The following is a 57,859-nucleotide window of genomic DNA, read 5'->3' on the forward strand; positions in this document are numbered from 1 at the left end:
GGATCAACTTCTATTGGTGAGAGAGAAAAGCGTTGTCTTTGCTCTGTTTTTGCAGTGGGATGGGTAATGTGCGTTAGTTACCCCATGGTAAAAACACACATTTTCTTAGCACTGAGGACACAGACTTTACTGCTGACTCAGATGTTAAATTAACCATTATTATACATAGCTTGACAACTCTCGCACACTGACTGTTTGGTAACACTGCTCCTTTGCCAGCAGATAAATTTGCATCTGAATGTCTGCAGCCCCCAGTTTGTGTGGGTGTCCTGGAAAACCAGTTAAAACATTTTCAACAAAAGGAATTGACAGAGACTTTTCCCTCCTCAATTTCACTTGTTCCCTTCCCTTATGAAGGGCTTGCCTAGACAGTGTGGAACTAAAGATATGAAGTGAATGCACATAAGCTACAATGCCTTAAACCCTTGTGTGGATGCTTTTGTTCTAAGAAACGTGACCTTAGTTTTGACAGTGGCAGTCAAGGAAGCCATAGAAGAGTGTGGGAGTCCTTCCTCCCGAACACAATTAATCTTCAGGCCTTTGACCTGTGTTGAACACTTTTAAAGCCTTGTAGAGTCCAGGTGTGTCCCCCATTTGATGTTTTAAGTCCAAAGAGAAAGAGCAAAGCAGTGGGGCACTCCTCTGAACTTCCCTGAATGTTCCCCTAGGTAGAAAAGCCTTAGTAATATTGCACAGGTATCCATTCTGGCCTGACACAATTTCAATAAATTACAATTAAAGATGATCTCATGCCTTCTCTCTGCCCTGTGCTGGTCAGGACACCTTTCCTGAGCAGAATGAAGGCCTGATAGTGTCATGGTAGATTCTGCTGTGCACAGAGAGGGTTTTGGCCTAGTGGCACATTGATCTCCTCTAAAAACAATGCGTATAAAGTGGTGGCACTCTTCTCCCATTAGAATTAACCAATTGATCCATGCTTTTGGTGCTTTAAAGATTCCTCTTTGATCTCAGCCTCTCCCTGCTCACTAGCCACACAGGATATAAACCTTGCTCTTTTACCAACTATGAGCTCCCAGGAAAATGTAACTTACAAACACAGCATTGTCTGTTATACCTTTCTTCCATTCTGATGGTAATATTAATGAGTCCATGACTGCGATACCCACAAAGGTGTGAGGACACAGTCTGATAGGTGCAACAAAAATATTTGGGGTTCACTTAAAACATTGTGATATTGTGTTTCAGCACACATGCAGAGTGCAGCACTGATCACCTGGCCCAGAAACAGGGTATAGCAGTTACTAGACAGGCTCTGTGTTTGTTTTTGAAGCTGCGTAGGATGGTTGGTTTCATTGTAGACAAACCACAAAGCAGGTCACTCCCCATTTACTCACCTTCTCACTGAGCCAATCAGAACTCCAGGGAGGAAAGGTTATAAATATATCTGCTGAAGAGAGCCCTGTGACATCAGAGGTTGATCAATGCAAGAGCATGCCCATGAGTGCTGTGAGGGATGGTTTTGCTGACAACTCTGAGAAATGTTTTGAAAAGAAGGAGTATGCTGACATTCTTATGAAGCTCTGAAGAAGCCAGGCATGGACACTACATGGCATGGACCTGTTCTAGAGTCATAGAAATGCAGGGCTGGAAGAGACCTTGAGAAGTCATCTCATCCAGCCCCCAGCACTGAGGCAGGACCAAGTAAACCTAGACCACCCCAACAGGTGTTTCTCCAACCTGTTCTTGAAAACCTCCAGTGTTCTTGAAAACCACAGCCTCCTTTGGAAGCTGTCACGGAGTCTCCAGGCCAGTGCTCTGGAACTACTCCATACAAAGCCAGTCAGGATTCTGGTTTGGCATGCCTCCTCTCTCTGAGCATACTGTTGCCAGGGCAAGAAGCTTACACAGCTTTGACCTTCCGGGGTCTGACCTCGGAGCATTCAGCATTCCCTTCCACACCATGTGCTTCCCACGGCAAGTCCTGCCAGGCAGGGCTCCTGGGGAAGCCAGAGGAGGAAGCGGAAGCACCCCAACTCCTCAGTCAGCAGTGACTCTCAGCCAGCACGTAGAACAGAAGGGTTTATTAGTTGACAGGAACAGAGTGTAGAACAGAGCTTGCTATCACAGAAATCAGGGACTCCATCTTGGGGAGTCCTGGGCCAGGTGGCCTGGACTCCCCCTCTTCCAGTCCCCCAAGCAGATTGCCAGCTTCCATCAACGCAACCTCAGACACCCCCATTGTTCCTCCTCCTTGACTTTGTCTCGCTTCCCGGGGAAAGAGTCACCTGGTTGCAACCCCCTTCTGGGTCTCAGGTTAGGAAGGGCACCAGCCATAGCAGAGGTGCAGACTGCTGGAGCAGCCTCACCTGCCCCTGAGGTCTCAGCCAAAGTCACACACCCCTATTCCCACCACCAAGATATTGATGCAGCACACAGAGAAACTGAGGCACACACAGTATTCATGCAAAACAGTAAAACTCACATAGGCTCAACAGTAAGACCCACATACACCATAACAAGGGAAAATCCCCACTTCGTCACAGAAACCTGTTCCAGAACTTAAGTACCTTTATAGGTGGAAAGTTTTTTTTCTAATATTTAACTTAAATTTTCCTTGCAGCAGACTAAGCCCTTTACTTCTTGTCCTGTCTTCTTCAGTGGACATGGAGAACAATTGCCCACCATCCTCTCTATTGATAACAGCCCTTACCATATTTGAAGACTGTGATCATGTTCCCACTGAGACGTCTTATGTCAAAACTATCCATGCTTATGGCTTGTCTACACATACGACGCTGTAGTGCTTTAGTGAAGACGCTACTACGCTAATGGGAGAGCTTCTCCCAATGGCATAGTCAATCCACCTCCACGAGAGGCGATGCTGTCTACACAGCGGGTTAGGTCAGTATAACTATATCACTCAGGGTGGATTTTTCACACCCCTGAGCAATGTAGTTATACTGATCAAAGTTTGTGGCATAGACCTGGCCCCAGTTTTTTTAAAGCTTTCTTCATAGGTCAGATTTTCTAAACCTTTTACCAATTTTGTTGCTCTCCTTGGGACGCTCTCCAGTTTGTCCAGCTCTTTCCTAATGCATGGAACCCAGAACTGGACACACTACTCCAGCTGAGGCCTCACTAGTGCCGAGTAGAGAGGGGACAATACATCCCATGTCCTACATATGACACTCCAGTTAATACATCCTAGAATGAATTAGTCTTTTTTGCAGCTGCATTACATTGTTGTCTCCTATTTCATTTGTGATTCACTATGACACCCAGACCCCTTTCCAGCAGTACCACCACCTAGCCTGTTATTCCCCATTTTGTAGTTGTGCATTTGATTTTTGCTTATTCAGGGCATGGCTACACTTGCAAATGTAGAGCGCTTTGAGTTAAACCAGCCTTTGGAGAGCGCAGTAGGGAAAGCACTGCAATCTGTCCACACTGACAGCTGCAGGCGCACTGGCGTGACCACATTTGCAGCACTTGCAGCGGCATTGGGAGCGGTGTATTATGGGCAGCTATCCCACAGAGCACCTCTTCCCATTCTGGCTCTGTGGCTTGTGGGAAGGGGGTGGGGGGTGCGGGGCATTCTGGGTCGTGTCCCAATGCCCCGCGATGCATCACTTCGCATCCCAGCAATCCCTGTGCTTCCGTGCACAATTGGCGCCATCTTTCAACATTTTTTGTGCTGCTCGCTCTGTCTTCCCTTTCGGTCTGTGGGAATGGAGCTCGAACTGCTGAGGAATATGCTGACGAGTCTCACCAGCATGTCACGTTTGGCAGTTGAGTTACTGCTTAAGATCCAAACTGACAGTGAGGACTCCGACGATGATATCGACTCAAATAACGCAAACAACACGAGTTTGCTTGTGGCATTCACAGACATGCTCACCACCATGGAACGCTGTTTTTGGGCTCGGGAAACAAGAACTGAGTGGTGGGATCACATCATCATGCAAGTCTGGGATGACAAGCAGTGGCTGCAGAACTTTCGGATGAGAAAAGCCACTTTCATGGGACTGTGTGAGGAGCTCGCCCCCACCCTGCGGCGCAAGGACACGAGATTGAGAGCTGCCCTGCCGGTGGAGAAGCGGGTGGCTATTGCAATCTGGAAGCTGGCAACTCCAGACAGCTATCGATTGGTCGCTAACCAGTTTGGAGTGGGAAAGTCGACCGTTGGAATCGTGTTGATGCACGTTTTTCAGGGCCATTAATTGCATCCTGCTTAGAAGAACCGTGACTCTGGGTAACATGCGTGACATTGTGGTGGCTTTGCACAAATGGGTTTCCCTAACTAAAGAGGGTCGATAGATGGGACGCATATTCCAATTCTGGCACCAGCCCCACCTAGCCTCCGTGTACATTAATCGGAAGGGATATTTCTCTATGGTTCTCCAGATGCTTGTGGATCACCGTGGGCGTTTCATTGACATTAACACTGGCTGGCCCAGAAAGATGCATGACGCACGCATCTTTCGGAACACTGGCCTGTTCAGAAAGCTGCAAGCCTGGACTTTTTTCCCAGACCAGAAGATCACCGTAGGGGAAATCAAAATGCCCATTATGATCCTTGGAGACTCCGCTTACCCTTTAATGCCATGACTCATGAAACCCTACACAGGGAGCCTTGACAGCAGCAAGGAGCGGTTCAACAACAGGCCAAGCCAGTGCAGAATGACTGTGGAGTGTGCTTTTTTCTGTTTAAAGGGCTGCTGGTGCTCTCTGTATGGAAAGCTGGACCTGGCTGATGACAACATCCCCGCGGTTATATCTGCATGCTGTATCCTCCATAACATTTGTGAAGGGAAGGGTGAAAGCTTCACTCAGGCATGGACCTCGGAGGTTCAACACCTGGAGGCTGAATTTGAACAGCCAGAGAACAGGGCTATTAGAGGCGCCCAGTGCAGGGCTGCAAGGATTAGGGATGCCTTGAGGGAGCAATTTGAGGCTGAAAGCCACCAGTAATGTCTGGTGCCCTGCACGGGGAGTGAAGTGCAGTGGTTCCAATGTTAGGAATCTGTGTTTGCTACGCTGACTTGCAGTGCCTGTTTCTTTCCTGGGCTAAGTATCTTTTACTGTATGCAATAATAAGGAATGTTTTCAAAGCCAAAAAATTCATTTATTGAAAAAAATATTCATTTATTGAAAAGAAACACAACTGCTTGGGAAACAGAAAGAGCAAGGGGGTGGGGTGGGGAATGGTGCAATCACAGATTTGTGTAGGTCCTGTTATCATACTCAGCCTTCCTGGCTGGAGTGCTGTGCAATGAGTGCTGCACTTCAGGATGGCTGCACTGCATGGTGATGGGGGTTGAGTGCAGCAGGTAAGAGTCGTAGTTTTCAGGGCTGGGTGGTGAAACTACAGGTGTTGGAGGCCGCTGGTGGCGATAAGAACCTGGATGTTGGTGAAAGGGGGTTGGAGGTGACATGGGGGCACAAGGGAAAGAGTTTAGGGACAAGGGCTGCAGGGAGGGGGCGGGCATGGTAGTGTTCCGCCTGCATGGCTACGAGCGCCTGGATCGAGTCCGCTTGGTGCTCCATGATGCTTAGCAGCCGCTCCGTGCTTTGCTGCCGGAGCTCCGCGCTTTTGTGCCAGCGATCCGCATTCTGCTGGCAGATCCTCCTTTCACTCTCCCTCCACTCCTGCACTTTTAGATTCTCGTTAAGTGACTGCTGCATTACTTCATTCAGCATGTCTTCTTTGCTTCTACGTGGCCTCTTCCTGAGCCTTTGCAGCCTCTCGGCCGGTGATAACACAGATGGCTGAGATCTCAAGGTTACATCTGTAAAAGCAAAATGCAACACTTAACAGAGGCAGCATTGTTCACACCAGACAGAGCAATGATTCCCCCGTACTTAAGGAGGGCAAGCACAGTCTAGAAAAAAGCATAATTTGCCCATCCCAAAGCAAGTGCACATAACCCATGGGAGCCCCAAAATGGTGTTGCATCCGATGAAGTGAGCTGTAGCTCACGAAAGCTCATGCTCAAATAAATTGGTTAGTCTCTAAGGTGCCACAAGTACTCCTTTTCTTTTTGCGAATACAGACTAACACGGCTGTTACTCTGAAACCAAAATGGTGAGTAAGCACAGGGTCAAGCGTGATTGATTGTTTCATGGCTGTACTGTCCTCTGGGTTTCTGTGCCTTGGGGAGAGCTAACAGTGGCAGGGGCCCCCTATACTGAACATTGTCCCCACATTTTCCACAGGAGTTCATCCTGGAAGATATCTCACTGCTGAGAGTGACCTGGGAAGCAAGGGAGGGTCTTCTACTGCAATGCGGCTTCTGCCCTGGCCCATATGCAGCTTGCCTCTGTGCAGCAATGGTCCCCACGCCCCTCACAGCACAGCGGCGCAGACAAGTTAGCCTGACTGGGACGAGGACCACAGTGGTTCTCCAGAGAAACCTGCTTGAGCACATTGCCCTAGTTCTGGATGAGACCTTTGAAGAGATCACTGAGGCCGATTGCCGCAATGTGAGAGAGCACATCAATGCTCTATTCCACATCTAGGCATGCATTCAGCCCTAACCCTCCTCGCACCAAGATCCCACACCAAATAACTTCCTTCCCAAAATAAAAGCTGCTTACCGGGAACCTCCTCTGGTGTTTGTCCTTCCCAAAGCATCGCCCGCCACGACTGGCTACCTTCTTCCTGGCTTGAGAAAGAGCTCCTGGCTGCATGCGTCTAGGGATTCCGGGGTGTCTTCCTCCACCTCAGCACCCTCACTCACGCTTTGCTCTTCCTCCTCCTCCTCCTCCTGCCTTGTTGAACTGGGCTCTGAAGTGTCCGTGGTAGTACTCGGCATGGAGGTGGGGTCGCCACCAAGTATCGCATCCAGCTCTTTGTAGAAACAGCAGGTTGTGGGGGCAGCACCAGAGCAGCAGTTTGCCTTGCGGCTTTGTGGTAGGCGTTCCGCAGCTCCTTCACTTTAACCCTGCACTGCAGTGCATCCCAGTCACGGCCCCTTTCCATCATGTCCCTTGATATCTGCCCGAAGGTATTGTAATTCCTCCGGCTAGAGTGGAGCTGGGCCTGGACAGCTTCCTCCCCTCAAACACTGATGAGGTCCAGCACCTTGCCATTGCTCCATACTGGGGCTCGCCTGGCACGTGGAGGCATGGTCACCTGGAAAGATTTGCTGAGAGCACTCCATGCCTGGCTGAGCAAACAGGAAGGGGATTTTGAAAAATTCCCAGAGAATTTAACGGTCGGGTCTGACAGTTGGTCACCTGAGGGCAGGGCAGTAGGGTTCAAACTGATGACCAGAGTGGCTAGAACAGGCATTGTGGGACACTTCTACAGGCCGATCAGAGCGCATTAACAGACCAGGGCATCCATACTGGTGCCGCTGTGCTCCAGCGGGGGCACATCAAACGTTAGTCCACTCACCGAGGTGGAGTACCAGGAGCGCTCTACGTGCCTTGTCAGTGTGGACGGGTCGTGAATTAGAGCGCACTGGGCTGCTTTAATGCGCTCTAACTCGCAAGTGTAGCCATGCCCTCAGTGAAGTACTTGGCACTTGTCTTTTTTGAATTTCATCTTGTTGAATTCTGCCCTGTTCTCCAATTTGTCCAGGGTGTTTTGAGTTTTAATCCAGTCCTCCAAAGTGCTTGCAAGCCCTTCCACATTGGTGTCATCTGCCAATTTTATAAGCATACTCTCCACTCCATTATCCAGGAAGTCATTAATGAAAATATTAAATAGTACTGGACCCAAGACTGACCTCCGTGGGACCCCATTCGATATGTCCTCCCAGTTTGACAGTGAACCATTCATAACTACTCTTTAAGTATGGTCTTTCAACCAGTTGTGCACCCAGTTTATAGTAGTTTCATCTGGACCATCTTTTTCCAGTTTGTTTATGAGACTGTCATGTGGGATTGTGTCGAAAGCCTTCCTAAAATTAAAATCTATCACATCTGCTGCTTCTCCCCATTCACTAGGCCAGGAACCCTGTCAAAGAAGGAAATTAGGTTGGTTTAGTATGATTGTTTTTGACAAATGCATGCTAGCTATTTCTTATAACTCTATTAGCCTCTAGATAGCAGTTCTCAAACTGTGGGTCGGGACCCCAAAGTGGGTTACGACCTCATATTAATGAGGTCACCAGGGCCAGCATTAGACTTGCTGGGACCCAGGGCTGACGCTGAAGTCTGAGCTCCACCACCACATGGGGTGGCAGGACTCGGGATACGGCTGCCTCTCCCCCAACTTGGGGCAGCAGGGCTTGGGCTACACACACACACACCGCGGTCACATAGTAACTTTGCAAGGACCAGGTCTACCTGTGACTCCAATCTCTTTGAACAATGAAACCACTGAATCAGTTTCCAGCTTTTGCTATCTGGGTTCTATATTTACCAGCTCCTCCAATTCTCACATGGAGGTTCTCCATCGGATTGGCATCGCAGCATCTGCCATGGGCTGTTTACAACTAATATGGAATCAACATAATCTTAGTGTGACAACCAAGTTCAGGCTTTATTCGAGCTGTATCCTTCCCACACTGTTATCTGGCTGCAAAACATGGATGCTACGCAGCGTAGACTGGGCAAAGCTGGAGGCTTTCCACACAAAATGTCAAAGTAGTATATTGGGCATAAAGTGGAATGACTTCATATGTAATGCAGATGTTTATGGTCGCTCAGGTCTACAGATTACTGGGGCCAGTGTCCACAGGTGGCATCTTACGCTTTTCGGACATGTCGCAAGGATGCCACAAGACGTTCCAGTGAACGCCGTTCTCCAGCTGGCTTGTAACATCTGTGATAAAATTCCACCAACCGAGGGGTAGAGGCAGACCCCCTATTACATGGGTTCATCATGTCTGTTCTGATGTTGGACTCTCAGGCCATCAAGCCATTGTGGTTGCGCAGGAAAGGACCAAATGGCAAAGATAGCTACGGCCGACTGTCTGGCTAAGCACTGAAGAAGGGAAGACACGTGCACTGTTCCCCTCTGGTTCGTCACTCCCAAAGGTGTGAAGCCAGCCCCGCAGTTAGGAGCTAATTTTGACAAACGAACTCCACACAGTTTGCACCCCAGAGACCTTCTTGGGGTAAAAATAAACAAAAGGTTCATTGTATAGAAAAATCCCAGATTCCAAGATAAAAGAGCAGGGGAAAGCGACATGTACAAGTTACCCAGAAAGTGAACAAAAAAGACACAACCTCACTTTCAAATTAGATTTTACCTACTGCCCTAGGGAGGACCCAGCGTTCACAGACAGCTCCCACCTTCCACACTGTCCCTCAAGTGCTGGATGCTTTGCTTCAAACTCTTTCCATTTTAAAGGGGATTCGGTCACTACAGATATTGAAAGTGGGGCAGTCTCCAGTTGTCTTAATGTCTTTCCATTAACTTTAATGGTCCAGGGCCATTGCTGCCTTTTCCTGGTTGTATAATGGATCCTTACTTGTATCTGGTGTTGTGTAAACACCTGCCTTGGGAGGCACCCCCTCGTTGCTGTCAGGTATATTTGAAATTGTCGTACAGATTTCTACGTATGTGAATACATAGATTCATAATCAGTCTGTATACATATCTTATAATGACCATCAAGGTCGAATATTACAAGCTTTCATCACATGAATGTATATGTATAGGGCAAATGAACTGAATATTGACACTATTTTCCACATGCAGTGGTGATCTCAGCTGATATCTCACTCCTGAGGGTAACATGCTGTAAGGGAACAGCTCCTGCATGAATCCGGTTGCAGACCACGTCCGTATGCTGTTAGCTTGCATGCTGCAATGGTACCTGCTGAAGTAATTGCTGAGTGGTGTAGAAAAGTATCCTACCGCGATGGAACAAACAAGGCAACCCTCCCCAGAAACCTTTGACAGAGGATTGCAGAGTACCTCCATGAAAGTTTGCCCAAGATCTCTACGGAGGATTCACGGGGCATCCCAGTGCACACAAACAAACTGTTCTCCAGGGTCCTCTCTGCCAGAATGAGAAGGGGAATGAGAAGCAGATGGTGACTCTACCTCCATTGGTTATTTCACTATCTCTTCTAGCATGATTACAAAACAGTAAATGAACAGATGTGTCCCTGCAATATCAAAGCAAATGGCATACTTACCTGAGGTTTCTCCCCTGCATCAGGCTCACCTGTGCTGGACTGTAGGGACTGGCTCAACTGCTCTGGACTCAATAACAGGTCCTGGCTCACTGTGCCCCTGGATCCCCCTGTCACCTGTCCCCCATACTCCTCATGTTCCTCACCCAACACCTCCTCCTCACTGTTCACTCCGGGGACCTGTTCTCTCCAGATCTTCAAAGTATCCACAGGGCTCTTGGTAGTGGTGGTGTCTCTGCCGAGAATGGCGTCCAGCTCTTTGTAAAAGCAGCACATCTGCGGCTCCGCACCAGAACTATTTGCCTTCCTTGCCTTCTGGTACACCTGCCGCAGCTCCTTGCATAGGCACCGACTCCATGGGTGCTCCGGGGCTAGAGCACCCAGGGGGAAAAATTAGTGGGTGCTCTGCACCCACCAGCAGCCAAGCTCCCTTCCCTGCCCCACCTCACCTCCTCCTCCTCCCCGAGTGCACCGCGTCCCTGCTCCTCCACCTACCTCCCAGCGCTTGCCACCGCCAAACAGATGTTTGGCAGCATAGCAAGCTCCAGGAGGGATTGGGTTGAAGTGGGAACATGGCGTGCTCAGGGGAGGAGGTGGAGAAGAGGCAGGGCTGGGGTGGGGATTTGGGGAAAGAGTTAGAATGGGGGCGGAGCAAGGGCGGGAGGGAGCAGGGCAGGGGTGGAGTCAGGGCAGGGCCAGGGGGTGTCGAGCAGAAGTCAGCGCCTATCGCTTCTTGGCCTTCATGCGGCACTGCTGCAGGTCCTTCTCGTAGCCCTTCTCCGCAATGCCCCGAGCAATCTGCTTGTGGATATCCATGTTTCTACGGCTGGATCGGAGCTGTCCCTGCACAGCCGCTTCTCCCCACAGATCCAGGAGATCCACCACCTCCTGTGTACGCCAGGCAGGAGCGCACCTGCAGCGTGGAGCCAGCATAGTCAGCTTGGCAATTGCTGGGTGAGCTCTCCACACTGAGTGAACAGGAAATGGAATTTCAAAAATTCATGGGGGTTTAAAAGGAAAGGGGCGTGTCCCCGCATACCTGGCCAACGGGCAGCAGAATTCAAAATGGTGAGCAGAGCAGTCAGCGTGGGGCATTGCTGGATACCTCTTAAAGGCCACAAAGTTGACATAAGTACCACAGTGTCAACACTGACACTGCGTCAACCTAACTACGTCAACAAAGTTAATAAGGCAGCATAGCGGGCAAGTTACATCAGCGGGAGTGACATTTTAGTGTAGACACTGACAGGTTGACGTAAGCTGCCTTGCATCAACCTAACTCTGTAGCGTAGACCAGGCCTTATTCTTTGAAAAATAAACCCAGACAAAGTTCCTCTCTCCTGCTGGGGTGCAGATGCCAGGCTGTCTGCCTCATCCTCTGGTCAATTTGCTTTTTTGATTGGCTTAACCACTTTGTTTACCTTACATAGAATCATATCATAGAAGCATAGGACTGGAAGGGACCTCAAGAGGTCATCTAGTTTTGTCCCCTGCACTCATGGCAGGACTAAGTATTATCTAGACCATCCCTGACAGGTGTTTGTCTAACCTGCTCTTAAAAATCTCCGATGATGGAGATTCCACAACATCCATAGGCAATGTAATCCAGTGCTTAACCACCCTGACAGGAAGTTTTTCCTAAAGTTCAACTTAAACCTCCCTTGCTGCAATTTAAGACCATTGCCTCTTGTCCTATCCTCAGAGGTTAAGAAAAACAATTCTTCTCCCTCCTCCTTGTAACAACCTTTTATGTACTTGAAAACTGTTATCATGTCCCCTCTCAGCCTTCTCTTCTCCAGACTAAACAAACCCAGTTTTTTCAATCTTCCCTCATAGGTCATGTTTCCTAGACCTTTAATCATTTTTGTTCCTCATCTCCGGACTTCCTCCAATTTGTCCACATCTTTCCTGAAATGTGGTACCCAGAGCTGGACACAATACTCCAGCTGAGGCCTAATCAGCGCGGAGTAGAGGAGAAGAATTACTTCTTGTGTCTTGCTTACAACACTCCTGCTAATACATCCCAGAATGATGTTTGCTTTTTTTTTTTTTTTATGGCAACAGTGTTACACTATGACCCCCAGATCCCTTTCCACACTGCTCCTTCCTAGGCAGTCATTTCCCATTTTGTATGTGTGCAACTGATTGTTCCTTCCTAAATGGAGTACTTTGAATTTATACTTATTGAATTTCATCCTATTTACTTCAGGTTTCAGAGTAACAGCCGTGTTAGTCTGTATTCGCAAAAAGAAAAGGAGTACTTGTGGCACCTTAGAGACTAACCAATTTATTTGAGCATAAGCTTTTGTGAGCTCCAGCTCACTTCATCGGATGCATACTGTGGAAAGTACAGAAGATCTGTATGTATAAGTACAGTATGCATCCGATGAAGTGAGCTATAGCTCACGAAAGCTTATGCTCAAATAAATTGGTTAGTCTCTAAGGTGCCACAAGTACCCCTTTTGTATTTACTTCAGACTATTTCTCCAGTTTGTCCAGATCATTTTGAATTATAATTCAAAGTACTTGCAACCCCTCCCAGCTTTGAATCATCACAAACTTTATAAGTGTACTCTCTATGCCTTTAACTAAATCATTGATGAAGATATTGAACAGAACCAAACCTAGAACTGATCCCTGCTAGACCCCACTCTTTATGCCTTTCCAACATGACTGTGAACCACTGATAATTCTCTGGGAACGGTTTTCCAACCAATTATGCACCCACCTTATAGTAGCTCCATCAAAGTTGCATTTCCCTAGTTTGTTTATGAGAAGGTCACGGAGACAATATCAAAAGCTTTACTAAAGTCAAGACATACCATGTCTGCCACTTCCCCCTTATCCACTAGTCTTGTTACGCTGTCAAAGAAAGCTATCGGGTTGGTTTTGTTGGGGACACTGGGCATGGCCACTAGGTAACTCGAGTGTTGATGAAGCCCCCTCACACTAAGCCCAAGTGACCTCGGCCCCCCCGCCTGGAGGCACTCGCAGCAGTTATGCTGAGGATCTGCAACAATATGTTGCAAAGTCAGACTATCTGAAACTAAACAAGGCCAGGCAGGGCAGATATGGTAAAACAATGCTGAACAAAGCAGCTTTATATATATGGTTTAACAGATGGTACAAAGAAAAAGGGAACTAGCTGGTATCTGAATTGGCTGGCTATATGGATACTTAGGGCAGCTTGCTATTGGATAAGTATGCTGAAGAAAGGATGTATAAAAGTCTGTGTAACTTCCTGCGCTGTGTACAGGATTTGAGGTGAATATCTCCCTGTACCATATTGAAGCTTCAAATAAACTTTTCTTCTTCTCCACCCCTTTGTGATTATTGGGTGATGCATACCGGGCAACGAACCTTGCTGTTGCTTGCCTCGGGCGCTTTGTGCCGGCAACAGTTTGGCATGATTTGTTCTTGACAAATCCATGCTGACTGTTACTTATCACCTTATTATCTTAGATGTTTGCAAATTGATTGCTTTATTATATGCTCCATTATCTTTCCAGATACAGAATTTAAACCGACTGGTCTGTCACTCCCCGGTTGTCTTTATTTCCCTTTTTATAGATTGGCACTATATTTGCCCTAGTCCAGTCTTCTGGAATCTCGCCCGTCTTCCATGACTTTTCAAAGCTAATCACTAATGGCTCAGATATCTCCTCAGTCAGCTCCTTGAGTATTCTAGGATGAGGCCCTGGTGACTTGAAGACATCTAACTTGTCTAAGCCCTGGTCTACACTAGGACTTTAGGTTGAATTTAGCAGCGTTAAATCGATGTAAACCTGCACCCGTCCACACAATGAAGCCCTTTATTTCGACTTAAAGGGTTCTTAAAATTGATTTCCTTACTCCACCCCTGACAAGTGGATTAGCGCTTAAATCGACGTTGCCGGCTCGAATTTGGGGTACTGTGGACACAATTCGATGGTATTGGCCTCCGGGAGCTATCCCAGAGTGCTCCATTATGACCGCTCTGGACAGCACTCTCAACTCAGATGCACTGGCCAGGTAGACAGGAAAAGAACCGCGAACTTTTGAATCTCATTTCCTGTTTGGCCAGCGTGGCAAGCTACAGGTGACCATGCAGAGCTCATCAGCACAGGTGACCATGATGGAGTCCCAGAATCGCAAAAGAGCTCCAGCATGGACCGAACGGGAGGTACGGGATCTGATCGCTGTTTGGGGAGAGGAATCCGTGCTATCAGAACTCCGTTCCAGTTTTCAAAATGCCAAAACCTTTGTGAAAATCTCCCAGGGCATGAAGGACAGAGGCCATAACAGGGACCCGAAGCAGTGCCGCATGAAACTGAAGGAGCTGAGGCAAGCCTACCAGAAAACCAGAGAGGCGAACAGCCGCTCTGGGTCAGAGCCCCAAACATGCCGCTTCTATGATGAGCTGCATGCCATTTTAGGGGGTTCAGCCACCACTACCCCCGCCGTGTTGTTTGACTCCTTCAATGGAGATGGAGGCAATACGGAAGCAGGTTTTGGGGACGAAGAAGATGATGATGATGAGGAGGTTGTAGATAGCTCACAGCAAGCAAGCGGAGAAACCGGTTTTCCCGACAGCCAGGAACTGTTTCTCACCCTAGACCTGGAGCCAGTACCCCCCGAACCCACCCAAGGCTGCCTCCTGGACCCAGCAGGCGGAGAAGGGACCTCTGGTGAGTGTACCTTTTAAAATACTATACATGGTTTAAAAGCAAGCATGTGAAAGGATTACTTTGCCCTGGCATTTGCGGTTCTCCTAGATGTAGTCCTAAAGCCTTTGCAAAAGGTTTCTGGGGAGGGCAGCCTTATTGCGTCCTTCATGGTAGGACACTTTACCACTCCAGGCCAGTAACACGTACTCGGGAATCATTGTAGAACAAAGCATTGCAGTGTATGTTTGCTGGCATTCAAACAACATCCGTTCTTTATCTCTCTGTGTTATCCTCAGGAGAGTGAGATATAATTCATGGTCACCTGGTTGAAATAGAGTGCTTTTCTTCAGGGGACACTCAGAGGAGCCCATTCCTGCTGGGCTGTTTGCCTGTGGCTAAACAGAAATGTTCCCCACTGTTAGCCACAGGGAGGGGGGAAGGTTGAGGGGGTAGTCACGCGGTGGGAGGAGGCAAAATGCGACCTTGTAACGAAAGCACATGTGCTATGTATGTAATGTTAACAGCAAGGTTTACCCTGAAAGAGTGTAGCCACTGTTTTATAAAATGTGTCTTTTTAAATACCGCTGTCCCTTTTTTTTTCTCCACCAGCTGCATGTGTTTCAATGATCACAGGATCTTCTCCTTCCCAGAGGCTAGTGAAGCTTAGAAAGAAAAAAAAACGCACTCGCGATGAAATGTTCTCTGAGCTCATGCTGTCCTCCCACACTGACAGAGCACAGACGAATGCGTGGAGGCAAATAATGTCAGAGTGCAGGAAAGCACAAAATGACTGGGAGGAGAGGTGGCGGGCTGAAGAGAGTAAGTGGCGGGCTGAAGAGAGTAAGTGGCGGGTTGAAGACAGGGCTGAAGCTCAAATGTGGCGGCAGCATGATGAGAGGAGGCAGGATTCAATGCTGAGGCTGCTGCAGGACCAAACCAGTATGCTCCAGTGTATGGTTGAGCTGCAGCAAAGGCAGCTGGACCACAGACTGCCACTACAGCCCCTCTGTAACCAACCGCCCTCCTCCCCAAGTTCCTTAGCCTCCACACCCAGACGCCCAAGAACGCGGTGGAGGGGCCTCCGGCCAACCAGCCACTCCACCACAGAGGATTGCCCAAAAAAAAGAAGGCTGTCATTCAATAAATTTTAAAGTTGTAAACTTTTAAAGTGCTGTGCTTAAAGTGCTGTGTGGCATTTTCCTTCCCTCCTCCACCACCCCTCCTGGGCTACCTTGGTAGTCATCCCCCTATTTGTGTGATGAATGAATAAAGAATGCATGAATGTGAAGCAACAATGACTTTATTGCCTCTGCAAGCGGTGATTGAAGGGAGGAGGGGTGGGTGGTTAGCTTACAGGGAAGTAGAGTGAACCAAGGGGCAGGGGGTTTCATCAAGGAGAAACAAACAGAACTTTCACACCGTAGCCTGGCCAGTCATGAAACTGGTTTTCAAAGCTTCTCTGATGCGTACCGCGCCCTCCTGTGCTCTTCTAACCGCCCTGGTGTCTGGCTGCGCGTAACCAGCAGCCAGGCGATTTGCCTCAACCTCCCACCCCGCCATAAACGTCTCCCCCTTACTCTCACAGATATTGTGGAGCACACAGCAAGCAGTAATAACAGTGGGAATATTGGTTTCGCTGAGGTCTAAGCGAGTCAGTAAACTGCGCCAGCGCGCCTTTAAACGTCCAAATGCACATTCTACCACCATTCTGCACTTGCTCAGCCTGTAGTTGAACAGCTCCTGACTACTGTCCAGGCTGCCTGTGTACGGCTTCATGAGCCATGGCATTAAGGGGTAGGCTGGGTCCCCAAGGATACATATAGGCATTTCAACATCCCCAAGTTATTTTCTGGTCTGGGAATAAAGTCCCTTCCTGCAGCTTTTGAAACAGACTAGAGTTCCTGAAGATGCGAGCATCATGCACCTTTCCCGGCCATCCCACGTTGATGTTGGTGAAACGTCCCTTGTGATCCACCAGAGCTTGCAGCACTATCGAAAAGTACCCCTTGCGGTTTATGTACTCGGCGGCTTGGTGCTCCGGTGCCAAGATAGGGATATGGGTTCCATCTATAGCCCCACCACAGTTAGGGAATCCCATTGCAGCAAAGCCATCCACTATGACCTGCACATTTCCCAGGGTCACTACCCTTGATATCAGCAGATCTTTGATTGCGTGGGCTACTTGCATCACAGCAGCCCCCACAGTAGATTTGCCCACTCCAAATTGATTCCCAACTGACCGGTAGCTGTCTGGCATTGCAAGCTTCCACAGGGCTATCGCCACTCGCTTCTCAACTGTGAGGGCTGCTCTCATCTTGGTATTCATGCGCCTCAGGGCAGGGGAAAGCAAGTCACAAAGTTCCATGAAAGTGCCCTTACGCATGCGAAAGTTTCGCAGCCACTGGGAATCGTCCCAGACCTGCAACACTATGCGGTCCCACCAGTCTGTGCTTGTTTCCCGAGCCCAGAATCGGCATTCCACAGCATGAACCTGCCCCATTAGCACCATGATGCATGCATTGGCAGGGCCCATGCTTTCAGAGAAATCTGTGTCCATGTCCTGATCACTCACGTGACCGCGCTGACGTCGCCTCTTCGCCCGGTATCGCTTTGCCAGGTTCTGGTGCTGCATATACTGCTGGATAATGCGTGTGGTGTTTAATGTGCTCCTAATTGCCAAAGTGAGCTGAGCGGCCTCCATGTTTGCCTTGGTATGGCGTCCACACAGAAAAAAGGCGCGGAACGATTGTCTGCCGTTGCTCTGACGGAGGGAGGGGCGACTGACGACACGGCTTACAGGGTTGGCTTCAGGGAGCTAAAATCAACAAAGGGGGTGCCTGTACATCAAGGAGTATTTCAGGCAGGACTGCACGGAGGGTTCCAATAAGAAATGGTGCACCTAAGTTATCGTTCTTATTGGAACAAGGAGGTTAGCCTGGCCTCTGATTGATACATGGCTAGATTTACCTCGCTGCACCTTCTCTGTGAGTGACTGCAGTGTGATCTAGAGGAATGAGTCCCCTAGACAGGGGAGGAGGCAAATGAGTACAAAACAAATCTGGTCTATTTCTTGTTCTGACCCACTCCATCTATCTTTTACATCTTTGGCTGGCAGCAGACGGTGCAGAAGGACTGCATGCCATCCACATCTCATGGCTGCTCGGCAGAAGATGGTACAGTACGACTGCTAGCCATCTTCATCTCTTGCCTGCCTGGCAGAAGATGGTACAATACGACTGCTAGCAATCCTCATCTCTTGCCTGCCTGGCAGAAGATGGTACAGTACGACTGCTAGCAGTCTGTATCGCCTGCCCACTCACCATAAGACGGTTCAATAGGACTGACTGCAGGACTAAAGAGAATGACCTGGTCAAGTCACTCCAAATTTAGTCCCTGCGCCCATGTCTGCCCAGGCGCTCCCAGCCGACGTGGCCAGGAGCACCTCGGACACGACGAGGACGACTACCAGTCGTATTGCACCGTCTGCTGCCAGAAGGCAATGGGTTGCTGCTACTGTGCAGCAAAGCCGTACCGCGTCTGCCAGCACCCAGGAGACATAGGGTGACGGTTACCTGAGCGGGCTCCATGCTTGCAGTGGTATGGCGTCTGCACAGGTAACTCAGGAAAAAAGGCGCGAAATGATTGTCTGCCCTTGCTTTCACGGAGGGAGGGAGGGAACGGGGGCCGACGATATGTACCCAGAACCACCCGCGACAATGTTTTAGCCCCATCAGGCATTGGGATCTCAACCCAGAATTCCAATGGGCAGCGGAGACTGCGGGAACTGTGGGATAGCTACCCACAGTGCAACGCTCCGGAAGTCGACTCTAGCCTCGGTACTGTGGAAGCGCTCCGCCGAGTTAATGCACTTAATGCACTTAGAGCATTTTCTGTGGGGACACACACACTCGAATATATAAAACCGATTTCTAAAAAAACGACTTCTATAAATTCGACCTTATTCCGTAGTGTAGACATACCCTAAGTAATTTTTAACTTGTTCTTTCCCTATTTTAGCCTCTAACCCTACTTCATTTTCACTGGTTTCAGAGGAACAGCCGTGTTAGTCTGTATTCGCAAAAAGAAAAGGAGTACTTGTGGCACCTTAGAGACTAACCAATTTATTTGAGCATGAGCTTTCGTGAGCTACAGCTCACTTCATCAGATGCATACCGTGGAAACTGCAGCAGACTTTATATATACACAGAGAATATGAAACAATACCTCCTCCCACCCCACTGTCCTGCTGGTAATAGCTTATCTAAAGTGATCAACAGGTGGGCCATTTCCAGCACAAATCCAGGTTTTCTCACCCTCCACCCCCCCACACAAATTCACTCTCCTGCTGGTGCTAGCCCATCCAAAGTGACAACTCTTTACATAATCAAGTCCGGTTATTTCCTGCATAAATCCAGGTTTTCTCAACCTGGATTTATGCAGGAAATAGCCCGACTTGATTATGTAAAGAGTTGTCACTTTGGATGGGCTAGCACCAGCAGGAGAGTGAATTTGTGTGGGGGGGTGGAGGGTGAGAAAACCTGGATTTGTGCTGGAAATGGCCCACCTGTTGATCACTTTAGATAAGCTATTACCAGCAGGACAGTGGGGTGGGAGGAGGTATTGTTTCATATTCTCTGTGTATATATAAAGTCTGCTGCAGTTTCCACGGTATGCATCTGATGAAGTGAGCTGTAGCTCACGAAAGCTCATGCTCAAATAAATTGGTTAGTCTCTAAGGTGCCACAAGTACTCCTTTTCATTTTCACTGGCATTCACTATGTTAGACATCCAAATGCCACCAAACTTCTTGATGAAAACCAAAACAAAGAAGTCACTAAGCACCTCTGCCATTTCCACATTTTCTGTTGTTGTCCCCCCCCGTCTACCCCCACCCCCCACATTGAGTAACGGGCCTACCCTGTCCTTCTCCCTTCTAATGTATTTGTAAAATGTTTTCTTGTTACCCTTTATGTTTCTAGCTAGTTTGATCTCGTAGTTTTGATCTCACGTAAATGTACAGCCACTGCTCTAGCCTCTCCTTGCTCAGTTTACATTGGAGACACAGAAAAACAGCAAAAAGAAAAGGAGGACTTGTGGCACCTTACAGACTAACAAATTTATTTGAGCATAAGCTTTCATGAGCTATGGCTCACTTCATCAGATGCAAGTGAGCTGTAGCTCACGAAAGCTTATGCTCAAATAAATTGGTTAGTCTCTAAGGTGCCACAAGTACTGCTTTTCTTTTTGCGGATACAGACTAACACGGCTGCTACTCTGAAACAGAAAAACAGGTGAAACCACATTTCTTTGTCAATGACAAACTTGCTTCTCTGCTCTACTCAGATTTCGTGTGTAACATGCTTCTGTCACTGTTCCTGTTAAACAGCAGTAATCAGGTGTGTTTGGTTTTGTACAGAGCAGCTGTCCATTGAATCCAATTAGTTCAGTATCCAGCAAGTTCAGTAGGTCATCTCCAAGGGTGGGGTCAAGTCAAGTCCAAAGTATAGAGGAAAAAAGGCGTCAAACTCTTCAGTGAGTTCAGCCAGACAGGAGTGAGGGTGAAGATCTCTGCCCTGAGGGCTGATGCTCACAAGCCTGCTTTTACTAATTGCAGTGAGAAGCTAACCAGGAGGTTAAGGACACAAGCCCATTCAAAGAACTGGGCACTTGCTGCGTGTTCAGCTCAGGAGAGGGTATTAATGCCAATTCAATGGTGCCTGTTTTAAATGTGTAGGATCTGTGGCCTGGGTACCTTTCAGTAGTGAAGAAATCTGTACATTTTATACTATTATTGTTTTCATTGTGTAGTATTTTCTGTAATGATATGACTGTGTTGAGATTTGTGTGGGGTCTTAGTTAACTCTCAAACTGTCCTCTTACAGATTTTTTTTTTACTCTGAGCAGCTTTACTACATTCCAAACTCCAGGTATGGACATCAACAACTGTCCAGATGTGTGTATTTATCTGATGTGTTATTATCCACAGGTGGGAGTCCCACTGTGAAACAGACTGAACTATGCACTATGGGTGCAGTAAAGTGGAATTATAGTGGGTACTCATGTAATCAAAATTAGTGGGTTACACTTGGTCTGATCATATTTTGGTACCATATTTCCAGCACACATACATAATCGTTTACACACTGACCATACATACTTCACACAATAATACTTAAGACCTGTTCTGCTAAATATTCTGACAGCAGTGTGTTGGGATGTACCCTTTGCCAGTTGGCCAATCTGGCCAACACTTTCTGCAAATCCAAGTTCCTTATATTGACTGGATCACCCTTATCCACATGCTTGTTGACACCCTCAAAGAATTCTAATAGATTGGTGAGGCATGATTTTCCTTTACAAAAGCCATGTTGACTCTTCCTCAGCAACTCATATTGATCTGTCTGTTGCCGGCACCCAGTGCCGAGAGGCTGAACAACAGCTTGAGTGGTTCATTACCAGGTGTGCTACACCCAATAATCACAACAGGGTGGAGAAGCAGAAAAGTTTATTTGAAGATTCAAATAGGTACAGGGAGATTTGAATCTCAAATTCTGTACCCAGAGCAGGAAGTTACACAGGCTTTTATACATCCTTTTTCCCAGCATACTTATCCAATAGCAAGCTGCCCCAAGTATCCATATAGCCAGCCAATCCAGTTCCCAGCTAGTTCCCTGGTTCTCTGTATCATTTGTTAAACTATACATAAAGCTGCTTTATTCAGCATTGTTCTTCCATATCTGCCCTGTTTGGCCTTGCTTAGTTTCAGGCAGTCTGACTCTGCAACATATTGTTGCAGATTCTCAGTATAACTGCTGTGTATGCCTCCAGACTGGGGAGGGCAAGGACACTTGGGCCTAGTACGCAGAGCTGCTGCGAGTGCCTCCAGGCGGGAGGGGGGCCAAGGACACCTGGGCCTAGTGCAAGGGGGCTTCATCGACACTCGTGGTCTTCCATCCCCTCGAGTTACCTAGTGGCCAGGCCCCAGTGTCCCCAACATGTCTGTCTGATAATTCTGCTCTTTCCTATAGTTTCTACCAATTTGCCTGGTACTGAAGTTAGGCTTTCTAACCTGTAACTGCCAGGGTCACCTCTGGAGCCCTGTTTAAAACTTGGCATTACATTAGCCTGTAAGGATAAGGCCTTTGTCTGCAGCCATATTGTAAGGCCTAAAGCCTAAGGCCTCCGTCTGCAGCCAGATTAAAAGAGCAGCCGAGCAGCAGCCATTAGCTGAGAAGCAGGAAGTTACCTCCTCACATTCCATCTAAATTACAAACACTGTAATATCAGGCTGTTATTAAAACACTGTAATATCAGGCTGTTAAGAAGGAGACCCGGTCCTAATGACACCACTTTCACCAGATAAATAAATAGATCTTAAGATGGCTAAAGAAAACTTAACTTGACAGCATCCTGTCTGGCAAGAAATCACTTATCAAGAGTTGTGGTTGTGAAATCCTCATTTCTTTATTGTTTTGTCGTTATGGTCCCCATTTCTCTATCGTTTATCTGTATAGTCCCTGTCTGGTTCTTTAATAGTTTCTGTCTGTTACATAATTAATTTTGCGAGGTGTAAATTAATTAAGGTGGTGGAGTAGGATTGGTTAGAGAATTTTGTTACATTATGTTAGGATTGGTTAGTAAAATTTTAGTATAATGATTGGTTAAGGTACAGCTAAAAAGGACTCAAATTTCACTATATAAACTGGGGTCCAGAAACTCCAGGACACAACCCCAAAGGTCAGAGCTGCCAGACCTCAACACTCTGCCAATGACACCGTGCAGAAACTGGAGTCCCCCAGATGACCTGATCCTGACTGGTCATCAAGAAATGTTCATCTGTCTTATTGGGAGTGGTGAGCACTGTATGTGTAGTGTGTTTGGGGGGATTGTTAATAAATAGAGGTTATGTAGTATATTACTGTGTAAGGCTCCTTCACTGGTAAAAGACCCCATAAACCCAAAAAAGATTAAGCCCTGAGTCCACAGGGAAAGGATGTTTGCCTGGAGCCCATGGAGTGAAGGCCAGAGCCCACGGAGGGGTAAAGTTAGGTGCTTTTTGCCTGGAGCCCTAGGAACTGGGAAAGGATGGGGGTACCTAAATTAAAAGGGTTACGCCTTGAGCCCTAGTAACTGGATAAAGGTGGATGCCCTTGAATGTGTGAGTAACAGAGAATTTTCTGTGGGTAACAAGCCCATCTATCCATGGGCATATAAAATGGACAGTAAGTTCAGTGGTGCTATATGGAAGTAAGTGGTTTCTATTCCTTTGGGGAGGTTAAGATTTATAAGTAACTGTGATGGGTACTTCAAAGCCTTCCCCAGCTGTCTGTTGTGTCTCTAATCTGTGCCAGCCATTAAGGGCTGCCCCTAGATGCCAACCTCTGGACAGGGGACTCCCAGGTTCTCTTCAGAGTTGACTCTGCATTTCTCTTTCAGGTTTTGGGAATGCTGCCCCCACAAGGTTTCCTTGAAGGCCACAGGTCTCGGGGAGCTGTTCACACACAGAGCCATCTGTCTGGAAGCTCCTGGACACTCCACTGCAACCATGTCCCCTGGGGCCTAGGCCTGCCTGTCCCCGCACCCTGGGGGCTTCCTTGGAAAGCAGCTGCCTTCAGGAACTCCTTCAGAGAGGTGTCAGTCTTCTGATTATCAGTCTGCTTCATGCCACCAGGGAGGGTGGCAATGGAGGGCTCTGGCTCTGTGTCTACACTGCAAGCAGGAGGTGTGATTGCAGCACATACCCAAGCTAGTTTCAATCTAGATCAAAGGGCAGCATGTCTATCGATACATATGCTACAAGCACAGACCCCTGGGCAGGGCTCTGCTGCCCTCACACCTGCGCCGGCAGCACCCAGACCTGCTGGCCATAGCTGAGCAGCTCTGTGCCCCGGGGCTGGGTGCAGGGGGGCTGGGCGCTGGGGGGCCAGGCTTGCACTGGGAGTCCAGGGCACTGGCGGGGGGGAGGGCATTAGGGCTCTGGGGGTTGGGGCAAGGGGGGCACTGGGGGGTTGGGGTATTAGGGCACTGGGGGTTGGGGTGAGGGGGGTGTTAGGGGCAACAATACCTGAAGTCCAAAGGTGCAAACAATTTGATGTTTATTGGGGTGAACTTTCAGCAAGCATGATTCCAGTTTCCTTCCTTAGTGTCCCCCTTCCCAGCTCTGACACCACAGAGCCTTACTTATGTCCCTGTTCCCATTTCCCCCCCCTTAGCAAAACATGATTCCAATTTCTCCACCCCCATTCCCCCCCTTACTTCCTGATTGACTGCAGACTATAATAGTAAAACTTAAGTTCTGCTTAGCTATACATTAACCGATCATTTTACTGAAATTTAACTAACCAATCCTAACATATTGTAACATGATTATTTAACCAATTATATCCCACCACCTTAATTAGTTTACACCCAGCAAAATTAATTATACAGCAAACAAAAACAATCACAGAACCAGACAAAGATTATACAGACAAACAATAGGAAAATGGGGACTACAATAATAAAACAACACAAAAATAAGAATTTTACATCCCAGTTATTAATAAGTAAGTTCTTGCCAGACAGGATGCTATTAAACTAAGTTTCCTTTTACATTTTCTAGGCACTTCCCTTTCTCTGGAGGTGATAGGCATTATCAGGACAGGATTCAGAGTAGCACCCATGTTAGTCTGTATTCGCAGAAAGCAAAGGAGTACTTGTGGCACCTTAGAGACTCACAAATTTATTTGAGCATAAGCTTTCGTGAGCTGTAGCTCATGAAAGTTTATGCTCAAATAAATTTGTGAGTCTCTAAGGTGTCACAAGTACTCCTTTGCTTTTTTCAGGACAGGATTGTATTCCTAACAGCCCAGTAGCACCTTATTTCAGTGTGACTAGTTCGAAATGTAAAAATGTGACCATTCGCTTCCCAGCTTATGGCTGCCTCTGCTGCTTAGCCAGAGGCCTTAGCCTAAGCACAGGGCCTCAGACTGTCACAGTAAAAAAAGGCCTTATGTAGTCAGACAATGATTTTGATTCTTTCTTTTATACCTCTAGAACTAGCTAAGTAATAAAAATATACCTAAATTCTTAGAGTATAGGCCTTTACAGACAGGCCTGAATATCTATATCCTAACAGGGGTGTCATGAATATAAAGGGAAGGGTAAACCCCTTTAAAATCCCTCCTGGCCAGAGGAAAAATCCTCTCACCTGTAAAGGGTTAAGAAGCTAGGATAACCTCGCTGGCACCTGACCAACATGACCAATGAGGAGACAAGATGCTTTCAAAAGCTGGGGGGAGGGAAAAACAAAGGGTCTGTCTGTGTGATGCTTTTGCTGGGGACAGAACAGGAATGGAGTCTTAGAATTTAGTAAGTCGTCTAGCTAGATATGCGTTAGATTATGATTTCTTTAACTGGCTGAGAAATTAAGCTGTGCTAAATAGAATGAATATTCCTGTCTGTGTGTCTTTTTTATAACTTAAGGTTTTGCCTAGAGGGATTCTTCATGTTTTGAATCTTATTACCCTATAAGGTATTTACTATCCTGATTTTACAGAGGTGATTCTTTTTTACTTTTTACTTCTATTAAAATCCTTCTTTTCAGAAACCGAATGCTTTTTCATTGTTCTTAAGATCCAAGGGTTTGGGTCTGTGGTCACCTATGCAAATGGGTGAGGAATTTTTACTAAACCTTCCCCAGGAAGTGGGGTGTAAGGGTTGGGAGGATTTTGGGCCGGGGGGGGGGGGGGGAGATGTTTCCAAATAACACTTTCCTAATAAAAATAAACCCAGATAAACGTTTGGTGGTGGCAGTGGAAGTCCAAGGGCAAAGGGTAAAATAGTTTGTATCTTGGGGAAGTTTTAACCTAAGCTGGTAAGAATAAGCTTAGGAGGTTTTCATGCAGGTCCCCACATCTGTACCCTAGAGTTCAGAGGGGGGAAGGAACTTTGACAAGGGGGCACTGGGGGGAGGGCATTAGGGGGTTGGGGCGAGGGGGTCACTTGGGGCACTGGGGGGAGAGCATTAGGGGGTTGGGGCATTGAAGCACTGGGGGGTTGGGGCGAGGGGGGTCAGGGTGAGGCGGGAATGGGGGGAGGGGCACTGGGGCGAGGGCATTAGGCCACTAGGGGAGCAGGTTCGGGGTGGGGGGGGGTGATAGCGCCGCACAGGACAACCCCCCCCCCCCCCCCATATACCCCAGCCCGCTCCTGCCGGTTATCCGGGGAGGGGCCCTTTAAAGGGTGGAACTTCTAGGCCCCGCCCCACCGTTACGTCACGACTGACCCCGCCCACCAGCCCAGCTCACCTTTCCCAAGATGGCGGCGGCAGCGGCGGCGGCGTCCCTGGCTGCTGGGCGGTGCTGAGGGACCCGCCGCCCCCGGGACGCAGCGCGCGGAGAGCGGGGCGCAGGTGCGGGCCGGGCGGGCGGACGAAGGGGGGAGGGGAGCGTGTGGCAGGGCTGGGCCCTGACGCGCTTGGCCCAGCCCCGGCGGTGCCCGTTGCGTGTCAGGCCAGACCGCGCCCGGAGTGGGGCTGGTTGGGGCGGGGCAAGGGCCTCCCGGCAAGGCCCGGGGGCAGTCTGCGGGGTTGGGTGCTGCGGGGTCCGCTGCAAGCCGCCCAGCCCCGGCAGCGCGTCAGGCCAGGATGTTCAAAGCCCATGCTGGTTTGCCGGCGCCTGGGTGACCTGCGGAACTCCCTGCTACTGCATCTGAGGCGGACGCACAAGTACCTGGGGCTAGGAGGAGCCTGGATCTCTGTGAAGTGCTCTCTGGTCTGTAGTGGCACCTGCAGAGATGGTAATGACTGATGTCTTCAGGACATCTGCTCTTTGCCATGGGAGCACAGAAGGTATCTCTTCTCTCTCTTCTCCCCACCCCCACCCTGTGTGGAGCCCTGTAGGATCGGCCCCTTGCATTACGGGGACAGGGCTACTTTCCACTGGTGTTGGTGCCAAATGCAATGGACTCAAGCTCCGATCTGATATGGCAGCTCATGCAATTACCTGTGAGACCAAATTTGGTTGAACTCATTTCTCTGTGCACGGGGTGCATTTTTGCCTCCTGAGTCTTATCTCTGTGCCCTGTGCCACCTGAGCGCTTAGAGAAGGAACTCCAGTTCTGCTCTCGTAATAACATTGTTACAGACCCAGGTAACAGGAAGAGGGACAGGCCAGGAAAAGAGAAGGGCCATGAGTGCTTTAAGGGCTGGAGGGCCTAATGCCCATCAGGGAGGGCTGGGAGCACTGCCCCTTCTCCTGTCCCTAGAACAGACTCCAAGGAAGGGCGAGGGTGGCATGCATGGAATTTCATGTCATGTTCGTTTGTGACATGGCTTTTATTTCTTAAGTGCCCCAGGCAAACACTGGCTTTCCCTGGGGCTGGGCTTCAAACTTCCTTGGGCATCCTTGAGATCCTCAGCCAGAACTGTGGCTACAGAAGGCGCGTTGTATTTGCACACAGGTCACGGCTCATGGGTGTGTCAGTGGACGGAGCTGTTTACTGGTTCCAGTCACACTCCGATCTTGTGCCTTGTGGTAGGCTGGTGGGCTGTGGGTGTTGGTGGCTGGTAGTGTGCAGCAGAGAAGATGGGGAGGATGTTAGAAGCATTGATTAGGCAGGGCTGGTGCGGGGGGGGGGTGCATGAAGCATTCCTGGAATGCATTTCGGTGCCTTCGCTTTCCAACATCTGCGGCCTTTTGCCATGGACTCTGTAAAGCCTGCTGTGCACCATGCCCTCGAACCTGGGCAGGTTTGCACCATGTCTGCCTTGTTACCCTGGCCCCAGCAATGAAACGCTACTCTCTGCTTATCGGTGGTGAGAGAATCGATTGCAGCAGGTCTCCTTCATTTGTGCCCAGTGAGGTGTGAGCCGCAGCCTGAGCATGAGGCCCGGAGGTCTGGAGCATCGTGAGTTCTAGCTGTGCCCAGACTATGATAGCTGTGTCTCCGTACAAAGCTGTTCAGTTCTTGATTCTGACTGGGGCCTTGGGCTGCTATTGGCCATTAATATCCTTTAGGAGAGAAAATCCCGGCTTGCCTACGGACTCGCTGGGTGACTCCAGTCAAGTTTCTTCCCCACTCTATGCCTTAGTTTCCCTGTCTGTGAAATGGGATAATACTTAGCTATGAGAAAAGGAGTACTTGTGGCACCTTAGAGACTAACAAATTTATTTGAGCATGAGCTTTCGTGAGCTTCATCACTTCATCACTTCATCTGATGAAGTGAGCTGTAGCTCACGAAAGCTCATGCTCAAATAAATTGGTTAGTCTCTAAGGTGCCACAAGTACTCCTTTTCTTTTTGCGAATACAGACTAACAAGGCTGTTCCTCTGATACTTAGCTATGGTGCAGGGGGCCATGGAGAATTATTAATGCTTTGAAGGTGAAATTATACCACATCCGACTCCTTAACGACTGGGAGTTGCCTCGGTTCCCCCATGTTCCCAGTGAGAGAACTCTGCAGGGCTCTGATGTTCCAGCAGCAGGGTCTCCAGTTGACCCAGCAACTGTTTGAATCCCAGGATCCTACTGACCAGGGTACAGTGGAATCATACAAGGATTCTTCTCCGTGGTCTGGCACATCTGCGGGAGAGATGTTGGTTTTAGTGTTTTTCCTGCTTAGCTGGGCTAAATTGGAATCTGCGAGAACATTCATCGTTCAGATGTATTGATTAGGAGTGAGACTGAACCCTCATTTGCTGCTGCTGGGCCACGTTTTATTGAGAGCTCTCAAATTCTACAAACTGCACTGCATGCAGGCCGCAGCATTTTTTGACAGAGTCTATAATTATTTTTACCCAGCTCTCTCAAAACAGGAGCAAATCCCTCCATTATCCAGCACCTCCCCCCTCGATGCCCTGTGGCGTGTTTGCTTTCTGGGTACTATAATTTAAACCTCAGGCGTTTCTGTCTGCAGAGACAGGTAGCCTTTGTGTTCAGCTCCATGCAGAGGGGAGATATGCTGAGCATTGCCAGAGACTCTTGCTTTGGAAAAAGGACTTGTTTTAGATTAAGGACGGTGTTTGCGTGCTCTTTGAGTGGGGGGCAAGCTGCTGTGGCTGCAGTAGGAAAGACGCAGCCAGCTGTGTGGGAGAAGCATGCCCGCTGGATCTTTCTGGGATGGAGATTGGTGCAAAAACTAAAAGCATCGACCCCCAGTTGATCTGATAAGGCCTCAAAATTCACAACTCCGCAGAGGGGGACGGTGGCAGCTCCCTTTGCTATTCCTGGGAGGTGGCAGCCTCATGAGCTTCTCTTTCTAGCCAGAAGTGCTAGAAACACAATCTTATTTGAACTGAAAGCAGCAGTTTGTGAGGAGAGCCCATGTCCTCAGCCCAGGCAGCTTCCCGCTGGCTGTGGTGCTAGCTTTCGCCGTGGGGGTCTGTGCTCTGGAAGGAGAGATGTAGAAATCATGGTGGGAGGAGCAATGCTCCCACTAAGAGCTGAGCCGTCTTCTGCCTTGCAATCTCTTGGGTTCCCACGTCCCCTGCCCTAGCCCCCAACATGCCAATGGGTCTGACCCGCCGTGTGCTGTCTCCTGCAGCACCCCAATGCAGGATCGGACGTCACCCCGGGACGTTTCCAGCTCGATGCAGAGACTGAAGATCTCCTTACAGGGAGCAGATCAGTGATGTGACGGAGTGAGGGCAAAGGCAAGGCCAGCGGAACTCCTCAATGGAAACTCCCTTCTCTTCATTTTGCACCCAGCCCCCTCATAGGTCATCCTTACAGGGTGCGGGACTCCATCCTGAGAAGCACGGATGCTGAAAAAGATTTGGGGGTTGTGGTGGATAATCAGCTGAACGTGAGTTCCCCTGCAGTGCTGCAGCCAAAGCAGCTAATGTGTTCCATGCATTGGCCGTATAAACAGGAATATAGGGTAGCAATAGAGAGGTTATTTTACCTTTGAATTTGGCACAGGTGCGACCTCTTGTGAAATACTCCGTCCAGTTTTGTGTCCAGAATGTCGATAAGTTATAGAGTTCAGAAAAGAGCCAAGAGAATGATTAAAGGATTAGAAAACATGCCTCTTAGGAGCTCAATCTAGTTAGCTTAACAAAGCAAAGGTTAAGGGGTGAGTTCATCACAGTCTGTAAGTACCTACATGGGGAATAAACATTTAGTAATGGGCTCTTCAATCTAACATGCTCCAATGGCTGGAAGTTGAAGCTAGACAAAGTCAGACTGGTGGTAAGGTGTGAAATTTAAGTGAGGATAATTTGACCATTGGCCATGGTGGATTCTCCATCACTGGCCATTTTTAAATCAAGATGGGATGTTTTTCTAGGTCTGCTCTAGTTGAAAGTAAATATTTTGGGGGAAGTTCTCTGGCCTGTGTGATACAGGAGGTCAGACTAGATGAGAGTCCAGAGGAGAGGAACAAAAATGATAGAAGGTTCAGAAAACCTGATCCATGAGGAAAGGTTAAAGAAACTGGTTATGTTCAGTCTTGAGAAAAGAAGATTGAGGGGGGACCTGATGAGTCTTCAGGTACGTTAATAGCTGTTACAAAGAAGACTCTGATCATTCTCCATGGCCACGCAAGGCAGGACAAGACGTAATGGGTTTAATCTGCAGCAAGGGAGGTTTCAGTTAGATATTAGGAAAAACTTTAACTCTCAGGAGAATTCAGCTCTGGAATCGGCTTCCAAGGGAGGTTGCAGAATCCTGGAGGTTTTTAAGAACAGGTTGGACAAACACCTGTCAGGGATGGTCTAAGGTTACTTGGTCCTGCCTCCGCGCAGGGGGCTGGACTAGATGCCCTCTCGAGATCCATTCCAGCCCAACATTTCTGTGATTCTATGATGGCACTAATCCCTTCTGGCCTTGGAATCTGTGACTCCTCCACGAGCTCAGCAGGGGCCACTTCTGGCTGCAGCAGAGAAGGCCGGACTTGGGTGTGAGTGTGAACGCTTTGTTTAGAGCTGGGGTGAGGTAGACAGGAGAAGTCACAGAGAAGGCTCTTGTGCCCAGAGCCCTGAGACACTGACAGGGCAGATGAGTGGTGCTAGATGAGCAGTCGGATGGGAAGGGCAGTGGGGCTGCCTGATCCCAGCCCCTTGGGGTGCTGACAAGGAAGGTGGCTGGAGGGGGTTTTGAGTAGAATGAGGAACTGGTGGAAGTGTATGAGTCTGGGGAGATGGGGCTGTTCCCCCTAAATACTTGCAAAGCAGGCAGGAGCTGGAGCCAGGACTTGGTCCCAGTGCAGAGTCACAGTGGAGAAAGGCCTGGAGGATGTGAGCAGAGGTGGAGCCAAGGCAGTCAGCTGTGCCATGCTGCAGGGCAGTAGGTGTCAGGGCAGACCTGGGGAAGGAAGATGCCATGGTACAGACAGGGGAGTGAACGGGGGGGGGGGGGGGGTGCAGTTCCTGTGAGGAGAGGGATGGATCAGCCAGTCTGTCTCCTGCCAACGCAGAGCTGTTCCTTGCAAGCCATGAAGCTGCTCCACTGAGGTAGGAGTAACTGATTCTGTGCCCCAGCCTGGTGCTAGAGGATGCAGCTGCAAGGGGACCCAAGGGCCTTTGCTAATCCAGTGGCACTTCTCACTAGTCTGTCCCTGGCCAGATGCAGGCATTTCTGTTGCACTTCCCTCCACCCTCTTTGCAGCTCTGAGTGGATATGGGATGCTTCACTCGCTCCTCTAAACTTCTGCTGCTTTACACCCCAGAGATGGCTGCATCTTTCCGGGGGTGGGAGTGAGGAGCAGATTTTGGATATCCCTCAGGCTGAAAGGTGCTGTCCCAATGCCAGTGAGAGTTCGCAGAGTGCTTTGGGGAGAGATCGACTCTCCACTAGGGCCTATAATTCTTCACTTAACGGCATTTGCCAGCTTGCTCCTGGGCTGGGGAGGGAGCAGGTTGTACTGCCCGCCCACTGCACAGGAGGTGGAGGACTTGGGCATGTTCATATCACAAGCTGATTTCTCCAGCTAAACCAGAGTCCTTATAGTTCTTTGCCAGCCTGTTCCCTACGGTCAGCCAGCTCTGCTGGGTGGAGGGGGTGAGGCCCCGGCGCTGAAGGGAGTGTCTCCAGTAGAGACTCACACCCTGTGTGGGGGTTGAGGCTGGCTGTGCTCTGCCCAGGGCTGCTGCCCAGGGCAGCCTGAAAGGGGCACCTCACCCAGTTAACATGTGGATGTGTGTATCTCGACAGCACCAGCTAGAGACGCCACCTGACACTGCTTGCAGGGGAGGAGAGCTCTCTCCTGACATCATGATCCGGAGACTCCTGGACCGGCCCTGCACCTTGGCCCTGCTCATTGGCTTCCAGTTTGCCTTTATGGTGTACTTCTCCTTCGGCGGCTTCCGGAACCTGACCTCCATCTTCGGGCGTGACTTGAACCCCGTCTTTGACTACTCCCGCACTCGGGATGTATACACCAACCTGAGTCACCTCCTACCCCGGCCACCTCCAGGCAGCAGCCCCACGGGGTCCCTGCCCTACTGCCCTGAGCGCTCACCCTACCTCAGTAAGTTGTGCACTGGGTGTGGGGTCAGAGTGGGAGCCCTGCAGGGTGGTAGGGGATAGGGGGCCACAGGCAAGGAGTCCTGTGGGAGATCGGTGGAGCACCAGCGGGAAGCCTTCCAGGGGAGGCAGGGGGAATCGATGGGGCGCAGGCATGGAGCCCTGCAGGGGAGGCGGGAGGATCGGTGGGATGCAGACAGGGAGCCTTGAGGGCCCATGGAGTGGGGTTCACTCAGTCTTTCTGTAGCATCATTTGTCATGCACAAGCCAAACTGGCTTTCAGTCAAGTCTGTGGTTTTCCAGCAGGAATAATAACAAACAGGGTATTTTCCCTCACACATCAGTGGGTGCAGGACAAGCTGTGGTGGGGAGCAAGTACCCCAGAGGCAAGGAGGGGGGAGGTGGGTTGCACCCTTGTAGGGCGGGACAGGGCTGAGCAGGGGGAATAGCCTGTGTCATGTCTCCAGAAGGTGTATTGGTTGCTTGCTAGACAAGGCTCCTGCCCTCCAGGGGGCCTGCTTCTGCTGGGTCTCATAGCTGGGTCTCGCTGTGGGCTGAGGCTCTGCGAAAGGCAGCAGAGACGCCCTCTTGCTCATGTGGTTGAGGTTTGCCTCTGGCGCCCCCAGCAGTGAGACCCATGCACCACAGAGCTGCGGGGGCAACCGGCTCCTGACTCCAGATACTAGTGGGTGTCTCGGAGCACTTGCATATTTAAACATGGAGAGAGCTTTGGAGTCTTTTGACTGTAGGTCGGGGAAGAAACCTTGCGCCAGTCCCAGGGGAAGGAAGCATGGGGCAGCCTGAGCCTGATGGCACGCACCAGCCCACTTGAGTTTGTTTTGCCTTAAATTTTATTCAACTACAATTTTCTGTTGTAAAAGCTGGTGCTGTGGCTGTGATGTTGCCCGGTGGGGATAGCCCAGGTGGTGTTGCCCCCTCCAAATGGTGATGTGGGTGCTCTAAAAACCTAGGGATGAAGCAGAACTTGGCCACTGATGGATGGCGATTCTGTACCCATTGCATTCTGGGTAGGTCCATCATCCTGCCCATTTCTGCACACCCCGGTATTCAGCTCACAGGCAGTGTGGGACTCGCTACAGGCTGGGATCCATGATTTGCCAGGACACTGTCTGTGTTCGGAGGAGCAAGAAGTCTCTGGAGCTTGCCGTGTCAGATGCGGAGCCATTCTTGGCTCAGATGCTCCCCCTGGGCTTAAACCTGGGGCACACTGTCAGGCTAGTGCCCAAGAGTACTCAGACCAGCCCACTGCCTACACCTCTGAGTGGTGAAAGGACTAGAGCATGCCTCTGCCCCAGCGGGGCTCCAGCTCCCACTGCCAGCAGCGCTCGGGGAGACAAGGGGTTGGTGGCTCTGGGGGGCAGCTGCCGTGTAGTCTGGACTTGCTGTGAGCCCAGTTCCAATGCCACGTGATGCCGTGCCGAGCTTGCTGCGGGAGCAGCAGTGGTGCTGGGCTAACAAGGCTGCTGTGTTGCTGGGAGGCCATGCATTGAGCAGCGGGCTCTGAAATGGGAAGTCTGGCTGTGCAGCTGGCGTGTGCTCACCTAGACGTGCCCAAGCACCCATAACAGCTACCCTGGGACAGACCCTGCATGGGGAAACAGGCTTGTAGGGGCCTCTGGGCATCCAGCTCTCAGCCAGGTCAGGCTCGGGTAGGGGGCTGCATGTCAGCGGGGGTCTGTTCAGGGATGCAGTGCATCAAACTCATCCAGGGAGCAGGGCAGCTAGTGGGAGAGGCCCAGGCCTGTGTTCCAGTCCTACCCCCTGCTCTGAGAACTCAGCTATGCTGCCAGCCAGGGAGCCGGCTCCTCTGCAGGGAGCAGATGGAGGCCCAGGCTGCTTGTCCTGCTGTCTGTCCCACCTGACGATACCTTGTTGGGGCAGGAGCGGGGCCTCCTGGGTGATGTGAGTTCAGCTGCAGAGCTGAGCTAAGGGCTGCTGGGCCATGGGGAGGCTGAGCCTAAAGATGGGCTCCGGACTGGGTGGGAGTTCCAGCCTTGAGACCCCTCCATTGCCCTGCCCAGCAGGGACAGCTATGCCCGACCTCCTTGTGAGGGCTGATGGAGCCCAGCATGGTGAGCACTTGTCTCCTGGATGAGCTGTAACTGCAGGTCTGTCTGTCCTGCATGGTGCCAGTGTTGTGCTGGGGTCCTTGGTTAGCGCAGTTCCCCTCTGTGCAGTGCTGTGCCCTGCCCGGACACTGGTCTCCTCCCCACAGGTGCCTGCACAGAGCTTTGGGGCCATGGGCACTGTGGGAGGAGGAGGGACTCTGAATCCTCTGCAGTCCCCTGCTCTTAACCCCGCCTGTGGCTCCGAACGATCCAGACCGGGCTCCCTTTGGTGTGAACGACCCCCCGGCAGCGCTGACTCAGGGCAGAGAGAGGCCAGGGCTGGAGAAATTGCAGACTCCTGTCCTTGCACAGCTGCTGTTGGAGGGAGCCATCAAGGAGCTTAGCTGCACCCCAGGTGCCTTGGCCGGAGCGCAGGCCAGCCCTGGAGGGGCAGAGCTGGCTGTTCAGGCCCATGGCCTGGCTGTCTGGTGAAGGATGAGCCTAAAGGGCAGTTGAGCACATGGCAGCCACTCACTCTCCAGAGCCTTGTTCCGCCCCCATGTGATGCCAGGCTCCCTCAGGTGTCACCCGTATGCCTGAGCCTGGCTAGCAGGGTTGGCTTGGGGAGCCGGCTGGGTGATTCTCCACACCTGTGCCTGCTGAGTGTGGTGGAGGAGGGGCATGCCTGTCCTTGAGACCATGTGCGGGCTGCCTTAGCAATGGCCGAGTGGGGAGGGGTGGCAGCCATGAGAGCTGAGGGGTCCGAGGGCCAAGGCTGGCTGGGGGCGAGACAGGGACACCAGCAGAGGGGCTATGTAGTGTGTATGGATGGGGATGCTGGTGCTGATGCATCTCTGGGTGTGTGGCTGGGCATTGGGGCTGGAGGGTGGCTGGGCACCGGGGCTGGGGTGTGGTGTGGGCCTCAGCTGGGTGGGCTCTGGGGCTGCAGACCCATGGCCAGTGTGATTGGCTGTGGGGGGGTCTCTGCTCCTGATGCCAGCTTTCCCCTGCAGTTGGCCCCCTGACTGTGGGCTTCAGTCAGGTGCCGACGCTGAAGCAGATCGTGGAGAAGAACCCGGCGGTGAGGGAAGGGGGCAGATACCGGCCCGTGACCTGCGAGCCCCGTTCCCGTACCGCCGTGATCATCCCCCACCGCAACCGGGAGACACACCTGCGCCACCTGCTCTACTACCTGCACCCCTTCCTGCAGCGTCAGCAGCTGCAGTACGGCATCTATGTCATCCACCAGGTGGGTCTGCACTCGCCCGCCGCCAGGCAAGGGGCACTGTACTGGGGATCCCCACTGACCCAGGGTGGAGTTGGGGCCTCAATGCACCTGACTGGGCTCCTGTCTGAGCTCCTTGCGCTGCCCTGCTGCAGGCTGGGAACTCCACCTTCAACCGGGCGAAGCTGCTGAACGTGGGGGTGAAGGAGGCTCTGAGGGACGAGGAGTGGGACTGTCTTTTCCTGCACGACGTCGACCTCATCCCCGAGAACGACCACAACCTGTACACCTGTGACCCCTGGAGCCCCAAGCACGTCTCCATCGCCATGAACAAGTTCGGCTACAGGTGAGCTGCCACGTGCCATCCTCCCACAGGGCCTCCCGCCACCGCGGCTGTCTGCTTGTCGCTGGGCACCATGGCACAGAATCTTTGTAAATCTGACTGAAAACAGTGGTCACAGCTCAGCGTGGGGCAGGCGCTCCTCAGTCCTGCCCCCATGGCCCCCTGCTGGTCCACTCCTGGGTCATCCTGCCCCTGCTGGTCCACTCCTGGGCCACTCTGCCAGGGCCCTGAGTCCTGCCCCCGCAGCCCCCTGCTGGTTCACACGTGGTTGCATGTCAGTTAATACCAGCTGTCCCAGTTGGCACCATGGTTTATCATTGCAGGTACACACCTTCACTGCCTGGTATCCAAGCCCCAGCCAGCCTGCCCAGAGCAGGGACTGAGCTCTGAGCTGGTTCCCTGAGGGAATCCTCAAAAAGAAAAGGAGGACTTGTGGCACCTTAGACACGAACACATTTATTTGAGCATAAGCTTTCGTGAGCTACAGCTCACTTCATCGGATGCATGCAGTGGAAAATACAGTGGGGAGATTTATATATACAGAGAACATGAAACAATGGGTGTTACCATACACACTGTAACGAGAGTGATCAGGTAAGGTGAGCTATTACCAGCAGGAGAGTGGGGGGGGAACCTTTTGTAGTGATAATCAAGGGAATCCTGGCACCCAGGGCGTGGCTGCTGGGGGTAGTCTCTGAGCCAGGATCCTTTCTCAAGCCATCTCAATCACCCTCCTCTTCTCTCCTCCAGCCTCCCGTATGCCCAGTACTTCGGCGGCGTGTCAGCACTCACCCCAAATCAGTATCTGAAAATGAATGGTTTCCCCAATGAGTACTGGGGCTGGGGTGGGGAGGACGACGACATTGCCACCAGGTGAGAGTCACCTCGAGCACCTGCGCCCTGCTTCTCACCCCTCCTGCTCTGCTCGATGTATAACTAGCAGATCTGTCCCCACTCCGCTGCTTGCCTAGGGGTCTGTGCACTTCCTTCCCTGCCCAGACACAGGCCCGGGCCACGTATGGCTGGCCACACAGGTCCCTGGTGACAAGAGATGGAGCTATGGAGGGAGCATCGGGGGCCAGGGAATCCCGGCTGCTCCAAGCCAAGCCATAGGGTCGGGGGAGCAGGACATGGCCCACACCCCCTGCTAGTGCAGCTTCTGTCTCCAGGGGGCACTAACAAGCTGTGGGGGGATTTACAGGCCCAAAGGACGGGCATCAGGCACTGCCTGTCTGGCATCAGCAGCCTGGTGGCACATGCTGTCCTTTGGGATCAATCACATGGGTCCCCTGTGCAGGAGGGAGGGGTGTGACTGTGCCCCCCACCCCATTGGCTCAGTGGGGCACGCCAAGGTGGAGACTCTGCTCAACCCATCCTGCCTCTCGCTCCCCTGGCCTTAGGGTGCAGCCCCCAGTCGCTGGCTCCCTGAGGATCTGCTCCACAGGGTGGGAGGTGTCTCTGCTGCCATTCGCCCCTTGGGCCTGGGGCAGCGTGCTGGGGCCAGCTGTCAGGCAGGGCCTGCATATGGCCAGGGCTGGGAGAGCTGGCCGCAAGGTGTTCGTGAGCCAGCAGGCTGAGCTCGTGAGGAGCTCGCTCGGGGACCTAGACAAGGGCTCTGTTCTAGCTGTCGCCCCCAGCATGGGCCTGGGCCAAATGGCTGGCAGCAGTGTCTCTGGCCCTGGTGACAGCGCTCAGGCAGCAGGTCCCTCTGGGGCACCCCACTTCCCAAGCTGGGCTCCCACAGAGGCTAAGCCACCTCCAGCTGAGTGTGTGGCGCTCCTCTGGCCCTGTCCCCGCTTCCCGGGTCTCATTGTCAGCCCCTGTCGTCCATGGTCTGTGGCTGTCTCATTAACCCTCGTTTCTCTCCCATGCTCTGTGGGTTTGCTTCATTGGCCGCAGTGTGCTTCTCCCCACCGCCCCTCCCCCCACATTGTTTCTTATTGGCCCTGGTGCATTGCTGCCCCACCATGGTCTGTTGCTGTCGCTCATTGGCTCTGGTCATCTCCCCGTTCCTCCCCCCACTGTGTCTCATTGGCCCTGGTGTTCCCCCTCCCTGTGGTCCTGGCTCCCTCTCACCATCTCTCTCTTCTCTCCACTCCTGGCTCTCGGGACTCTTTGCATGCTCATTTCTCACACAGTGCCATTGCCAGCCATGATCAGGTAGGCTCAGCGCAGCGGGAAGGAGGCGGGTCTGTAGCTGTAGCAGAGCTGGCGGGTTGAGGACGAAGTGACTGCCCTGTGCTCTGCTGAGCGGTTCCATGGCCTGCTGCCTGCACTGGTGCAGCTGGCTCCTGGGTGCCATGGGGAGAGAACCTGCTCCTTGGTGGCAGGGCTCTCCCCACAACAGGAATCGGGTGACTCCTGGCTGGTGCCGCACCTGCTAGAGCACAGTTCCCTCTGCTGTCCCGGGAGCTGATCCCTACACTGGGGGCCAGGCAGCCAGGGATCTAACCCTGCAGCCTGCTGCACCATGCCGTGGCAGCGAGCAGGGATGGATCCTGCAGCCCCTGCGCAGGGCGCCGCACTGAAGCATATATGCTTCTGTTGTCTCCAGGGTGCGTCTGGCTGGCATGAAGATCTCACGCCCCCCCATATCGGTCGGCCACTACAAGATGGTGAAGCACAAAGGTGACCAGGGCAACGAGGAGAACCCGCACCGGTGAGTGTGCTGGGGCCCTGCCCTAGCAGGGAGTTCACACTGGCTAGGCCAATGGGGAGGCTCCCAGAGGGCAGGGGCTGGGCTGGGCAGAGCCCTCGTGCTGACTCTCCTCCCCACCCTGCAGGTTTGACCTGCTGATCCGGACGCAGAGGATGTGGACACAGGATGGCATGAACTCTCTCACCTACACGCTGCTGGCCAAGGAGCTGCATCCCTTGTACACCAACATCACCGCTGACATCGGGACCAACCCCCGGGTGCTGAAGGGCAGGAAGGGGTCTGTGCCCGGCTTTGGGGGGCAGAAATACAAGACTGGGACCAACCATGAGTTCAGGCAGGAGATGCTGCGCAAAACACATCCTGCCAATCTCCCTGGGCCCATGGCAAACTGGGTGGAGCAGCCCCCACCCCTGCCCCAGAGGTCTGGACAGGATGCTGGCCAGGGAGCGCCCACAGCCCCCGCCACACAGAGCAAGAGGCCTGGAGCCGCAGCAGGCCAGCTGGGGGGCAGGGAAGGGGCTGCATGGGCCAGCACCCAGAAGAAGGCCCAGGGGGGAGCTGTGGACAGCTCTGGGTCTCAGCACGGAGCAGGAGCCCCTTGGCCCAGTGGAGCTGCTCAGGGCACCCAGCCGAGTCCCAGCATCCTTCCACAGAGCCCTGATGCATTGCAGCACAGCCAGGAGACCTTGGGCAAGGGGAAGCCTGAGGCTGGGGCAATGGATTTGGGTGGGGCTGAGAATGTGGGGGGCAGTGCCCCACAGGCCCTGGCACAAGGGCAGCTCCCCAAGGGCCCCCAGACACAGTGGGACAATCAGACCTTCCTGCAGAGCACCCTCTAACCAGAGGGCCCTGGACATCAGGCATGGGGTGGGGCAGCCACAGATTCGCTGTGTGAGCTGGGCCCTTCCCAGCTCCTGGAACAAACCCCATGGATCACAGTGAACTGGAGGCCCTGGCCCTGTGCTGCTCCCAAGTGCTAGGCTGGGCTGAGAGGCCTGGCACCCAGGAGCTCCTTCCCAGGCCAGGCGTGGACAAGCCTGCAGGGTGGGCCATGTGTGAGCTGAGCCCGGTAGGTCTTGGGCCTGTTCACAGTGGGACAGGGCCCATCAGCCAGCTTGCTCCTACTGCTGGCACCTTTGTCAGCAGCCTCAGCACAGGCTGTGGCTTGGAGTCCCCCAGCCTGGGCTGGGAGGCAAAGAAGTTTGGCCTATTGCTGGCTGTGTTAGCCCAGGGAACCATCCTGCTGGGGCAGTAGATTGGGGCAGAACCTGGTAGCACAGAGGGCAGTGGGTAATTTACAGAAAGGGGGCCAAGCGGGTTGTGATGGTATCTGCTGCATCTTCTTAATGGGGCCCTAACCCATGGGTGTGGTTACAGTGGGTCCCACTAAGCCTCCTGGTTGGGTCCTGCAGGTGGAACAGCTGCAATCAGTTCTGGCATGCTGCTGGGGAGAAGCAGGTGCTCTGGTGCCATGGGCACTAGCTGGCTCAGGGCCTGGGGCAGAGCTGAGCAGTAGTGCCCCTGCCCCCTCCCCCCCAACCTGAGGGCTCTAGAATCCTGTTGCCATGGGGGTGTTCAATCCAAGTGCTGTTCACTGCAGTAGGCTCTTAAAGAGCCCAGGAGCCCTGCCCCCCCCTTGTGGTCATGTCCTCAGGGGAACTTGTTGAGCCTCAACCCTTCCCCTCCTGCTGGGCTCCTGAGGACAAGCTGAGCCCAAATCCCTGTGCTGTAGGTGGGACAAGCTCATGTCTTCCCTTCCCCAGCCTGACCTATGCTGGCTGTGAGGGGGGCCTAGAACTTCCTGTGCTGTACTGGAGAGAGCCTGCATCTGACCAGCCTGCCTGGGCCAATTGTGAACTGCAGCAGAGCCCCAGGCTACTCATAGCACCCACTGCTCTGCGTGGCTCTGGGCCTTGTGTAGAGCTGGTGGCAGGGCCTTTGTCCCTGAATTGGGTGTTTGCAATGTGCCCTGGCCAGGCTGCTGAGTGGGGCACTGGGATTTTGCGGGGGGGGGGGGGGGGGGGGGGGGGAGATGGGGAGGAGGTTGGGCTCAGCTCTGACCCCTTTTCCCCAGAGTTCTCTTTCATGCTGGATTTACACACCACAGTGGTCTCCAGCTGCTGCTGTGTTAATCCTCTGCAGGTGGGAGGCAGGCCCTGTACCCTGAGGGGAAGCACTTCTGGAGGTGGGCAGCACTGTGCTCTCCCATGGGAGGGTAGGGACAGGGAGACTTGCCTTCCTCCTTTCCTGGGGGCTAGTACTCATCTTGTGCCTGACTCCCCTGGCCCTGTCTGTGGCTGCTCTCAAGATGGGGGACTGCTAGCCTGTGCCTGGCTGCCCTTCTTGGGTATGTAGGAGCCAGGGCATTCAGCACCAGCACCTTCATTGTACCTAGCTGTGCCCTTGGCACACAGAGTCTGCTCAGGCTACAGCAGCCATGGCAGGGGCAGAGCTGGTCCTGCTACTTGGAGCTGCAGGGAGAGGAACCCCCTGCCTGGGATTCCAGGTGGAGCTTTTCCCCTCCCCTGTGCTCTGGGCACTAGTGCCTGGCCAGCCCTAGCCCCAGTGGCAGCCTCCTGAGGGACCATAAGCCCAGGGCACCTCCAGGCACAGAGGGTGCCAGCTGCTGCTGCAGGCCCAGCTTATACCGGTTAAGAGGCCTCCAGGCAGCACCTTCCCCAGCACTGAACTCACTTTAAGGGAGGGGTGCTGAGTAGACTGCACTTAGCATAAGCTGGGCAGATCCCATCCCCTCACCCCAGAACAATTTGTGACCTAGGGAGCTACATCTAGCCCCCACCCCCATGACAGTTTAGAGAGCCCAGGGGCTGATCCTCCTCTAGCTGTTGACAATTTGCTGTGGTTATTTATTTAGGAACATGCTTGTCATGCCTGGCTGCCGCTGCACCATGCAGGATCTGAATAAAATGTTTGGTCCTACAGTGGCCCCCTGGCTCATCCCTTTGCACCACCCCCACCTCGGGGGGGAGGGGTGTCTCACAGCTCAGGGAGCCTGGCCCTGGAAATGGGGCTGGACGGACTGACTTTCTCCACTTAGCTCCCTTGGCCTGGACAGAGCCTATAGAAACTGGCTGCCTGCCCCCAGGCACCTCTCACAAAGGTGATGCTGCTTCTCCTGACCTGTTTTGTACCTAGCAATGTTCAACCATGGCCTGCACCACCAGCTCTCTGCCAGGCGCTGCCCTTGTCCCAGCTCCCAGGCCCCTGCCTGCCCCCATCCCAGCATGCTGTACTGAGGGGAGAATCATCACAGAGCTGAGCTAACCCAGCTATGGGGGGTTTATTAGTCAATGACAGAGCTTGAGGTTGTGGATGGGTCACAGCCAATCTCCCTCTCCCTCCCCCCCCCCCCAACCACCTCCCCCATAAATTACACCAGCCAGGGAGGGGCTTGGCCACATGCTGGTTGGGTGGGAGCCTTGGGGGTGGGGAAGGAAGGGCCATGGTGAGACAAGCTAGCCCAGCCCCTCCCTTGGGCTGGTACCTGAGTACTGCCGGGAAGAACCCAGGCTGCAGCCTACAGCTGCTGAGAGTCAGCGTCCCAGCCTTCACGCTCACCTTCTCACTGCTTCTGGTGGTGACCCTCTATTGCAAGGTGGCCCCCAGCAGGATACCCCCAGCCCCACCCACCTGAGGCAGGAATCCAGCCCTCAGGAGGCAGCCTCTCCTCACACTGAGAGCCCGTTGTCTGGCCAGGGGCTCCACTTGAAGCAGAGTTAGTGTAAGTGGTGGGTGCCTGGTGGCAGATCACTGGGCCTGGTCCAGGAGCCGGGTGACCGCCATCTTGGCATTGTAGATACAGTCGTTCACAGAGACACCCTGGTAGGAGGCCCCAATCAGGCTCAGTGGCAGTCCTTCCCGCTCCAGGTAACGGCTGATGGTCTCTGCCAGGGGGACAGAGGGAGTAAGGCAAGAGGGGTCTCCACCACCCCCAGCACATGGGCTGGAGCTGTGCTCCCCTGGCTGTGCGTCCCATTGCCCAGCCCAGGACCACACCCCCAGGCTTGACTACTGCAGAGGGGACAGCTCCCTCCAACCAGCAAGGGGCTGCCTGATGCCATAGATGTGAGAGGGCAGCCAAGGGCTCTGCCAGCCTTACCTGTCCTCTGCCAGTGGCCGAGCGTGTACTGGGGGATGCAGGCCTGTGGAAGGACCAGAGACAAGGGTGAGGGCTGATTTGGCCCATACAGTTCTTAGTGCTACCCACCCAGACCCCACCTACCTTGAGCACCTTGACAATTGTGCAGGAGGGCTCAGCTGCCAGGCCCAGGTGTGCCCTCACTGCCTCCTTGGCACGGCTCAGCAGCCTTGCCTCTGGCACCATCTCTGGGTCCCCAAAGCCCTCTTCGAACCACGCACCTCCCAGCATCACCTGCAGGTAGTAAAACAACCACTCAGGAGAGGAGTAGGATCTCAGCTGGGGGCCAACAGGACTCCCCTGAATTGGGGTGGAGAGGGGTAACTGCTTCAGAAAGCCAGGATCCTCCCCTCTCCTGACCCTAATCAGGGCCCCAGAGTGCCAGGCCTGGCCCCAAACTAGGAACCCCTGCCCCACCCTGAGGGCATGGCTGAGCTGGTGCCAGACCAGGCCAACCTTCAGCCCATGGGAGGAACCAGCAGGATACTGGGGGGTCCTGGGCCAGATCCCACAGCTGTCTGCCCTGTGCTGTGGTGGAACCAGGCCCCTTGGCATAGGCCCCGACCCCATGGATACTCTGGGGCTAGAGCACCCACCAGGGGCCCCCACCAATCAGCTCCTCCCCCTCCCTCCCAGAACCTCCTGCCTGCCACTGAACAGCTCAGCAGTGGGCAGGAGGCACTGGGGGAGAAGCGAGGGCAGGGGTGGGGCCTTAGGGAAGGAGTGGAATGGGTGTTAAGCACCACCCAGGGAAGTCAGCACCTTTGCACCCTGTGACCAGGGGTCAGGCTGCCAGGGCCCATGGCTGGACCTGTGCACATCCACACCAGGTCCCTCTGCCACCGGCACGCCTCCCTGGTGGGAGCAGGGTGGTGTGCTCACCGTGAGCCGGACAGAAGGACCACTGGTGCCATTCTGCTCCGGGAAGGCGATCGAGTCGTAGACTATGCCCAGCAGGGAGCGATCTTCGAATGAGGGGACCAGGTGCCCGAACCCCTGGGACAGAGACAAGGAGACACCTATTACCCCTCGGGGCCTGCCTCACTTCCCCCTGGAAGACTGTAGCTGGATGGACAGATGGGTGGACACCCTGCCCCCACCCCCAGCTCTGGGAGCCAGCTCTGCACTCAACTTGCTGGCAGCTCCCCACAGCCCCTGCCCCACAGTCCCCTGCCCCACAGTCCCCTGCCGCTCCCAGAATGGGATAGGGCGCCCATGACATGTGGCCAGGGCTGTAGTCCTGAGGCGTTCTCCCTTCCTGCTCAGGTAATGCTGGATGCCCAGGGACAGGACAGGGGGCATGCTAGGGGCTGCGGTGGTTTATGGTGGCAGGCAGGGGCACCCCAGTCTCACCGTGATGGGCAGCGTGGCACCGTTGTACTGCAGGTTCACCACACCCACCGACACGGCCTCGATGCCACGCAGCTCCTGGGCCAACGGCTCGGCCCAGCTGGGGAGCAGCACCGCTAGAGCTGGAAACAGAGACACCTCAGGACAGAGCAGCTGGGGGCTCCACACCCCTCTCCCCCCTGCACAGAGCTGGAGCACCTGCTCCAAGCCACAGCCAGGGAGAAAACCCAGGAGTCCGCTACTCTCCCCACTAGCCCACACCCCTGCACAGAGGGGAGGATTCCTGGAGTGGGAGGCAGCGCCCAGCCACCAACAGGGGCTCAGACCCACGCAGAGTCTTGCTGGACAAGCAGAGACTGGGTCCCAACCCCCACCGTTCCGAGTGCCTAGATGGCTCCACATCAGGCATGGATACCCATCAAAGCAGAGGGGCTACCCTCAGCACAGGCACCACCCCTACCTCTGGCCGGGATGGCACTGATCACATGGTCTGCTCTCACGCTGCCGTCCTCCAGGGTGATCTAGACGGGAAAGGCACAGAGCAGACACCTCAGCCCACCTGCTGGTAAGCCTGGGCCTACACCCCTGCCCCACAGAGCAGAGAAGTGACTCACCCAAGCTGGAATAGAACCCAGGAGTCCTAGCTCCCACCTCCCCTGCTCTGATCACCAGACCCCACTCCCCTCCCAGAGCTGCGAACAGAACCCAGGAGTTCTGGCTTCCAACTCCCCTGCTGTGACCACTCAGGTTCACACCTGAATGGGGCAACGGTGAAGTGTTTGACCAGACAGTGCAGCAAGTGGCGGTTCAGTTTCAGTTTAAACCTTTGGAGCCCAGCTCCCCTCCCCTCCATGTCGCAGCAGAGCCCTGGGGACTCAGAAGGGGTGCAAGAGGACGCATCCTGCTGCCTCCCACCTGCCAGCACTCAGCTGCCGTTCTCTCCAGACGCTGCAAACGGGCATGGCAGTGCATTTCCACCCCATGCCGTCTGAGGAAGTCCTGCAGGGCCTCGGGCAGTGTCTCCATGCCACCACGCAGCGACCACTGGCTCCAGCACTCGTCACGGGCCCTGCGGCTCAGTGCTGAGTCCAGGGCGGGGCCCTTCCCTAGGAGCAGAGAGCAGGCTAGAAACCCGTCCACACGGCAAGTCTCCAGGAACCTGCCAGTCTCCCAGCTGCCCTGACCCAACTGGGCTGCCACCAAGGGGAAGGGCCCCCAGAGATCAGAGCTGGCCCTTGGAGCCCCAGGGAGGAAGCTGCATAGCCAGCCAGTGATGGAGCAGGTCCTGAGTCAGGCGCATGCTCCTGTCCCTGTGGAAAGCCTTTCTGTATCACGCTCTTTTTGAGCGCAGGTGCAGCCTATCCCCTGGCCCAGCGGCTCCGTCGCCCCCAGAACCCCTTTGTGGGAGGCTGCGTGGCCGACTCTCACCTCCACCCAGGGCCATCCCCAGGATGACGGAGCGCCGCCTCCGCTCGGCCTCAAACAGCGCAGGAAAGCAGGAGCGCACGCTCAGGGCCCGGCAGTCTCCAGCAAACACCCCCCGGCACAGGCTGTCGATGGCGATGTCGGCCAGCTAGGAAGCCAAGGGGAGAGGATCAGCCAGGCCCTACCTCAGCACTAACGCTGCTGGGCACAGCCAAGAGAAGGGATCTTCCCAGTGGGGCTCTGGGTGAGCTGAAGAGCCAGCGAGGGCAGTTCTTGCATGCCCCAGGGGGAAGCTGTGTGAAGGGGCAGAGACCACCCTGGACTGAAGTGCCGCTCTCCATCCTGCCAGCTGGCTCCACAAACCCTGGAGCGACCAGAGACAACCCCAGGTCCACTGCCCTTCCCTCCACCAGGATTGGGCAGATGAGGCTGCCAGGCAGCCCACAGAGCCCCTGCACCAAGCCAGGCTCACTACCCCTCAGCAGACAGCACAGAGACTGGAGATGCCAGCCCCAGACCTGCAGTCAGACCATGCCCACCCCAAGGGGGGGGGGGGGGGGGGGAGAACCACACACATCCCACTGGCCACAGCAGGTTTCTCACAATCGAGCATGGGGCAGAAGGGCTCCCCATACTGGGGGCAGGAGCCTCCTGCTCTGCCGTTTGTGGTGGTTGAAGCAGCCCCTCTCTCCATTCATGGGATTCCCAGCAGATTCCTTCTCCCCCGTTGCTCAATGGTGCTCTGACCCCCCAGCCCTGCTGGCAGCCTGTTCACCCCTCACCTCCTCTAGCACCTTCCCACCCTCAGGCTCCAGAGCACTGTGGCAACTAGGCTCCCCACCACCAGGATGTCAGGCATGATCAGATGGGGAAACTGAGTCACAGAGCAAGAAAGGGCCATGCCTTGAGTCATACAGTGTGTCTGTGGCAGAGCTGTGAATAGAACCCAGGAGCCCTGACTTCCAGTCTCTCCTGCTTCGCCACCAGGGCCTGTCCCATTGAGATACCAACAGAGAAACCAGTCATGGCAATGCAGCCCCCTTTGGGGCAGGAAGTGGCAGCTGTTCCACTGCACAGCGACACCGCCTGGCAGTTTGGAATGGGAAATGCAGAATCCCGCATGTGTCTGCCAGTGCTTAGGACACTAGGAGAGCCTGGCAGAATGGCCCCAGGACACCTGGGTTCACACCTTGGCTCTTATGGAAATTGCCTTGGGTCTCCAGTGGCCCTGAGCAGCCCAGATCACAGGCTGCCTGGGGCCCATCTGGGAGGGTCACGCCTGGCTCCCTTCCCTCACCCGCTGCAGGATGAAGATAGGCAGAGCTGCTGCTGCCACACCCTGGGCCCCAGCTCCAGCTCCTCCCCTGCACTAAATCTCTCTCAGTGCCCTGCGCACAAAGCTGCCTCCCCCATTCCATGGGGCTCCCTGCCCTGTGCACATGCCCCTCCTGGGCTCCCCTCCCTGCACAGGCTGGGCTCATACCTCCTTTCCAAAGCGGCGGCTCACAAAGCTGTGGATGGTCTCATCCAACTGGGTGCCCCGGGGGGCTGCCAGCTCATGCAGTCCACTCCAGAGTAGGGGCCTGGTGAAGGGTGGCACCGTCCGCAGAACACCGCTGCCAACACACACAGAGGGGTTACCAAGCTGGGGCATGGCGGGCAAAGTGAACAGAGGTAGTGCAGCTGTGAACCTTCCCTGTCCCCACCCCCCAGACCCATCATCCCCCAGCACAGTCACTAGCTGCTGGGATTGAGGGGAAGCGTCAGCTCTCCAACACAGTGGCTGGACAGGCCCATGGGCAGGGACACCTGCAGCAGCCACGGGACACGTACCCAATGCTGGATGGCAGCCTATGCAGCGCCCCGCTCACATAGAGGTAGCGGTTCTTGGAAGCCGGGTGGTCGCCGGGCACTGGAAGCACATCTGCATCCAGGCCAAGTTCAGAGACCTAGGGAGAGACAAGTAGGCCAGACGCAGACTGCCTCACATTACTGGGTATTAGGGCAGCACCAAGAGGCCATGACCAAAATCGGGGGCCCCTGCTGCCTCACAGACTCCCTACTCCTAGCTGAGACCAGGGGGATCCTTGTCATGCCAGAACCTCCGGCCCTGACTGAGATGGCGCGGGACAGACTAAAATCAGCAGGCTCTGCCCAACTGCACACAGCTATTTCACTGACTCCACCCAAACCGCCCCAGAGCTGCTAGACGTTCCCACCCTTTGACCGTGCCTTATGGGTTCTTCTAAGCCATTGCCTGCCCTCCCCCAGCTCTGTAGTGTGCTGGCATGTCTGCTTCCTCGCCAAGCCCATTCCAGCCAGGGGATGAGTACCACCAGCCCTTCAGCAGGGGTAGACGCAGCTACTGGAATCAAGAGCACCCAGCTGTTACTGTCTTGCTGGCGTGCAAGCGATTGCAAGGTCCCAGAAGCCATGAGGAGGCAGCTCTGGGGCCTGTCCCTGCATGGGGGCTCCCATGATCTTAGGAGATCAGCCCAGCTGGATAGATCCCACCTGGTTGCAGGGCCAATACTCCATGCCCCCCACCTCATCCCCCAGCTGCACCCTGCCCCCCTCCCCCAACCTGCAGGCTCTGCCCACCTACCATGAGCAGAGTGTTCTTCCCCACAGTCCCAGCAGGTCGGATCCCCCTGGGGCCATGCTCAAATACAGCCCCGTCCTCAGTTCGAGTGGAATGGAGCCAGCCCCCCAGGCGGCCACTGCCCTCCAGCAGGATTATCTGTGGGGAGGGAGGAGCCCATCAGGGAAGCACTGCAGTTGCCGCAGCTCTCACAGGAGAAGGTGCCAGGAGGCACCTGTTATTTAGCCAGCTTCCCAGAACACCAAGGCTGCCAGTACACACGGCCCTAACTGCCCTGGAGCCCAGCCCAGTCCAGCCTCCACTGAGCCCCAACTGTGGCCCGTGGAGGCCATTTGCATGAATGAAGCACCACGGTCAGCACTGGATTGCACCATCTCCCTACTGGTGTCCCAGCACTGCAGAGCGTGGCACCAAGAAGTGGGGGGGACCTGCCCCACAGCCAAGTGGCTGAGCCTCACAGAAGGGACCAAGGGCCATCCACAAGCCTAAATTCCAGGCAGGGCAATGCCCTAGCTGGGTGGGGCAGCTGTGATCATAGGGTCATTGCATGCTGCACAAGCCAGCCCCACAGCCAAGTACCATTTACCCCCCACTGGGGCTTCCAGCACAGAGGCCAAGGGCTGGAAGGCTGTAGGGAAGGAGCTCCTCTCTGCCCCAGAAAGCAGGGCAGCCCTGGCGCTGTCCATGGTTTCCACAGAAAGACCTCAGTTGGTCTCCAGAGCTGTGGGGCAGCCCCGTGATCAGCGTCCCACCGCCTTGACGCCCCACGCAGGCAGCCCCTGGGGATGCTGCCCCAGGAGGTCTCACCTTGGGAGCATTGGGGCTCCTGGCCAGCTGGTAGCAGGCGGTGAGGCCACTGATCCCACCACCGACAACTGCCACCGTCCTCTGCATCCAGCAGCCTGGGGGAGAAGAGAGGAGAGGGGCTGGCCGTGGCCTCACACAGGATCAGCTGCTCCCCCTGAACCTGGGGTCTCTGGGGCTAGACCCCACCCGGGGAGCCAGCACCATGGGACAGAGCTGCACGTAGGACGGGACTCATAACACGCGTGGCACTGCCACCAGCCTCAGCCCCACGCCACCCCAACAGCTCCCAGCCTCAGCCTCCTGCCACCCCAACCGCCCCCACCCCCAACCGGTCCCAGCCCCCCGCCACCACCACCCCCCCAACCGCTCCCAGCCTCAGCAGCCCCCCACCACCACCACCCCAACCACTGCCCCCCAACCCAACCCTCAGCCTCCCGCCCCCCAACCGCCCCCACCCCCAGCCCCAACCATCGCCCCCCCAACCGCCATCAACCCCAGCCCCCACCACTCCCAGCCTCAGCCCCAGCCCCCCGCCACCACCACCCCAACCGCCCCCAACCATTGACCCCCAACCCAACCCTCAGCCTCCCACCCGCCACCCCTACCATCCCCAGCCACCATCAACCCCACCCCCCACCACTCCCCGCCTCAGTCCCCCGCCCCCAGCCTCAGCCCCCCACCCCAACCCTCAGCCTCTCGCCCCAGCAACCTCCGCCCCCCACCCTAACCAGCCCCCCCCAACTGTTCCCCAGCCTCAGCCCCCCCCAACTGTGCCCCCAGCCTCAGCCCCCCTTCGCCTCCCGACCGTCCGGCCACTCTCACCCGCGCAGCGAAAATGCGCACTCGCCGCCGTGGCCAGGATTGGTACGGGTGGGGGCGGGAATAACGAGCTACGGACCAATCAGACAGCAGACTGTCCTGTGCGCATCAACAAGGTCGACCCCGCCCCTGTGACGGCTAGGCGGGGTAAGGCGGCCGAGCGGGGCCACGCTTAGCCCGACAGGCGGGGCGGGGCGGGGCGGTGTTTAGGGGCACTGTATGGTCCAGTGACCCCGCCCCAATACCCGCCTTCACCCTCCCAGTACCGCCCCTCCCAATACCCCCCATACCCCCCCGCCCCGTATCCCCCCCACTGTCCCAGTACCGCCCATCCAGCCCCCCATATCCCCTCTCAGCCCCGTATCACTCCCCCACTGCCCCCAGTACCACCCCTCCCAATACCCCTCATCCCTGTATCACCCCCCACTGCCCCAGTACCGCCCCTCCAGCCCCCCATATCCCCTCTCAGCCCCGTATCACTCCCCCACTGCCCCCAGTACCACCCCTCCCAATACCCCTCATCCCTGTATCACCCCCCACTGCCCCAGTACCGCCCCTCCAGCCCCCCATATCCCCTCTCAGCCCCGTATCACTCCCCCACTGCCCCCAGTACCACCCCTCCCAATACCCCTCATCCCTGTATCACCCCCACTGCCCCAGTACCGCCCCTCCAGCCCCCCATATCCCCTCTCAGCCCCGTATCACTCCCCCACTGCCCCCAGTACCACCCCTCCCAATACCCCTCATCCCTGTATCACCCCCACTGCCCCAGTACCGCCCCTCCAGCCCCCCATATCCCCTCTCAGCCCCGTATCACTCCCCCACTGCCCCCAGTACCGCCCCTCCCAATACCCCTCATCCCTGTATCACCCCCCACTGCCCCAGTACCGCCCCTCCAGCCCCCCATATCCCCTGTCAGCTCCATATCACTCCCCCACTGCCCCCAGTACCGCCCCTCCCAATACCCCTCATCCCTGTATCACCCCCACTGCCCCAGTACCGCCCCTCCAGCCCCCCATATCCCCTGTCAGCTCCATATCACTCCCCCACTGCCCCCAGTACCACCCCTCCCAATACCCCCCATACCCCCCCGCCCCGTATCCCCCCCACTGTCCCAGTACCGCCCCTCCAGCCCCCCATATCCCCTCTCAGCCCCGTATCACTCCCCCACTGCCCCCAGTACCACCCCTCCCAATACCCCTCATCCCTGTATCACCCCCCACTGCCCCAGTACCGCCCCTCCAGCCCCCCATATCCCCTCTCAGCCCCGTATCACTCCCCCACTGCCCCCAGTACCCGCCCCTCCCAATACCCCTCATCACTGTATCACCCCCCACTGCCCCAGTACCGCCCCTCCAGCCCCCCATATCCCGTCAGCTCCATATCACTCCCCCACTGCCCCCAGTACCGCCCCTCCCAATACCCCCCATACCCCTCCGCCCCGTATCCCCCCCACTGTCCCAGTACCGCCCCTCCAGCCCCCCATATCCCCTGTCAGCTCCATATCACTCCCCCACTGCCCCCAGTACCGCCCCTCCCAATACCCCTCATCCCTGTATCACCCCCCACTGCCCCAGTACCGCCCCTCCCGCCCCCCATATCCCCTCTCAGCCCCGTATCACTCCCCCACTGCCCCCAGTACCACCCCTCCCAATACCCCTCATCCCTGTATCACCCCCCACTGCCCCAGTACCGCCCCTCCAGCCCCCCATATCCCCTCTCAGCCCCGTATCACTCCCCCACTGCCTCCAGTACCGCCCCTCCCAATACCCCTCATCACTGTATCACCCCCCACTGCCCCAGTACCGCCCCTCCAGCCCCCCATATCCCGTCAGCTCCATATCACTCCCCCACTGCCCCCAGTACCGCCCCTCCCAATACCCCTCATCCCTGTATCACCCCCCACTGCCCCAGTACTGCCCCTCCAGCCCCCCATATCCCCTCTCAGCCCCGTATCACTCCCCCACTGCCCCCAGTACCGCCCCTCCCAATACCCCTCATCACTGTATCACCCCCCACTGCCCCAGTACCGCCCCTCCAGCCCCCCATATCCCGTCAGCTCCATATCACTCCCCCACTGCCCCCAGTACCGCCCCTCCCAATACCCCCCATACCCCTCCGCCCCGTATCCCCCCCACTGTCCCAGTACCGCCCCTCCAGCCCCCCATATCCCCTGTCAGCTCCATATCACTCCCCCACTGCCCCCAGTACCGCCCCTCCCAATACCCCTCATCCCTGTATCACCCCCCACTGCCCCAGTACCGCCCCTCCCGCCCCCCATATCCCCTCTCAGCCCCGTATCACTCCCCCACTGCCCCCAGTACCACCCCTCCCAATACCCCTCATCCCTGTATCACCCCCCACTGCCCCAGTACCGCCCCTCCAGCCCCCCATATCCCCTCTCAGCCCCGTATCACTCCCCCACTGCCTCCAGTACCGCCCCTCCCAATACCCCTCATCACTGTATCACCCCCCACTGCCCCAGTACCGCCCCTCCAGCCCCCCATATCCCGTCAGCTCCATATCACTCCCCCACTGCCCCCAGTACCGCCCCTCCCAATACCCCTCATCCCTGTATCACCCCCCACTGCCCCAGTACTGCCCCTCCAGCCCCCCATATCCCCTCTCAGCCCCGTATCACTCCCCCACTGCCCCCAGTACCGCCCCTCCCAATACCCCTCATCCCTGTATCACCCCCCACTGCCCCAGTACCGCCCCTCCAGCCCCCCATATCCCCTCTCAGCCCCGTATCACTCCCCCACTGCCCCCAGTACCGCCCCTCCCAATACCCCCATCCCTGTATCACCCCCCACTGCCCCAGTACCGCCCCTCCAGCCCCCCATATCCCCTCTCAGCCCCGTATCACTCCCCCACTGCCCCCAGTACCGCCCCTCCCAATACCCCTCATCCCTGTATCACCCCCCACTGCCCCAGTACCGCCCCTCCAGCCCCCCATATCCCCTCGCAGCCCCATATCACTCCCCCACTGCCCCCAGTACCGCCCCTCCCAATACCCCCCATACCCCCCCGCCCTGTATCCCCCCCACTGTCCCAGTACCGCCCATCCAGCCCCCCATATCCCCTCTCAGCCCCGTATCACTCCCCCACTGCCCCCAGTACCACCCCTCCCAATACCCCTCATCCCTGTATCACCCCCCACTGCCCCAGTACCCGCCCCTCCAGCCCCCCATATCCCCTCTCAGCCCTGTATCACTCCCCCACTGCCCCCAGTACCGCCCCTCCCAATACCCCCCATACCCCCCCGCCCCGTATCCCCCCCACTGTCCCAGTACCGCCCCTCCAGCCCCCCATATCCCCTCTCAGCCCTGTATCACTCCCCCACTGCCCCCAGTACCACCCCTCCCAATACCCCTCATCCCTGTATCACCCCCCACTGCCCCAGTACCGCCCCTCCAGCCCCCCATATCCCCTGTCAGCTCCATATCACTCCCCCACTGCCCCCAGTACCGCCCCTCCCAATACCCCTCATCCCTGTATCACCCCCCACTGCCCCAGTACCGCCCCTCCAGCCCCCCATATCCCCTGTCAGCTCCATATCACTCCCCCACTGCCCCCAGTACCGCCCCTCCCAATACCCCTCATCACTGTATCACCCCCCACTGCCCCAGTACCGCCCCTCCAGCCCCCCATATCCCGTCAGCTCCATATCACTCCCCCACTGCCCCCAGTACCGCCCCTCCCAATACCCCCCATACCCCTCCGCCCCGTATCCCCCCCACTGTCCCAGTACCGCCCCTCCAGCCCCCCATATCCCCTGTCAGCTCCATATCACTCCCCCACTGCCCCCAGTACCGCCCCTCCCAATACCCCTCATCCCTGTATCACCCCCCACTGCCCCAGTACCCGCCCCTCCCGCCCCCCATATCCCCTCTCAGCCCCGTATCACTCCCCCACTGCCCCCAGTACCACCCCTCCCAATACCCCTCATCCCTGTATCACCCCCCACTGCCCCAGTACCGCCCCTCCAGCCCCCCATATCCCCTCTCAGCCCCGTATCACTCCCCCACTGCCTCCAGTACCGCCCCTCCCAATACCCCTCATCACTGTATCACCCCCCACTGCCCCAGTACCGCCCCTCCAGCCCCCCATATCCCGTCAGCTCCATATCACTCCCCCACTGCCCCCAGTACCGCCCCTCCCAATACCCCTCATCCCTGTATCACCCCCCACTGCCCCAGTACTGCCCCTCCAGCCCCCCATATCCCCTCTCAGCCCCGTATCACTCCCCCACTGCCCCCAGTACCGCCCCTCCCAATACCCCTCATCACTGTATCACCCCCCACTGCCCCAGTACCGCCCCTCCAGCCCCCCATATCCCGTCAGCTCCATATCACTCCCCCACTGCCCCCAGTACCGCCCCTCCCAATACCCCCCATACCCCTCCGCCCCGTATCCCCCCCACTGTCCCAGTACCGCCCCTCCAGCCCCCCATATCCCCTGTCAGCTCCATATCACTCCCCCACTGCCCCCAGTACCGCCCCTCCCAATACCCCTCATCCCTGTATCACCCCCCACTGCCCCAGTACCGCCCCTCCCGCCCCCCATATCCCCTCTCAGCCCCGTATCACTCCCCCACTGCCCCCAGTACCACCCCTCCCAATACCCCTCATCCCTGTATCACCCCCCACTGCCCCAGTACCGCCCCTCCAGCCCCCCATATCCCCTCTCAGCCCCGTATCACTCCCCCACTGCCTCCAGTACCGCCCCTCCCAATACCCCTCATCACTGTATCACCCCCCACTGCCCCAGTACCGCCCCTCCAGCCCCCCATATCCCGTCAGCTCCATATCACTCCCCCACTGCCCCCAGTACCGCCCCTCCCAATACCCCTCATCCCTGTATCACCCCCCACTGCCCCAGTACTGCCCCTCCAGCCCCCCATATCCCCTCTCAGCCCCGTATCACTCCCCCACTGCCCCCAGTACCGCCCCTCCCAATACCCCTCATCCCTGTATCACCCCCCACTGCCCCAGTACCGCCCCTCCAGCCCCCCATATCCCCTCTCAGCCCCGTATCACTCCCCCACTGCCCCCAGTACCGCCCCTCCCAATACCCCCATCCCTGTATCACCCCCCACTGCCCCAGTACCGCCCCTCCAGCCCCCCATATCCCCTCTCAGCCCCGTATCACTCCCCCACTGCCCCCAGTACCGCCCCTCCCAATACCCCTCATCCCTGTATCACCCCCCACTGCCCCAGTACCGCCCCTCCAGCCCCCCATATCCCCTCGCAGCCCCATATCACTCCCCCACTGCCCCCAGTACCGCCCCTCCCAATACCCCCCATACCCCCCCGCCCTGTATCCCCCCCACTGTCCCAGTACCGCCCATCCAGCCCCCCATATCCCCTCTCAGCCCCGTATCACTCCCCCACTGCCCCCAGTACCACCCCTCCCAATACCCCTCATCCCTGTATCACCCCCCACTGCCCCAGTACCGCCCCTCCAGCCCCCCATATCCCCTCTCAGCCCTGTATCACTCCCCCACTGCCCCCAGTACCGCCCCTCCCAATACCCCCCATACCCCCCCGCCCCGTATCCCCCCCACTGTCCCAGTACCGCCCCTCCAGCCCCCCATATCCCCTCTCAGCCCTGTATCACTCCCCCACTGCCCCCAGTACCACCCCTCCCAATACCCCTCATCCCTGTATCACCCCCCACTGCCCCAGTACCGCCCCTCCAGCCCCCCATATCCCCTGTCAGCTCCATATCACTCCCCCACTGCCCCCAGTACCGCCCCTCCCAATACCCCTCATCCCTGTATCACCCCCCACTGCCCCAGTACCGCCCCTCCAGCCCCCCATATCCCCTGTCAGCTCCATATCACTCCCCCACTGCCCCCAGTACCGCCCCTCCCAATACCCCTCATCCCTGTATCACCCCCCACTGCCCCAGTACCGCCCCTCCAGCCCCCCATATCCCCTGTCAGCTCCATATCACTCCCCCACTGCCCCCAGTACCGCCCCTCCCAATACCCCTCATCCCTGTATCACCCCCCACTGCCCCAGTACCGCCCCTCCAGCCCCCCATATCCCATCAGCTCCATATCACTCCCCCACTGCCCCCAGTACCGCCCCTCCCAATACCCCTCATCCCTGTATCACCCCCCACTGCCCCAGTACCGCCCCTCAAGCCCCCCATATCCCCTCTCAGCCCCGTATCACTCCCCCACTGCCTCCAGTACCGCCCCTCCCAATACCCCTCATCACTGTATCACCCCCCACTGCCCCAGTACCGCCCCTCCAGCCCCCCATATCCCGTCAGCTCCATATCACTCCCCCACTGCCCCCAGTACCGCCCCTCCCAATACCCCTCATCCCTGTATCACCCCCCACTGCCCCAGTACTGCCCCTCCAGCCCCCCATATCCCCTCTCAGCCCCGTATCACTCCCCCACTGCCCCCAGTACCGCCCCTCCCAATACCCCCATCCCTGTATCACCCCCCACTGCCCCAGTACCGCCCCTCCAGTCCCCCATATCCCCTCTCAGCCCCGTATCACTCCCCCACTGCCCCCAGTACCGCCCCTCCCAATACCCCTCATCCCTGTATCACCCCCCACTGCCCCAGTACCGCCCCTCCAGCCCCCCATATCCCCTCGCAGCCCCATATCACTCCCCCACTGCCCCCAGTACCGCCCCTCCCAATACCCCTCATCCCTGTATCACTCCCCCACTGCCCCCAGTACCGCCTCTCCCAATACTCCCCATACCCCCCCCGCCCCGTATCCCCCCCACTGTCCCAGTACCGCCCCTCCAGCCCCCCATATCCCCTCTCAGCCCTGTATCACTCCCCCACTGCCCCCAGTACCACCCCTCCCAATACCCCTCATCCCTGTATCACCCCCCACTGCCCCAGTACCACCCCTCCAGCCCCCCATATCCCCTCTCAGCCCTGTATCACTCCCCCACTGCCCCCAGTACCGCCCCTCCCAATACGCCCCATACCCCCCCGCCCCGTATCCCCCCCACTGTCCCAGTACCGCCCCTCCAGCCCCCCATATCCCCTCTCAGCCCTGTATCACTCCCCCACTGCCCCCAGTACCACCCCTCCCAATACCCCTCATCCCTGTATCACCCCCCACTGCCCCAGTACCGCCCCTCCAGCCCCCCATATCCCCTGTCAGCTCCATATCACTCCCCCACTGCCCCCAGTTGCGCCCCTCCCAATACCCCTCATCCCTGTATCACCCCCCACTGCCCCAGTACCGCCCCTCCAGCCCCCCATATCCCCTGTCAGCTCCATATCACTCCCCCAGTGCCCCCAGTACCGCCCCTCCCAATACCCCTCATCCCTGTATCACCCCCCACTGCCCCAGTACCGCCCCTCCAGCCCCCCATATCCCCTGTCAGCTCCATATCACTCCCCCACTGCCCCCAGTACCGCCCCTCCCAATACCCCTCATCCCTGTATCACCCCCCACTGCCCCAGTACCGCCCCTCCAGCCCCCCATATCCCCTGTCAGCTCCATATCACTCCCCCACTGCCCCCAGTACCGCCCCTCCCAATACCCCTCATCCCTGTATCACCCCCCACTGCCCCAGTACCGCCCCTCCAGCCCCCCATATCCCCTCTCAGCCCCGTATCACTCCCCCACTGCCCCCAGTACCGCCCCTCCCAATACCCCCATCCCTGTATCACCCCCCACTGCCCCAGTACCGCCCCTCCAGCCCCCCATATCCCCTCTCAGCCCCGTATCACTCCCCCACTGCCCCCAGTACCGCCCCTCCCAATACCCCTCATCCCTGTATCACCCCCCACTGCCCCAGTACCGCCCCTCCAGCCCCCCATATCCCCTGTCAGCTCCATATCACTCCCCCACTGCCCCCAGTAGCGCCCCTCCCAATACCCCTCATCCCTGTATCACCCCCCACTGCCCCAGTACCGCCCCTCCAGCCCCCCATATCCCCTCTCAGCCCTGTATCACTCCCCCACTGCCCCCAGTACCGCCCCTCCCAATACCCCCCATACCCCCCCGCCCCGTATCCCCCCCACTGTCCCAGTACCGCCCATCCAGCCCCCCATATCCCCTCTCAGCCCTGTATCACTCCCCCACTGCCCCCAGTACCACCCCTCCCAATACCCCTCATCCCTGTATCACCCCCCACTGCCCCAGTACCGCCCCTCCAGCCCCCCATATCCCCTCTCAGCCCTGTATCACTCCCCCACTGCCCCCAGTACCGCCCCTCCCAATACCCCCCATACCCCCCCGCCCCGTATCCCCCCCACTGTCCCAGT

At 55.5% G+C, this 57,859-nt stretch overlaps 3 protein-coding genes and 1 long non-coding RNA gene across 12 annotated transcripts; 2 read left to right on the forward strand and 2 right to left on the reverse strand.

Moving 5' to 3' along the window:
- Positions 1–5,130: 5,130 nt before the first annotated feature.
- Positions 5,131–26,062, reverse strand: LOC142070024 (uncharacterized). Its single transcript, XR_012665994.1, has 3 exons — positions 25,991–26,062; positions 6,559–7,924; positions 5,131–5,750 (listed from the first exon to the last, which is right to left on the reverse strand). It is a non-coding gene; the product is annotated as an uncharacterized LOC142070024 (long non-coding RNA).
- Positions 13,900–15,870, forward strand: LOC142069977 (uncharacterized). Its single transcript, XM_075122838.1, has 2 exons — positions 13,900–14,723; positions 15,312–15,870. The coding sequence occupies exons 1-2, from the start codon at positions 14,141–14,143 to the stop codon at positions 15,851–15,853; spliced, it is 1,125 nt and encodes a 374-aa protein (XP_074978939.1). The 5' UTR covers positions 13,900–14,140; the 3' UTR covers positions 15,854–15,870.
- Positions 25,982–41,388, forward strand: B4GALT3 (beta-1,4-galactosyltransferase 3). Of its 5 annotated transcripts, none has more exons than XM_048827746.2 (8): positions 25,986–26,094; positions 29,227–29,487; positions 31,836–32,151; positions 35,230–35,465; positions 35,597–35,787; positions 36,535–36,657; positions 38,339–38,443; positions 38,568–41,388. In XM_048827746.2, the coding sequence occupies exons 3-8, from the start codon at positions 31,896–31,898 to the stop codon at positions 39,280–39,282; spliced, it is 1,626 nt and encodes a 541-aa protein (XP_048683703.2). In that variant the 5' UTR covers positions 25,986–26,094; positions 29,227–29,487; positions 31,836–31,895; the 3' UTR covers positions 39,283–41,388. The 5 variants fall into 5 exon arrangements, with proteins under 5 accessions (XP_048683706.2, XP_048683703.2, XP_048683705.2 ...); XM_048827748.2 differs by having other exon boundaries at positions 29,227–29,335; XM_048827747.2 differs by lacking the exon at positions 25,986–26,094 and adding an exon at positions 26,292–26,532.
- PPOX (protoporphyrinogen oxidase) lies at positions 36,225–49,707 on the reverse strand. Of its 5 annotated transcripts, none has more exons than XR_012665993.1 (13): positions 48,787–49,058; positions 47,983–48,117; positions 47,211–47,326; positions 46,861–46,993; positions 45,381–45,525; positions 44,868–45,058; positions 44,413–44,473; positions 43,956–44,074; positions 43,485–43,598; positions 42,687–42,836; positions 42,564–42,606; positions 42,023–42,348; positions 36,225–36,589 (listed from the first exon to the last, which is right to left on the reverse strand). XR_012665993.1 is itself a non-coding variant. In XM_075122942.1 (13 exons), the coding sequence occupies exons 2-13, from the start codon at positions 48,871–48,873 to the stop codon at positions 42,212–42,214; spliced, it is 1,431 nt and encodes a 476-aa protein (XP_074979043.1). In that variant the 5' UTR covers positions 48,874–48,881; positions 49,609–49,707; the 3' UTR covers positions 36,225–42,211. The 5 variants fall into 5 exon arrangements, 3 of the variants coding, with proteins under 3 accessions (XP_074979043.1, XP_048683712.1, XP_048683709.1); XR_012665992.1 differs by having other exon boundaries at positions 42,095–42,348; positions 48,787–49,057; XM_075122942.1 differs by adding an exon at positions 49,609–49,707 and having other exon boundaries at positions 36,225–42,348; positions 48,787–48,881.
- Positions 49,708–57,859: the final 8,152 nt, after the last annotated feature.

This window comes from Caretta caretta, chromosome 24 (genome assembly GCF_965140235.1).
Source record: "Caretta caretta isolate rCarCar2 chromosome 24, rCarCar1.hap1, whole genome shotgun sequence".
Classification (NCBI taxonomy): Eukaryota; Metazoa; Chordata; order Testudines; family Cheloniidae; genus Caretta; species Caretta caretta.

Excerpts from the sequence above, each read along its gene's own strand:
- LOC142069977 (XM_075122838.1), top strand. The coding sequence starts at position 14,141 with ATGCAGAGCTCATCAGCACAGGTGACCATGATGGAGTCCCAGAATCGC. Across the intron at positions 14,724-15,311 it reads AGGCGGAGAAGGGACCTCTG|CTGCATGTGTTTCAATGATC; the intron begins GTGAGTGTACCT and ends TTTCTCCACCAG.
- B4GALT3 (XM_048827749.2), top strand. The coding sequence starts at position 31,896 with ATGATCCGGAGACTCCTGGACCGGCCCTGCACCTTGGCCCTGCTCATT. Across the intron at positions 32,152-35,229 it reads TGAGCGCTCACCCTACCTCA|TTGGCCCCCTGACTGTGGGC; the intron begins GTAAGTTGTGCA and ends TTTCCCCTGCAG. Across the intron at positions 35,466-35,596 it reads GCATCTATGTCATCCACCAG|GCTGGGAACTCCACCTTCAA; the intron begins GTGGGTCTGCAC and ends GCCCTGCTGCAG.
- PPOX (XM_075122942.1), bottom strand. The coding sequence starts at position 48,873 with ATGCAGAGGACGGTGGCAGTTGTCGGTGGTGGGATCAGTGGCCTCACC. Across the intron at positions 44,474-44,867 it reads CGGCAGCTGAGTGCTGGCAG|ATCACCCTGGAGGACGGCAG; the intron begins GTGGGAGGCAGC and ends TTTCCCGTCTAG. Across the intron at positions 42,837-43,484 it reads GTCCTTCTGTCCGGCTCACG|GTGATGCTGGGAGGTGCGTG; the intron begins GTGAGCACACCA and ends TACTACCTGCAG.